Below are 72,089 nucleotides of genomic sequence, written 5' to 3' on the forward strand. Positions count from 1 at the left end.
GAAGTTGTGACTATTTAGACAGTCTAATTTGTTGTTAGTAACAAGTAGCTTTTTCTCTAGCAAAAATCATTATTGGTTATTAAAAATAAATATCCTAACCTTACATTTCTCTTTGGCCTGAATAATTTTCCTCTAATTGGATGCTCTAGTATTTTTTTCACTTTATTATTCTTCAGGATACCCTGTGAATGTCAAGTCGTTCATTTTTTTTTTAATGTTTATTTTTGAAGGAGAGAGAGAGACAGAGCATGATCAGGGGTAGGGCAGAGAGAGAGGGAGACACAGAATCCGAAGCAGGCTCCAGGCTCTGAGCTGTCAGTACAGAGCCCAACGCGGGGCCTGAACTCACAAACCGTGAGATCGTGACCTGAGCCAGAGTCAGATCCTTAACCGACTGAGCCACGCAGGCGCTCCTCAAGTAGTTCATTTTAAATAACAGCTCCATCTTCAACAAAATTATAAATCTTCTAAAGGTATCTTTGCTCAGTAGCTCATATGCCATAAACTAATAACAAGTAAATGGAGTCAAGGAAAACTTTAGTGAAAGGTAACTCTGACATTAATTAGAGACCATTACTAATATCCAAATTGCATATTTTCCTACCAAACTGCTGTGAAATGGCATCTCATGTTTTAGATAATAGCATTTTAATACCTGATAAATACACTCATGGTCACTGCTTTTTCAACAGGCAAGCCATGCATGTTTTATTTAAGCTGTCATGTCCCAGAGATTATTCCTGTTCTTCTAGTGCTTAAACATTTTTACTGAATTATTGTAACAATTCATTTCCAAGTGATAAAAGAATAATGCACTGCTGTAAGATATTTTTTGATTTTAAGGTACAATTATTCTGCATATTTTCCTCCTTAAGCCCTGTTTTTCTTTTTTCTTTTTTTTTAAGTTCTATAGAGATAATTCCCTTCTAATAGGAAAGTACATATTATGAAGAATTGTGTTTTGAAGATAAGCACATTCTCTGGTTCCTTAGTGGAAGCATTTGCTAAGATTGAAGCAAGCGAAAAATGTTCTTCTTTCTAGGAATGGAATATGTGATGTTTATAAAGAATGCTGCGTGAATGTACTTCTTAGAAGTGAGACCGTAGAAATGAATGTAGAATGGGAACTCACAACTTTAATTTTCACGGACTGAACATGTCCTGTGAAACAAGTGTATTCAGAATAATATGCACATTAGCTTTCTAGCTGTCTTCAGTACATAGCTCCTTTTTGTTTTGCATTCTGTAGGTGTTCTGTATGTTATAGAATCTATGAGTCTATCCTGTTCTTTCAAGAAATCACAATCAAACAGGTTATCAATGATACATATGTTTAATATATTCAGTTTCACTCTAGATAAAATATGCTGCTAATTTCTCCTGAACTAGAAAAGGTTTGGAGCTTCCTATATTTAGACAAACCAGGCCATTGATGTGGTAAACTTTAAGATTAATTACAAAAGGCTCATGGCCTTTGACTGTTCACTTGAGAGTTATGGGTAAGAAATATCATGGAGAGGCAGTGATTTGAAGCTGGATGTGGAAGGACAACTAGGGAGCACCCTCCCTGAAAGGGTTTGACATCCTGGCAATGGAACATTATATACCACCTCATGCATGTATAAACACATATTACATTTATTGAAACAGTGAGTTTAGAGAAACAAATTATTCATACCCATAGAAAAATCCTCTCTCGCCCCCTCTCTGTCTTCCTCTCCTTCCTTCTCTATCTCTCCCTCTCCTCCCTCTCCCTCTCTCTCCTTCTCTCCCCACGCTCTCTCTCCCCATCTCATTCCCTTCCCCCTCCCTTATCTTTCCATGTTTAAGTGCAATGTAGGTAGATGTCTGGAATTAAGACTCCTCTGTTTTCCTTAGCTGCTGACGTGATTTGTTTCCTTCAAATTAACATGCGTATTATTATTTGTATATGTAAAGTGATTGAGTCAGAACTATGCAGGACATTTATGAACAAAATCACTTTTATTTAAGACTTTTGCAGCTTGGAAAAAATGAATATGGTTACTGAACTGTAAGTATTTCAGTATATGAAGGGAAGATTTATTTATTTATTTATTTATTTATTTATTTATTTATTTATTTATTTATTTTTACCTTCTTTATCTTTTTCTGTGTGTATTATTATCCCTCATCTTCTGTTGCTATTAGTTTTACTCCAAAGATGTGATTCTTCTGGTGTGCACTCTTGATGCAAAACAAAGTTAAATCCAGGCTCTGTCACTAATCAGCTGTAAGACTTTCAGAAAGTCTCTGGGCTTGAGTACCCTCATCTGTATAAGTAGGGCATTGACTCTAAGGTTTGCTTCAGGTCTGTATTTTATTCTAGAGCTGCATCAATATAAGTGACAATTTCTTCTGTTTTCTGTTTTGAATAAATTGGCACTCAAGTGAGTGCTGTTATTTATCTGTTCTTGAACTTTAATACAGTGGGATTTAACTTTGCATTACCCTCTTGACCCATGGGTAGCATCTTTGAATGTTAATGAAAATCTGAGTTCATGTTAAGACAGCTTATTATTTCACTTGATGGAACTATTATGATGACAATCATTTTGAAGGAAGGAACAAAATTATTAAAAAAAAAAAAACCTTGATTTTGCAAGGTCTTTAAAATAAATTCTATGTAAATCTCCACTCTAAAAGGTAGGTGATATTAACCTCTTGAAATTTAGGAAAGTGAATTTTAAAGGTCATTGTTTTTGTTGGATCTCAAGGAACTGCAAGATGCATGTTCTGAACCTAGATCTGTATAGTGACAAAGTTGGTCATTTCATACTATAGTTGACCCTTGAATAATGTGAAGGTTGGGGTACTGACCCCTGCACTGTCAAAAATCCACATGTAACTGCTGACTCACCAAAAACTTAACTATAAACAGCCTCTGTTTCAAAAATATGTATGTTTTAGAGAGAGAGTGCAAATGGGGGGTGAGGAGGAATGGGGCAGAGAGAGGGGAACAGAGGATTCGAAGTGGGCTCTGTCTTTGACAGCAGTGAGCCCGATGTGGGGCCTGAAATCACGAACTATGAGATCATGACTTGGGCCGAAGGTGGACGCTTAACTGACTGAGCTACCCAGGTGCCCCACAAATAGGCTACGGTTGACCAGAAGCGTTGCAGATAACATAAACAATCAATTAATACATATTTTGTATGTTACGTGTATTATATACTGTATTCTTACAATAAAGTAAGCTACAGAAAGAAAATGTTATTAAGAAAATCAAAGGAAAAGAAAACACAGTATTGCACTGTATTTATTGAAAGGATTTATTGAATACACCTGCAAGTGGTCCACACAGTTCAAGGAAGAGTCAATTATGGGGCCACCTGAGTGTCTCAGTTGGTTAAGCGTCCGACTCTTGGTTTCAGCTAGGTCATGATCTTGTGGTCCATATCAGTCTCTGTGATGACAGTGTGGAGCCTGCTAGGGATTCTCTCTGTCCCTGTCTCACTCTTTCTGTCTCTCAACATAAATAAATAAACTTAAAAAAGTTAAAAAAGAGCAATTATACATTCTTTTTTATTCCATCAGGTAGCTAGGTTTTAAAGGCCTCTCTATTATATCTAATTCTCTCCCCATCTCCCAGTTCTTTTCCCCTTTTTGCCATAAGGCAATATTCATTTTTTTCCAGGGACCTGATGCCAACCTTACATTGTCAGTTACAGAAAGAGCACGTAAGAATAGATTTGTACCATTTTGACCAATTGTGACAGGCACAATAGCAGACTACACAGGTTCTAGAAACATTGTGCCTATTTTTGAATAGCATTTATTAGCTATTATGTTTTGCATGAGTTACTTAGATTCTTTGTCTCATTTTCCTCATCTGTACAAAAGAATATGAATTGTAAAATCATTATATAATTAACTTACAGAGTTTCCTATATATAACATAGGTTAATGTTATGAGGAGAAAATATTAGGTACAGAAATTTAGCTAATATTCACAGGCATTCATGTGTCGCTGGAGCTTTAGACTGATTTATTATATTATTTCTTTATTGCTCACTACAGTGTCCTGCATAACTGAACTTGCTTAAACCATGTGACAATGATCTACAGTGACCCTGACTTCCATTTCCTCTTTTCTGATCCTCTTACCTCCAGACTCTGGTCTTGACATGTAGGAATCTAACTAGTAGCCAGACCCAACCTCAAATCCAGTTTTGCTTTATAATCTATGTCTGGAGCTTTGATGGCTGGACTGTATCACAAAATCTGATTTATCCAACCATAATGGCTCCAAATGAAATACTATAGTTTTTTATTCCATCCTAGGGAGAAACATCCTGTTGGTTTTATTTACAATTGGAGAGCCAAGCTCTAAAAGACAATTATTTGTATTTCACAGTATCTGTGGCTCTTGTTATTTAATGCTATGTTGCAGGTTCTGTCACATTTGATGGGCCACTGTATTTTCCGTTCTTTCAAGTTTAGGGAATTTACTATATGCTTTATAGTATATAGAATTGCTTTAGTATTTATTATTATTTAGTATTTATTATTTTCTTTTTTAAATTTTATTTTATTATTTTTTTGAGAGAGAGGGATGGAGGGGGAGAGAGAGAGAGAGAGAGAGAAAGAGAGAGAGAAGGAGAGAGAGAGAATCTTAAGTAGGCTCCATGTTCAGTGTAGAACCCAATGCGGGCCTCATGACCCTGAGATCATGATTTGAGCTGAAATCAAGAGCTGGATGCTCAACTGACTGAGCCACCCAGGCACCCCTTCTGCAGTATTTATCATCATCTTAGCTTTGTTCAAAGGTATGGCCTAATAATCAAGGATGACTGAAAGGCATGTAGTTATTCAGAGAAGGAAAAAAATAACTAATTAAAGGTAAATTAAAAGGCATTTTCTTTCTCTGCTAGGGAACATAACTTTACATGAGGGTCAGAAATAGTTTCAGAACCTAATGTTCACTTGTGACGGCATGGTTGAAAGAAATCCTTCTTGGTCACAAGATATGCCAATATTTTGCTAGTCACTGAAGATAAGTTTTATCCTCATATATTATAGCGAAGTTTTATCCTCATATAAATTATTTTTGCCATGAGTAATTGTTATTAAAATGATAGTTATTATGATAGAAATTATATGAAGTGATGTAGAATCATAGTGGGAGGAATAAACAGGCACAGAGAAGTTTACACAAATGAAGACATTAGTTTGAAATAAGTATTAAATGCTGCATTAGCTTATCAGGCAATGAAGAATATGAACAATTTTAGAACATGTAAAACAGTATGTGGCAAATAAAAAAGAATGCAGTCTTGCCATTTGCAGCAACACGGATGGATCTAGAGGGTATAATGCTACATGAAATAAGTCAGTCAGAGAAAGACAAATACCATATGATTTTACTCATATGTGAAATTTAAGAAACACAACAGATGAAAAAGGGAAAAAGAGACAAACAAAAAACTAGATTGTTAAATATAGAGAACAAACTGGTGGTTGCCCGAGGGGAAGTGGTGAGGAGATGGGTGAAAAAGTTGAAGGGGATTAAGAGTACGCTTATTGTGATGAGCACTGAGTACTTTATAGAATTCTTGAATCACTATATTATACACCTGAAACTAATATAACACTGCATATTAATTACACTGGAATTAAAAAAAAACATTTGAATAATTAAAAACAAAGCAGTATGTGGCAAAACACAGGTGAATAGAATCGTCCTACAGACTTATATTGATGTCAAACATGTAGAAGCCTAGTTCATTTTGTTCGTGACAGTGCTAGGCTATGTCTCTAACTTCTCACTCTTTTCTTTCTATGCATGTCAAAGTAATTTTTGAACAAAAAGTGAGACTTTTACAAACCTGATTATGCATATAAAGTCCAAACCAGGAACATGTTTAGAGTTGGAAAGTGGGAAATCCAACAATTTCTTGGGTGGCTCAGTTGGTTGGGTGTCTGACTTTGGCTCAAGTTATGGTCTCACAGTTCATGAGTTTGAACCTCACATCAGGTTCTCTGCTGTCAGCCTGGAACCTGCTTTAGATCCTCTGTCCCCACTCTCTCTCTGCCCCTCCCTTGCTCACGTTCTCTCTCTCAAAAATTAAAAAAAAAAAAAAAACATAAAAAAAACCCAATTTCTTAACTAATGTATTGGGGAAAAATGGGAAAAGTTATTATTTTGTCCGATTTTAATCTGCCTAAAAGTAGCCATAAGAGAATTATTTGAATTTTATGGACTGTGCTTTGCCTTTAGAAGTATTTTACTGACAAATAACTCAGAGACAGCAATTTATAGTTCAATGTAGAAGAAAAAGGCAACAGATCCATGCATGTTAGAACTATATAAATGTGATATTTGGGGATAGAGCTTAAAGATCAGCTTGGTCTTCTACTGAATTTTCAACTAAAATATAACAAAATAGATAAATGAGAAGAAACAGGTTTATTCTACATAACCTATTAAAAGTTAAATTTCTGTGAATGATTATTTGGTTTAATACCCTAGAGCAAAGTTTTGGGACCTTCCAAAATTTAGATACCCCTTTCTTTATTTTTTCTTTTCTTTCTGATCACCTGCGAGCAATTCAGTCTCTCTAGGAAATTAATGTTTGGCTGATACCCAAACCAATCAACCAACATTTCAGGATAAAAGTGCATAACCCTTTACAGCTAAGACTGTAAATTATCATATAACCTCTACTAAATTAAATAACCATATGTTTAATTACATGTCATTTCTTATAAGTCTGTTTGATGTAGCTTATCCTTCTATTAAAACTTTCAATTATCCAAAGCCTAAAAAATAAGATAATATATTTCAAGAGTCTGATATATCACTTAGGTCAAAGTGGATGTTTTAAAAAGATTAGCATTCTTTTCTCCTCCGCCCCCTCCCTAAAAAGTGAAACAATTTGGCTGCAGTATCTCTCTTTAATTCTTGTAGCCATGGAAAATATTTGTATGGTTGTGCTTTAATGATGATTGATGATTGCTGAGGTAATGCTGTCTTCAGCTTTTTGCTGTTCTGCCAGGACAGCCTGTCACCCAGCAAGGGTTTCACGACAAACTCCTTGATTTTTAAATCATGACAGAATTTCCAAAATGGTTTCTACGTGTAACTGATGGGGTCATTAACATTTTGTAGAAAATTAATTGCCATGTTGATGGTTCTGTTCCTTGATTTCCTTCTGTGCTAAATCCCCAACCAAGTGTTAGCAGAGGCATACGGTTTCTGACTTCCTCATTTCAAAATTTATCTTGTGATTATGTGCCTGAATTTTTAACATTAGCATGGTTATCTCTTCTACAATCATTTAATAATATTTTTTTATTTTTTTTTGCCCATGTTGACGTTTTGTTCTTTTTAAAGAAAATTTCTATATAAAATGACTTCCTAAGAGTCCTGTAGAGATTTTTTTTTCGAAATCCCTGCAGAGTAAAATTGTCAAGGCCCTGCAGAGCTACCCAAATGCTTTAATTAAGCTTAAAAATATCTTCCTTTTGTTTAACAGTGGGTCTTAATGAATTATGGTGTAAAATTCATAACAACTGCACTTTGATATAAAGAACTAAGGGGAATCTGATGTAAATGCCTTTAATATTTCAAAGAAGTTTCCTGTGAGGGTTGAGTAGACTTTAACATGTTTTTAGAGTCTCAGTCAAATGTTAGTTAGTCTCTGAGAGGTAAATCTCAGGATACTGACAGAATTTGAAAGACTCCAAGGCAGATTCTCAAGTGCAGTGAATTCATTGTGGTGATGCCGCTTGGGAGAGAACAAGTCCCTTTTGCCCTCCAACTTTAGCTTTGAAATTTAATCGATAGGGTTCATATTTTGGTTGTTCATATTCCTGGTTGTATTCTCTAACCCTGGTTCTGAAACAGAGTTGTGTGCTTAGTAGCCTTGGTAGAGTGTGGAATTTCCACTTGGAGCAGTTCTTGACATGTTTCTTCGAATGAAAATTTTCATCGAATCTTGGAACGATGTCCACATGCCAACTCAGTGCAGACTGAGATGGGATCTCTGTCCTAGGGTGCAAGGCTGAGTGGGAAAACTGGTCTGCTGATGTGGAAGACCGGGACGTTAATCTTTAAGCTTCCATGCATGGATGTTATGTTCAAGTCAGCCCAGTTTTCCTGAACTTCCTTTTCCTCATCTATAAAATCACAGAGTTACTGTGAAGATTAAGGAAACAGGGGTGCCTGGGTGACTCAGACGGTTAAGCATCTGACCCTTGGTTATGGGTCAGGTCATAATCTCACGGTTTGTGAGTTCAAGCCCTGCATCAGGCTCTGTGGTGACAATGTGGAGCCTGCTTGGAATTCTCTCTCTCCCTTTCTCTTCTCCCCCACTTGTGCTGTGTCTGTCTTTCAAAATAAATAAACTTAAAAGAATTTTAAGAAAAGAATAGTAATAATGGCTGACATTTATAGACTACTTCTGTAGGCCAAGGACCATGTTAAACACAGTTAAACCTCACCCAAATCCTACAAGGTGGGAACTGGAACCTCACATTGCAGTGGGGAGACGGAAGCATAGAACCAAGTAAATTTCCCCCATGGTCACACAGCGGGTAATTAGGCTCCAGACCTGTGTTCTTAACCTAGCCACAATGCAAGCTATCTTGTCCAAAACATGTCATCCATAAACAGTAGGTTCTTTCTTCTCCGTCTTCTCAGCTCACACACCAGAGTGCTTATGGATACTGTAGCTTGGCGAATGTTGAAGCTGTTCATCTCAGACTGTGGAATATAGATCTCTCTCCCCTAGTGTTTTCTCTTGGGTTATTAATTTTTATCTCATCTTCTAAATACTCTACCTCCAGTTTTTTTTTTGGTTCTCCTGACCAGAGCATTAAGCGTGTAATTAATAACTTAGATCTTTATGTATTTCAATAACATATATATATATATATATATATATATATATATATATATATATATATATATATTTCCCCTTGGCTGCTATACGGAACCTTTATGTAGTTTTCTGTCTCTCTGGCAGTTTGTTCTCAGCCTCTCTTTTTGTCTTTTCATTTTCTCCCCAGTCCTCTAAGTTTCGGGATGTTCCTTCCTATTCCTGTCTTGTGCCTTCTGTCCTTCCTTACATATTTATTCATTTTATTTTTTAAAATTTTTTTAATATTTATTTATTTATGAGAGAGAGTGTGAGCGGGGGAGGGCCAGAGAGAGGGAGACGCAGAATTGGAAGCAGGGTCCAGGCGCTGAGCTGTAAGCACAGAGCCCGACGCGGGGCTTGAACCACGAACCGTGAGAACATAACCTGAGCCAAAGTCGGACGCCCAACCGACTGAGCCACCCAGGCACCCCATATTTATTCATTTTAACGTTTATTTATTTTTGAGACAGAGAGAGACAGAGCATGAACGGGGGAGGGTCAGAGAGAGGGAGACACAGAATCTGAAACAGGCTCCAGGCTCTGAGCTGTCCGCACAGAGCCCGACGCGGGGCTCGAACTCACGGACCGCGAGATCATGACCCGAGCTGAAGTCGGCCGCTTAACCGACTGAGCCACCCAGGCGCCCCACCATATTTATTCATTTTAAACCAGGGAAGCAAATATTTGTTCTTGTCAGGACCCATGATAATTAGACTCTGAAAAGAAAATTTGGGAGAACTCAGGGTAGATCAAGGAACAGGCAACTCGGGCCATTTCTTTTCTTTGTAACACAATTTAGATTTGACGGAATCTTTAATTCTCACTAGTATCCAGTTCATCGTCTTTCCTCTGCTGCTCAGCCCTCCCTCTGCTGGTTAGTGTTTGGGGTTTGTACATGGCTCCTCATAAAAAACTCACAATAGAGGGATTTTAACCTCAGGAACCACTGTTAACAGGCACCTTCTTTTATTATCACCTAGTTCAGAGATGTTCTAGCAACAAACCCTTTATAATGATACATTGTAATTTGACTTCTGCCTCTGTCTAGGGCCTCACTTTGGCCCTATCCTCCCATGGAACCATGTGCAGTCACCTTGGTTTATCTTTCTGTAGCTGAAATGCATCCAACTTATTCTCACCTTAAGGTTTTTGTTTGTGCTGTTCTCTCTGCACATGTCTGGAAAAAACTCTCGTTTTCCTTTATTCTCTCACACACAACACTTCTGATACCAGATGTGTAGGTTTTTTCCACACTGACCAATTCTCTGATACCAGCTGTGTGTCCTACAGTTTAGTTCTGGAGAGAGTGCAGACCCCACAGGCTAAGGGGTCAGTCCCACAAGACTACCCCCATTACAGATATTGCTGTAAGTCTAGGCTGTCACCTGTATATCTGCCCAACTGGCTGTATAGATCAGGGTCCCCAAGGCATCCTCCTCAGGTTTGATAATTTGCTAGAATGACTATGTAACCCAGGAAAACAATGTAATTACTATTGCTGATGTGTTGCAAAGGATATTGTAAAGGATACAAATGAACAGCCAGAAGAAGATATACACAGGGTGAGGTCTGGAAGGTTCCTGAGCCCAAGAACTTTTGCCCCAGTGGTGCTGGGGTGTGTCACTCCATGACACGTAGATGTGCTTATCAACCAGAGCCCTCTGCACCCTATAGTTCAGGGATTTTTATGGAAGCATCATCACATACGCATGCTTTATTAATCTCCAGCTTCTCTCCACTTCCCAGAGGATAGAGAAGGGGGCTGAAAGATCCAATTCTAACCATTGCTTGGTCTTCAGGTGACCTGCCCCCATCCTGAAGCTGTCCAGAGCCCAAGGGTCACCTTGTTAGAGCAACAGATGTTTCTGTTACTCAGGAAATTCCAAGGGATTCAGGAGCTCTGTGTCAGGAACAAGGTGAAAGACCAAATATCACAACAAAAGACACTCCTAACATCTTTATTGCTTGACAAATTACAAAGTTTTTAGGAGCTCTGGCTACAAGCCAGGGACAAAGACCAAAACATGTATTTCTTGTTATAGTGCTGTATCACAGCTGGTTTTCTCATATATCAGGTCTTAGTTCAAATTTTGTTTACCCCCACAATCATCTGATCCAAAGTAAACTCCACCACATTCATTCCTTATCACATTCTTCTCTTATTTATAGAATTGTAATTTTTCGAAGTATCTTCCTACTGCATTCAGTCGTTTACCTACCAATTAACATTCTTTCTGCTCTAATTCAAGGGTCATGACATCAGTGATCAGGTTTGTTTTGTTCATTTTTGTCTCATTACTGTAGGACTAAACTAAATATTTCATGACTAGATTAAAGAAGCAGAGGGAATACAGTTTCTTATACTTGTTTTTAGTTAATAGCCCAAATTTAGTCCTATTTCATAATAGAATAAGCCAGACACCTTTCCAAATTGACCAGAGAAGTGTGCATGTGCGTGTGTGTGTGTGTGTGTGTGTGTGTGTTTTAAGAGAGAGTGGAGGGAGGGGCAGAGGGAGAGGGAAAGAGAGAATCTTAAGCAGGCTCCACACTCAGTCCAAGGTGGGGCTCATTCTCGTGACCCTGAGATCTTGACCAGAGCTAAAATCAAGAGTCAGATGCTTAACCAACTGAGCCACCCGGTTGCCTGACCAGAGAGGTATATAAGTAAGGTTATTTGTTCTTTATATCTCCTCCATTTAACATATATTTTCATGTTCTACTACTCATTACATAAATTGGATTTGAAAATTTATGGTAGTGTAAATAAGAAAATATCTCTAAATATCAGACACAATATTTGTGTCTCAGGAGCCTGGAAATCCCCTTAAGTGGTATATGGATATGTAATTATATTTAATCTTCACATATGTGCTCATTTCCTCTTTTAAAAAAATGGAGTAAAATCCATGTAAAAATTAGAGTTTTAACCATTTTTAAGTGTATGCTTCAGTGACAGTAAGTACATTCATCCTGTTTTGCAACCATCACCACAGTCCATCTCTAGAACTCTTTTCATCCTGCAAAACTATAACTCTGTACCCATTAAACAATAGTGAATCTCAGTTCCACTGTTCATTTTATGTCTCTATGAATTTGACTATTCTAGGTCATTCATATGAGTGGAATCATACAGTATTTGTCCTTTTGTGACTAACTTACATCTTATTTTTAAGGTTCATCCATGTGTCAGCATTTCCTCTCATTTTATTTTTTATTTATTTTTTATTTTTTTTATTTTCCAAAATTTACACCCAAATTAGTTAGCATATAGTGCAACAATGATTTCAGGAGTAGATTCCTTAATGCGCTTACCCATTTAGCCCATCCCCCCTCCCACAACCCCTCCAGTAACCCTCAGTTTGTTCTCCATATTTATGAGTCTCTTCTGTTTTGTCCCCCTTCCTGTTTTTATATTATTTTTGTTTCCCTTCCCTTATGTTCATCTGTTTTGTCTCTTAAAGACCTCATATGAGTGAAATCATATGATTTTTGTCTTTCTCTGACTGACTAATTTCACTTACTATAATACCCTCCAGTTCCATCCTCTCATTTTAAAGCTAAATAATACTGTATTGTGTGTGTGCACACAATATTGTATTTACCCATTCATCTGTTAAAGAGCACTTGGATTGTTTCCATCCCGTGGCTGTTGTGAATGATGCTTCTTGAACATGGGTGTGCAAATATATCTTCAAGACTCTGGTTTTAGTTCTTTTAGGCAGGTACCCCAAAGTGGAATTGCTGGGTCATATAGTAATCTTTTTTGTTGTTTTTTTAAGGAACTGCCACGTTTTTTTTTTTTCCATAGTGGCTGTACCCTTTTAAATTCACACCAATAGTGTGTAAAGCTTCCACTTTCTTCATATCCTTGCCAACACTTGTAATTTTCTGTTTTGCCTTTTTTTGATATATTAGCTATCTTAATGGTGTAGGGTGGTATCTCATCATAGTTTTGATTTACATTTTCCTACTGATTAGTGATGTTATGCATCTTTTCATGTGCTTGTTGATCATTTGTCTATCTTTTTTGAAGAAATGTCTATTCAAGTCTTTGCCCATTTTTTAACTGGGTTGTTTGTGTTTTTTTTATTTTGAGCTGTGTTCTCATTTACTCTTCATAGCTTCCTTGATTGTATTGTTGGGTTTATAAGGTACATATACATAATATATGAAAGCAAAGATGCAGAGGATAAAGGATAATAGAAATATACTGTTACAAGTTTCCTGTATTTTCCCTGAAGTAATTTAATTGTGTATGAGATTAACTCTAAGAACACTATGCAAATTAAAGATAAGACTTATAATAATTTTATCAATAAAATTTCATAAGAAATATCCATTGTGGCTGAGGAATTATTTCTTTTAGTCTAGTCTGGAATTCTCTTTGTGAACTATAGGCTTTGATATTTCTTTTCTACTTTCACTGTATATTTGTTCTTTCACATTTTGCTAAGATACTATTTTCTTGTAAGAGGGTCTTTATCCTCCTCTCAGTCAAATATAAATATATTTTTCTTTATCCTCTTTAAGTACCATATGTGCATATGGTATTTTTAAGAATTGTATTTCCTTCCAGTGCATGGTGATAAATTCTTGTTAGTCTCTTTAGCCATTTGCTTGACGCGTATTATCCCTCTGTTATCCTCCAGTAAGATCATCTATTTATTAGTTACTTTTATATCTCAGATTATGTTGTCATATTTTTCACTTTAGAAAATATTAATTCGCATGAAAAAGAAATGAGTTACCAACGCATTAAAAGAGATGGAGGGACTGTGAATGCATATCACAAAGTGAGAGAAGCCAATCTGAAAAGGCTACATACTGTTTGATTCCAACTAATATGACTTTTTGGAAAAGACAAAATTAGGTAGACAATAAAAAGATCAGCAGTTTCCAGGGCTTGGATGGGTGGAGAGATTAATAGGCAGAGCACAGAGGATTTATGGCAGTGAAAATACTCTGGATAATATAATGATGGATATATATCATTATACATTTGTTCAAATGCATAGAATGTACAACACCAAGAGTGAATCTGTAGACTTTGGGTGATTATGATGTGTCAGTATAGGTCCATCCTTGGTGAAACCATACCATTCTAGCGAAAGGTGTTGATAATGGGGGAGCCAGTACATGTGTAGGGGGAAGGGAGTATCTGGGAAATCTCTATACCTTCCACTAAATTTTGCTGTAGGACTAAAATTACTCTAAAAAAGTCTTATTTTTTTAAAAAAATAAGTCAATACAAAATTTGAAAGAAAATTTGAGGAACTGAATCTTAATGACACCTCCCACCAATACTTGTGTTTAACTGTGTGTGTGACCTTTTGTTACACAATAAAAAATTGGAGGCAACATCAAATTGATAAAATAGACTGAAATAAAAAAATTAAGTGTCATATTAGGAGCCTCAAAATGTAAATAAGAAGATAAAGACATGTGGATAGATAGAACATTGATCAATAAGTCATATAATTCCATATAGTTATAAAATGAGCTTCAAATATATTTTCTAAATCTACAACTCATGGAGTGTATACCATATGTTGACAGTACATTGTTCCTCTGCCTAGTACCTGCCAACAGCATCTTGTGCATATAAGGGAATCCAGCTACAATTAGGCGTGACTGTAAGCATAATCAGGACTGAGGAAGTGACCACATCACAGTCAGTCTACCTCTCATAGCTATGAATTCGTTCCAAACTAACTGTCTTTAGGGATGATCTGAGATCTCTTTCCCATTAATCAAATCAGTTGAATTGTATTCAAATTTGTTAAAAATACAAGTTAGTTAAAAAATATTTTATACATTAATATAGGAGGGCATCTGTACAGAAGCTTATAGCTTCTTCTTTTGCTAGAAGTGAATACATTTTTAGCCAATATATTTGCCTGCTATAAACTCCTCTGCTTTCGATGTGTGCTCGTGCTCTTCGGCATAGCTTACAATTCTTGTCCCACACCAAGTGCAAAGGTTTTGTGATATTCTTACTTGTATTTCTCATTGAAGGTTGCACAAACTCTGATACTTGCAAATGCTCAAAATTTATTTTCAGTTATATCTTATCGATTAGTTTCTATAAATTCTTTGCTTCTCTGTAATGCTATTAACAAAATGCTCACTTTCCTATTCACCTAGGAGCGACTTCTTAATCTTCATTGGTTTCTGTTCTCTTCTGCAGCCCTTGTTCTAATCTCTGAGAATCTTTACTGGAAAAGTGAGCCATATGCTGTTGTATTTGAGAGAGTTGCATCTGGATTGGTGTTCAGTCTAGAAATCAAATTTGGCCCTTTTTGCTTGTTGTTGTGACTCACTCTGTATAACACCATTCAATACTAGCTATTAGCAGAAACTCAGCAACACAACCTTTTAATTTTTCATCACAAATTTTTAAATGTCAACTTTTGCACTGAGGATAGGTATTGGTTGATAGATATTAATTAAATTTGTGAAAGTATAGGTGCATGAGGAAAACATTTGTTAACTAGCTAGGAGGAGAAGTTTAATATCAGTAATTCCAAGAAGTACAATAATGAGTTTTGAGTGTTCACTGTTTCTTAAAAAGTGTACTCAATTGGGGCACCTGGGTGACTCAGTCAGTTGAGCATCCAACTCTTGATTTCAACTTAGATCATGATCCCAGGATTATGGGATCAAGCCCCGTGTCCGCCTCTGTGCTGAGTGTGAAGCCTGCTTAAGATTCTCTCTCTCTCTCTCTCTCTCTCTCTCTCTCTCTCCTGCTTTCTCTCCTTCTGCCCCTCTCCCTTGTTCACAGCTTCTCTCCCTCTCTCTCTCAAAAAAGAAAAAGCATACTGAAGATAAAAAATAAAAACATTGATGTGACTTGACACTCGTGAACTTTTTAGAAAAGCTTTCAGCTGGCCAGGAAGGTTTTGGACTGGCTTCTCCATTTTCTTAGGAAAATTAATTTCATAATTCTCAATGCAGTAAACGATCATTAGTTTACTACTGCATAGTAACATCATTCAAATCATCCTCATGCATAGCCTGAACAATGTTCCATTGTTTCCAAAGGCTTTCTAAAGGTTATTCCAACAAACTGGAAGAACAAATCAAATAAGCCCCTAACATTGAGGAAAATAAGAGAAATAAAAGAGGTCATTTTGGTAGCTGTCCATTCATGCAGAACTTTCTTGGGTCAAAATACTAATTGATTTCCGACAATCCAAATCTGTTTCGGAACCTTTAGGATTAAGGATTGTTTTTTTTTTTTCCCCTTAGTGATTCCAAAGTATTTTGAATCAAGGGAACATGACAATGGGAGAACAAAAGAGTCAAGTTTTTTCCTTTCAGTAACTGAAATGTTTGAGTTCTTTTAAAAGGTTTTCTTTTACCAGTAGTCAGGTACCCAGAAAGTCAGTAGCAATCAGAATATCGTTTTATAAATATAACACAAAGAGATGGAATGTTTTGTTCTGTTTCACCTAGATTCCAGAAAAGCTATGTGAATTATTCCTACTCCACAGCAAGCCAAATGTCCTTTGGATTTTTATATCCCAGTTTCAGGGATGCTTTGCTTTGATGAAAATTTCATTAAACCTCTCTTTTGATGAAAATTTTTAGTACATAAAATATAGCATACAGTTTATCTGTTCATACCCTGGGCCTAATTATTATTGATGGCTATGATCAAGCTATAACTATTATATTTTAGTTTATTTGTATTAAAATTTTATATATAAATATATATAATATATACATTACTGTTTTCCTTAATTTATAATCAATCTAATGCATTTTAGTGTGATTTTATCTCTTCACTATTCTGTAAGTTAGACAGTTTTTATTGACATCTTCTTACATCTAATTTAAACTTTTGTGATAAATGTAAATTAGTTGTGACTGGGAATCAAATGTATGTGTTACTTTAACGTGAGATGGAGGGGTGGTTTCGAAAGCAAATATTCCTTGCAGTACAGACCTATTTGGATTTAGATAGTACATAGGAGGAGAAAACCCAGACAGACCAGAGGACCTGGCATTATTCCTGAAATCCTCCAGTTTGCACCCCAGTCTTCACCAGCACTTTACTTTCACCCCAAGGAGTTCAACACTAAACAGCCTCTTCCTCAGTGGTTGGCAGCCAATGGGCAAATGACATTTAATATGAGAGGACAAGTCATATACAGATGGAGACTGAAACTTGATGAAAACTTAGAGAAGGCTGGGAATTCAGAAATAAAAAGGATGTGAAGTAAGACTGTAGTGGCCAGATCAAGAAGGACTATGAAAGCAAAAAGGGTATCTGGATTTTATTCTAAGGGCAACTAATTTTATTTAGTAGGCAATGGGAAGTCATACTTTTTGAGCAGGAGTATGACATGATCAGAGCTATAGCTTAGGAAGAATAAGTGTTAGCCACTTTTAGGACAGTTAGAAGGGGAAGAATGATGTTGGCCTAAGCTAGAACAGTTACTACAGGAATGGATGTTAGGATACAAGTGAGAGATAAATTTTAGAACCTGATTTTGTATGATTTGGTAGTTGATTTGGGCCAAAAAATGAAAGAAAAGATAACATTTAGGAGACAGGCTCACAAGGGGCTCTGATATTAGGGAGACTTTGTTTGTTAACTGTCTACATGTACGGTAGCTGTGTGACCTTAAACAGGTTATGTGCCTCTCTGAATTTTGTTGTATTAATAAAACAAGGATGGTTATAATACCCAATTGCTTGGTTTGGTGTAATATTCAAGTGTATTTCCAAGTGTATTCATTCTGCAGCTACATTATAATGGCTAAGAAAGATACTGGAGATACAGAAAAAGTGGATTAAATGTATTTGGGATGTTTACTAGGTTTTAAACGCATACTTTGTGCTTAGAAAAGAAATGGAATCCTAGATTGTTCTCGAGTCAGCTGACTTCAGAAGAAAATAATTAGCTATGGATATAAGAGATATAAATGTAGATAAATTCACAAATGAACATTGTTAATCCAGGCGACATCAAAAATTATTTGAAATTATTTTATCTATTAGCATGTCTTTGAATTAAAACAATTTGCCAGTTCAGCTCAGTAGAAATGATCCTTACGTGTAGTTTAGGAATGAATACTTTTGTTGTATGTGTGAATGTGTCATGCATTCTCACATTGGGCCTTACTAAGATACTGATCTTTTCTGAATAAATTATGTAAAACAAATAATATCTGCTCATAGATTTCTACTTTGTTGTTGGAGATGCTATACCACTATGTAAAAGAGCATCATTAAACATCATTACTGGTGCTTCACTCCGTCTTCCTGGGCATCAAGAGCCTTCATTTACTTTCCAGGCTATAATACAAATATTAAACTTTGATTCACACTAAAATATTAAAAACTGGTAATTGCCCAGTGTTCATCTGCTCAGCATATAACCATGATTAAAAACTAATTGTGTGGAGGTTACAGGTGGCTAGAGGAAAGGATGGGACAATAATGGAAAAACATTGATAACTTTTTAAGTAGGTGCATGTCCATGGCCAATTAATATGTATTCTTTATTTATTTTGTATATATTTGAAACTCTTCATAGTAGAGATGTATATCCTGGTGTATGAAATCTTGGTGTGTATATCCTAGCTTGGTAAATGCCTACCTCTGTGTTCTTAAACAGTTCAAACATTGCAAACTTCAACTTACTACCTGAAAATTAGGATAATATTTCTTCATAAACAAAAGACAAAATCAATGGTAACACTTGAAACACTCCAAGTGTAATTCAGAGCCATGATTTGACCATGCAATATTATTTTGTGAATATAAAAAAATATTTTCCTTCTCAACACTTTTCTGTCATCTACCAGCAAAATGTTACAATGAATATACAAATTTACAATGACTTAAAGGAGAATGATACCATCAGTATTTTGGGGCACACATTCTTCAAAACTGTATGCAGCAGTATTAGATGTATGGGATAAAATACATGGAAATGCAGTGCTGTATAATAATTCTTAGTGAGTAAAACTGAAGAACAATAGTAGGAAGCAGTGACACTGAAGTTTCAGGTGTGAGATTTCTAGAGCACAGGAAGTAAATTTGAGAGTCATCAACACACATCCAATATTCCCAGTTCCCTCTGATCTAATTTAGTCTCAAATTTTTGATGTCCAAAATTTTCCCAATAGGTCATTTTAATTCACGTACAAGGAAATTGTAGAGTGGACTCCCAGTGCCAAACTTTGTAAGCATAGTTTACCCTAGAGGAGGGGCAGCCTCAGCTCACTTTCCATGGTTCCATTTGGCTTTTATCCCTAATTGTCTTATTTTGCATTATGTTTATCTTGCAAACTGCTTCAAATAGTTTTGATTTAGAGAAAATGTGACATAAATCCTAAATAATTATGCCAACAAATACAAATTATATTCGAAATGAAAAATAAGTGAAGCTTCACATTTTCTGTAATTGCTTAGTGGAGGCACATTTTATGAATTGTGAGACTGTGTTGAGCAAAGAAATGCTAATGAGGTAGCTAGACTCAACAAACTATTCCACCTTCCTCCCACACTTAGGTTGTCTGTGCTTTTTGAAGCTGAGATTTAAGGATAAGCAGATGTAGCTTCCTTTGAATGACATGAAATGAATAATATTTTGTTTGATACTGTCATATCTCTACATGGTAACTGTACAGACTAAAGATACCTTTTTAAACAGCATTCAAAAATAAAGAGATGGGAATTTTTTTTTGACCCAGCACTTTTATTAAACCTAAGAAAATCTTTAGAAAGTTGCTTGCTAATTGTAGTTATTTTTCTTAGCAAACTTTAGACTAATTCATTTAACTGCGCAGATAAATACTATTTGTTTTAATTAATATTGGATTTTATAAATTAGCCACATCTTGCTGAAATTAATAAAGATTAATTAACATGATTAATTCATTGACTTACATTTTAGTACCAAGTCTTAAAGGCGATCAACTTTAAATGTTTAAAATTTGTGGGGCACCTGGGTGACTCAGTCGGTTAAGCATCCACCTTAGGCTCAGGTTATGATCTTGCGGTTTGTGGGGTCCAGCCCCACATCAGGCTCTGTACTGACAGCTCAGAGCCTGGAGCCTGCTTCAGATTCTATGTCTCCCTCTCTCTCTGTGCCCCCCCACCCCACTTACACTCTGTCTCTCTCTTAAAAGTAAATAAACCTTAAAAAATGTAAATGTTATTATAAAATTTCTTTATAATATTTAATCACTGTGAGTAAATATTACTAATGAACTTATTGTTAATGCCAACAATAATGGCTAAAATAAATTCAACAATTATATTATAAAATAAACTACATGCACATTTTTATCACATTTAGAGTGTGATAAATTCAGCATGGAAAAATAAAAAATTTTATATTACATACATACAATCTTCTAAATTTAATCAAATAAAATAATAGTAAAGCATAATTTACAGAGGAATTACCATATACCAAGCAGTGACATACATTATCTTATTGAATCCATAGTAGACTGATGTGGCAGACATTATTATTATTCCTGACTTAGAGACCAGGAACAGAGGCACAAAGAAAGGAAGATTTTTCTGCATATCACAAAGCTAGTAAATGAAAGAATCCAGATTTCAATCTAAAATGTGGATTATGTCAAAGTTTACCAAAGTTTAAGAATTCTGTTACCTCTTATTAAGGTATCATTTGTCCAAAGACTGAAATCATTTATAGTCTCATGTAGTGGGAAGCAAAACATTTTCCTGAGTAAGGATTTTCTACCCTCTATGCTATTGCAAACATTTATATAACTTTTATATAAATTTTGTTATGTTGTTTTTATAATGTAGAAAAAGAAAAATTGTTTACCTATTTGTAATTATGCTATTCTGAAGCTTTGGGATAAAAGCTCAAACTTACATAATCTATAATTTTCTATACAGACACTGAGATTCTCATATTATAATCACTCTTGCCTCACCCTGAAGTGATGTACTTGAGCCTGGGGAAGGAGAGGGAGGAAGACAAGACATGAGATCTAGAAAGCTCCATAGGTAATGGAGATTAAGCTCTCTTGACTGGCTAATTGAAGGCCATTGTGCTAATCTTATTTTCATGGTCATATAATAAGAGACAAACTTAAGAGGAAAATGGCTGATGGAACAACACTCTGCAATAGATGAGCCAAATCAAATGGATCACTGGAGGCATCAGAGTATTGATACCATTGGTGATCAGCAATTTAAATGTAAAACTTCAACTACACTGAAAGAGGGTTTTAATTCAATTTTATGTCAAATTACTAGAATGGACTAGGAGAATAACAATCCACTGTATGGAATTCTGAGTTAATACAAGTAACACACACACGCGCACACAGACATACACACACACATAGAAGGTAGGGGAGAAAAAAAAGATACATACTCTATATTTAAAGTATAGTAAAATTCTGAAATTACTGTTAATTGTCTTGATCCTTCTCCCTAGGAAATTGGTGAGACCCTCAGGGGAATAAGGTTAAGGGAAACAACAAAACCTCATGATATACTTATTATTTCCCCTCTAACTCTTTCTAATTTCATGCTATCCTCAGTCTCCTAATTTTTATATCATTTTGTGTTGAAATGCCTGTACATTTTACTAGGCCTTTTATATTCATAAATAAACTTCAATGTAGGTTGAAAATTTCAATCTAGCAATTCAAATGTGGTTCTCACCATATGTTTATATTGATCTACCTATTATGTTTCCTTGTAGTTACTGCATTGCTTTCCATGAAGCTGAAACATAGGCCATATGGTGGTCATATGCAGACGTCACTACTTCTAAAGTTAGCCCTTATTTAATGATTAATAAACTCAAGACTCTAAGTGACTTAACCAAGGTACACTGACTGGCAAGAGCTAGGAATATACACCTGAGAGTGGATTCTGAGGATGCTGAACCAAGCAAAACGAAGCATGTATTTAGATAAAATACATTTTATCAATATGGTAGCACTCTCGTGGATTACAGAATTCAATACTTTGGCAAAGATTCTAGAAAGTAATATAGATATGATGCTATGGCAATTCCAAAAAAATGAAGAAAAAGCAATGGTCCACACTAATGAGGCAAAAATGCCAAATTCCCATGGTAGGTGGTAGAAGAAAGGATTAAAATACTTGTAGTAATGGACATATTAAAGTTGACATATTATGTAAGAAAATCACCAGAGGAACTATGTTCCATGGGAGAATACTCCACATACCAATAATAAATATGTGGTTAGAGGGACATCAGTACCAACAAGAAATTCAGTGGGCAAGATGGGAAGGAGGGCTGAAGACTGGAGGTACCCAAAAAGACCCAAAGGTGCCTAAGAGACAAGTAACCAGAGCTCAGGGAAGCTTTGCACTGTACTTTTATCTTGCAATGCCTTTCCTTCTGTTCTCTCCAAAGAAATCTCATTTCCCTTTCAACATTTAGTTCAAATTCTGTCAACCCCAGGAAAGCTCATTTACATTCAACTACTCATCCTCTATACTAAGTCTTTCCTCATGTCTTTCCTACTCTTTCTCCTTTATATCTCATCAGGTATGTTTTGGGCCTGACATCTAGACAACCTTTAAAATAAATGTTTGTTGACTGCATGGATTCAAGCTTGTAGTAAGAAGGGAAAAGTGCCTTTTGATAGCTGGCATTTGCTGTATCATTTTTTTTTTCTTCATAAATAAGGATCCTAGGGAAGAGTTCAGTTAGGTACAAAAGAGGAAGGAGAAACTTGTAAGGAGCAGCAGTTCCATGAATATAAACATCATTTAGAGTTAAATCTCAGAAAACTGGAATTGTTCCCCTCTGCTGAGTTGCCAAGTTAAATATGAACCCACTAGAGAGATTCCAGACTTGGTTTTTGATGCCTGGATTTAATGATGCTGAACTTCTGCCATAGCACTGTCTTCCTGGGGGGTTAAGTCCAACATGCTTATAAGTCCAATCCCCAGGGTACAGAACTCTGAAGTTTGCTGCCTTTTCTTCAGGAAGAAGAGAGAAGGAAATACCCAACTCAAAGTGCCTACTCTTTGCTGGGAGAAAAGAAAGAATGCCGCTTAGAATATCTTTGTGTTTGTCACATTAATCTGTGGTGGTCAGAGCAATGGACATAGACTGGTTTTCATGCACTTGGGATCTCTTCTCTGATTTGTCACTGATTGGATGGCACTGAGTGAGTTCATTCTCCTCTCTTGGCCTGTTTTTCCTCATGAAACTTGCAGAATTGGTCCAAATACATTATATCACACTAAATCAACCTGGGTATGGCCTCTCGAAATGGATAACAAAACTTAGCTCCACCATTTTAAACATCTGATAGTGCTCAAAAGAAATGATGGAAAGCAACAATTTTCTGATATAGAATTAGTTTTTGACTTTTCTATTTCTCATAGCCCTCAGAATGGTGTTTATTATAACTCAGGAGAAGAAAATTATGAGGGGGATTCAGCTATTTCTCTAAAATTTAAAAATTTTAAAAAGTCTATAAGCAAAGGCAAAATACTAACCTCTGTTACATCTTGGTTATGGTTTTATTATTTTCTAAAATTATATGTCTGATGTATTTCTAAATAAAAAGATTATTCCAGCATAGTTGCCAAAATCAGACCTACAATCATATGAGAGAGGAATTTCATCTAAATGTACTTCTGAAATCACACCAGGAGTCCACACAGGCGAAGAGATCAAGCTTTGTAGTTTGTGGTGACAAAACGTGTGATCAGATTAAAAAAACCTGATCGGAGATAGTCAGATTAGATAAAAAGGAAATGCCCAATTCTAGACAAAGATAAATACAGTGGGATATTAATATCACACAGAGTAATCTTCAAATTAAAGAATATTCTTAAGATAAAGAGAGACATATCAAATGATAGGGTCAATTCAATGCGAGTATGTCAGCCATACATGAACATGCAATTAATATAAGAGCTACAATATAGGTAAAGTAAAACTCGGAGAACTGAAGGGAGGGAAACAAGTAACTCCATTTTAGTTGGAGACAGTAAAACGCCTCTCTCATAATAGAAAAAGTATACAGAAATTCAGTATAAAAAGACTTGAAGACATTATGAAGCAACTTGACCTAGTTGAAAATAATAATTGTCACACAAAACCCGCAGAATATACATTCTTTTAAAATGCAAATGGTGCGTTTAGTGAAATAAAAACATACTCTGGGCCACACAACAAATCTCAACAAATTTAAAGGGACTGAAATCGTGGGGCACCTGAGTGACTCAGTCGGTTAAGTGTCCCACTTCGGCTCAGGTCATGATCTCATGGTCTGTGAGTTTGAGCCTCGTGCCAGGCTCTGTGCAGACATTTCAGATTCTGCCCTTTTTCTCTTCCCCTCCCCTGCTCACAATCTGTTTCTCTCTCTCAAAAATAAACATTATTTTTTTTAAATAAAAGGACTGAAATCTTGTAGAATATATATGTGTGTGTGTATATATATATATATATATATATATATATATATATATATATTTATTTTTTTTTTTGAGAGAGAGGGAAGAAAGTATGAAATCATGGGAGAGAGAGGGTAGAGGGGGAGAGAGAAAGAGAGAGAGAGAGAGAGAGAGAGAGTGAGAATCTTAAACAGGCTCCATGTTCAGTGTGGAACCCAATGTAGGGCTCAATCCCACCATCCTGGGATCATGACCTGAGCTGAAATCAAGAGTCAGAGGCTCAACTGACTGAGCCACCCATGCGCCACCAGAGTATACTATATGGCTGTTATATTAACAGTTACTAACTGGAAAAAATCCATGTAGGCGTTGGTTTTAATTTTTCTGTGATTGTGTATTTGATATATTTCTTAATTATAAAATATTGTAGCATAACTGACAAAAAAGAACCTACAAATGCCTCAGGAAGTAATTTCATTTAACTCTATTTTCTCAATCATCCCAGGGCTCCACATTATCATTTATACTAGAGTAATAATTTTTAAAGGATCTTTCAGTAAACAAATTTGTTTAATGTGTCACCAAGTTTATCCAGACTTAATGGGCTTCAGAATCCCTTTTTATTTATTTTATTAAAAAAATTCAATGTTTATTTATTTTTGAGATAGAGACAGAGAAAAAGAACGCGAGAGGGGGGAGGGGCAGAGAGAGAGGGAGACACAGAATCTGAAACAGGCTCCAGGCTCTGAGCTGTAGGCACAGAGAGAGCCCTATGTGGGACTCAAACTCAAGGACTGCAAAATCATGACCTGACCTAAAGTCAGATGCTTAACCAACTGAGCCACCCACGTGCCCCAGAATCCCTTTTTGAGTGGCGTTCAAGATGTCCGCTGTTGGAAAGTTTTTAGAAAAACTAGTCATGGCAAATAATTTTTGTTTTCAAGAGACCTGACCTATTTTGCAGATGGAGTGTGTCCATCTGTTCCAAGGATTTCTTTAACAATTTCCATCGTATAACACGAAGTCTTTGATTATGTGTGCTTTATCTACTGGAATTTCATCTTGATAAAAAATATTAGAAAACTGTTAGCAATCCATAGTCAATTTAAAGATCTCCAAGGAGAAGTCTCTTTTTGTTTCTAACTCTTCTCCTTCTGTGTCAGTTAAGGAGTGTGTGAGAAGAAGTGCATATGAAGAATATCTTAGTAGCATGGATTAGAAAGTCTTGGTAGACACTCTTTAAGACAAATAAGAAGTCAAGTCTATGGCTTTATCAAGACAATTTAGGGAAATTTAGTCAGTCAACCTAACAAGATGACTGTTAAAGATGACAAACATAAATTATGTTTGGTTTTAATATATAGCTACCCAATTTTATTCAGAAACAGACTGAATACTTATAATACAAAGAATTTACTCAGGAAAAAAAGTACTCATGATTCCAAGTCTCATTAGGCTTATAGTACAATCTAATTTTGGATTTTCCAACAAATGGTAACAAGTGACAAACAGTGGCAGTCATAGGAATTAAACTGAAAAAAAAAGGCATGTAAATATACTAATTGCTAAGATGTTAATTTCAGTTTCAATATTCTAGATAGTGAAAAATATTGAAAAATGAATTTAAAAGAGTTTCTGCTTCTAATTAGGATATAAATGAGTATTAGGTAGGAAAAGCAACTATATCCAGTATTTTCTGATATACATTGAGTACTCCCCTCGAGACGGGTACTTGCATACATTCTCACTTAATTCTCTCAATAACTCTTCAAAAAGGTAAAAATATATTAGGGACCTACACAATATCTGTTTTTCTTTCCAGTGTGTCTTTCTGTCTTGGATCATGATTGTCTGTCAATCATATTTCCTGATTTTACAGCAGTCTTACTTCTGAAAGTCGCTATTTGACCAGATTCTGGCCAATCTTATGTAAGTGCAAGTCAATTTCCATTGCTTATAACGCTCTGATCATGCAGAAAATATTTACATCTTGTCACCAGTATATAACACTCAGATTAAAGACAAGAGTTGTTCTTAGAAATACAGAACAGCTAGCACTTTGCTCTGTGTGTCTAAGAAAAACAAAGTGTCTTAAGATACCAATTAATCAAGACTTTATTTAATTGAGTTTGGAGCCCTTATCAATTCATAAATTAGGAATTATTGAAAATAGAAATCTATTTTCTGAAGTACAATATTAAGAATCCTAGAACAAAAGATGTAGAACAAGAATTATGAAAAAAGCAAAAGAGCATCTATAAAAACTAGAAGAGTAAGAATATAGAGCAGGCATAAAGATTCAATTCTGTTTACAACACTGGCTAAATATTTTAATTACTGCTGTAGAATGAAAAAACTGAATACACTGTATTCACAAATACATTGTGTAGCATATACAGTATAGTTTATGCATACATACACATGTTTAAAATATATATCATGTATAAATAACTCATAACCAACTTGGATAAATTCATTAATGACATTATAGGTTACCGCACATTATCGTTAAATTGAAATAAAATATTAATTATCAGAATTGGTAACTGAGATATGGTCAGTTCTCACTGAACACAGGAAGGAAGCATCCCATGCACTGGACTGCTTATGTGTGGGTGTGTATGAGTACATGCGTGTGCACATGTGTGTGTCGGAGATGTACAACACACTGTCAGTAACAAAGTAGGCAGTCAATATATGGTATAAATAGAAACCATATTTGCAGGTCAAATATAACGTATGCCACATAGACCTTGCACACACAGAGGTGTCTATACTATAGGAGAGGAATCTTTTGTTTAAGCCACCCAGTTTATGGGATTTTGGTTTTGTTATGGCAGATTCAGCAGACTAACACAGATTACTATATATGATTATTACTATATAATATACATGATTATTACTATATATGTATTATATATTATATATTACTATATATATAACATATATACATACACACATATATATGTATATGTATGTGTGTATATATATATATTATATATATATATATATATATATATATATATACAATATATATATGTATCTGAAGTCAAATGCTCCAAGCACTGTCTGCCTTTCTCAGAAGGAGAAGAAAGAATGATGTATTAACTCCTACATAAGCTCTGAGATGCATAATTTGGGGATTCTTCTCCTGTATGTTTAAGGTCTGTATGGCATGTCCTGTGTTATGCCAAGGGGGAAACGGGCATGGGGAACTAGCCCTAAGGTATTCTGTAAATACATAGTTGGTCTGTCTCTGATCCAGAAACCTCATATTTACTGTCAGGAAAGCATAAATTAATATGGATAATATAGAATTTGGTTAGCCTTTGTCCCTAGCTCCTGGGAAGTAACCTCTGCCTCTTTTCCTAAGTGACAAGAATGTTTTTGTTCCTATGTAGAGTGAGCTATTCAAAAAACAAAAGGCTGCTTAATTAATTAAAAATGAAAGCATGGTCTTCTGGACAAGCTAAAGTATTAGGGACTATGTTTAAGCTCCCATCTGAAGCGGTAACAACAATAACAAAACAGACAAAATAAGTGAAACAATAATGTTCAGGATACTAGGCATCAGACAATGAAGAGCAGGGATCGCTAAGGGATGCAAAACAAGTAGGGAAATCTCTAAAAATTTTCCATATTTCTGTCTTATAAAAGTATCTGGGTCAGTGCTTAGGAACTGGGAGCACAGATGGGTCACTGAACTCCCTGAAACTGATAATGTGGAGCTGAGATTCCAGGTACAGGCAGAACAAAGGGATTACCAAGGGCACAGGGAAACTTCTGGAATAATATGTATGCTTATTTTCATGATTGTGGTGATGGAATCATGGGCATATACGTGTGTCAAGACATTTGACAATATACTTATCCTATGTACAACATATTGGATATAAATTAAATCTTAATAAAAATGTTAACCAAAAAATGAAAGCGTATTCCCTTTTGATGACTGAGATGAACTTACAGATAAACTCTTCTATTATTGAAGCACCAAAGAACATAATTACTAGTTACACTGCTGTTTTATATACTGGACACCATAAAACTGGGTGGTTGGATCTTACTTTCTAACTACTCCTACTCCACAACATAACATTTGCTTTCTATGTGCTTCTATCTAAACTATATACAATTTCTACTCTAATAAAACATCAAGAACATAAAATATTGCATGCCGTTGGATAAAATGAGCATAGATATTACTATTTCTTATGATTAAGTTGTCACTTGTTTTGTAATACTAATTATAGTTTTTGTTATAGTTTTATGTATTTAAGTATAATCAAGTCTTCTTCCTTTCATAACCAATTTGACATATTTAACTACCATTATATTTCCTCATTATTATATATTACTTTATGAATAGCTATTCTCATCCTGTTTAACTTTTAGCAATTAACTGTAGTCATTCATTTATTACTGTGGGTCACTTTGCTCCTTCGTACTAAAAGAAGAATTCTGCTGAACTACAGAAATCTGTTAATTAAATTGCCATAATGAAAAATTCCTTTTGGAATCTGGACATTTTGCAGTGGCCAAGCCCTGCATCTGCCTCTGTTGTGGTCCAAGGCAGGCACAAGCCCAAGACCCAAGTGACTGCAGAGAAATATGATGCACTTACTTAAAAATCTGTGTTCAGTATGTAACATAACTCATGAGAGGGTTTTTTTTTTTGTTTTTTTGTTTTTTTGTTGTTTTTTTTTTTTTTTAGTTTCAGATAAAAATATTCACCAAAAGAAAGTTAATTTTGATACAAGAATTACTGGAGTTGAAATAGTTACTATAAGCAGAGTTAGCATTCAATATTGTCTTGTGTGTTAGGCAAGATGTAGATTTTATTCTGAAAGCAAAGAGGAAGATTAAAACTTTTTTTTTAAATTCTTTGACACAGTAACTCTTAATTCCAACAATTTAATCTATGAATATACTTGCAAAATGATATACATACAAGATCATTCACTCTAGAATTGTTTGAGTAGTCTTTGTGAGATTTAAACTCCACCTTGATATCTGTATTTTGGTCCTCCTCTTTATTCTTAGTATTACTCTGTCTTCTCTCTCTTTTCTTTTTTTTTTTTTGAATATAATTTATTGTCAAGTTAGCTAACATACAGTATATACAGTATGCTCTTGCTTTCGGAGGGGAACATTAAAACTTTTTGATAAGGAATTATATGAACAAACTTGCAAGCTAAAAGGCACTTCATTAAGCATTGCAGAGTCAGTGTTTACCAGGATAAGAAGAGAAGAAGGGAGTCGAAATCACAGTAATAGCAAGGCCTAGAAGATATGCTGGAGAAAGTTGATGAGTGAGAAAATGTCACGGCAGGAGTATCTTTAGGATGAACACACACACACATGATCATGTATGTTTGTATATATATATATCTATATAGATTTTTATTGATCTCATGAACTGTATATAATTTAATATGCAATATTCAAATTGCATCATGATTTCAAACTTTCAGGAAATATGCTACACACAAATCTATTAAGTTGATGAGCTATTGGGATTAAGAAACACCCATATTTGCATTCATATTAGGTAGAAAGAAGAGAACATACAGAGTAGTTGAGAAAAAAATTCATCAAATTCAAAAAGAACATGGAATTGCAGTAAGATTAGTCCAACAGATCCGTTTTGGAAACTTACAGAAATCTTGGTAAAGATTTGGAATTACCATCAAATGTGAAAATAGTTCTTCCCATCTTTGTTTTGTCTAAATAGTAAGAGAAAATGTGATCTCAAATGTTGGAGAACTTAAACACAAGGAAATTTGGGCTATAAATTTTTTTAAGGATTAAATTAATTTAAAATTAGTGCTGTATTAAATACAATTTAATTAAATTAAGGATTTAATGAAGTACATGAAAACACTAAGTAAAAACCCTGCCATTATCAATATTTGAATATGCAAAATAGTAATTGGTAATCAGAAGGTATTTATTCTAGTTATGTTTCTTAAATTTGCTAAACTTTGATGCAGGAAAAATAATTTTAGAATCTCTGAATCTTATTTTACATTTCTATACTATCAGGTTTGTTTGGTTTCTTTTAGTTCTTTACATAAGGAAAGGTATATTATTTGTTCTGCTTTCTCCTACCAATTGCCAAATTTGTCTCCAGAACTCTCTTTCCCTAGTTTGCATGGAGTCACTGTTGGGGAAAAAAAATGATCCTCCTCTTGTGATTTAAAACAGTCTTAATAGAAACCCAGCTGATATAATAACAATAATGACTATTTTTGAGAACCTGCAAAAAAGTGGCCATCAATAAATTTTAACTTACTTAATTGTTGACCTACACTTATATTTTCATTTTTTACAGAAATTACTTAGAGCAAATGCCATAGAAAGCTCAGAGGACATGTTTCATTCATATATTACAGGAAGAAAATAATCTTGCCAGAAGAGTCACTGGATATTCTGTTGATTCTGTTAAGGCCAAGGAACTTCTGTTCCCAGGAGCTCTTGATTGCCTTCTAGATGTTTGTCAGCATTTTTATTCTAAGGGAACAACTGGAAATAGTGTGACAGCAGCTCTTAAGGGAATTGTGTGCACACTTTGCCAAACTAAAATGTAATGCCACTTAACTTCTTAGGTGTCCTGGGACTGTTCTTAACTGTTTGTCTGTATATCTGCTTGCCTCAGTCAATACTCTATTAGGTGCAGCAGTTTTGCAGCACTGAACCATGAAATGATATTACTAGTTTTTCCATCCAGTTGCATCCTTAAAAGACAAGGAGTCCCAGTACATAATGTTAATAGAAGACTATAGGAAATAAGTCTATTTAATTATTATGAATAAAATCATCTTGTCTGATATTAAATTTAATAAAAAGCAATTCTCACCATCACTAGTATATGATCTGGGTTTCTTACCAGTTTCATTGAATTTTCTTAAGGAGCCACTGACACCAGTGCATGTGTTGTTCTTTTTACATTCCTCCAAATGGTTTACAGTTCAAAGTTTTGATATGCACAGGCTGCTTAGATCAGCTCTCAGAAGGCAGGTGAATTATTACTAAGTCAGCTTACTGAGAGATTCACACAAAAAAAACTTGTCCTTGCCATTATGAGAAATGCATCATTGGGTTTTATATGGTTCAGAGAGTTATGAAGGCTTCTAACATTTTGATTGCAAGGTAATATTGCAACCATAGTAAATATTCCAAATTAAAAATAGTAATCATGTCATACTCAATGGGCAAAATTACTGCCCATGAAAGACAAGGCTAATGGTATTTCTTTAATTATTGATTTATTACCACTCTTTTCCCCAAAAGTTTTCTGGAGGACTTTATTATAAAAGATATGTGGAGTGGTACTGATGAGAATGAAATAAAATACAATGGCAAAGAGGATATATGAGCATTTTATGGCAAAATCTTCTGGACTAATACGATAGCTGTAGTTTGGCATTACATTTACCTCTGCTGAACTACTTGACAGTCAACGATGAATGGATGGATGGATGGATGGATGGATGAACGGATGATCAGATTTTTGGTATTTTTATTTCACTCATAGTGGTTGGCATTATTTGAGTATTTAATATTACCTAGGTATTATGAAAAATTATCCTCTCATTTAATTCTCTCAACAAATGTGAGTTGTGTGATATAATTACCCTTTTTGTACAGAAAAGATAATAGAGATTTATAAAAGTTTATGTAACTAATCTAAGGTCATCAGTCTCTAAAGGTCAAAAGCAAATTACATTTTGTTGTCATGATGTTTGCATTTATATCCATTGGAGAATGCATTATATGAGGACTTTGCATAAGAGCATTGGACTATATAACGGACAAGTTTTACAAAATTCTGTTTCTATTGTTGTCCTTATTTCAGTAATGGTTCATCGTAAGCTATTTGTATGCAATTCAATATTATTAAATCTGTTTCGCTTATGTACTATTGCAACAAACAATATTAAATAAATGAAAGTTTGTATGTGACTCTTAGGTTCAGTTTTGACATCTTTTAAAAAAGTATGTTACTATTGAATTGTGAAGGTTTGTTTTAGACTTGAGGGAGACCATCTATAGGGAGACCTCCTGGTATATTGACTCATCTATTATAAGATTCAATAAATATTTCCTTTTCACATGCCCTTCTTAATTAAATAATAAAAAAAAGAAATCCATGTATGAGAATGATATCCATAGGCCTTTCATATCATAGACTTATAAATGATTAACCATAACTTACTGGTTTATTGAATTTATGGTTAGGGCTGAATTTGTTCATGGTTAATTTCTATTAAGCTGATGTTTTGATGGATTGCACATTACCAATTGGTGAAGCTGGGAACTATGTTCCTGGTATCAACTTTGCCTTATGGTTCCAAGTCAGGTTGGCCAAAAAAAGAAACTTCCACAAACTTTGGAAGGCAGAAGTGAAACAGAAGCATTACACTTGGAAGGTCATTGCCATAAGATACAGGATTGACAATCACAGAAATGTTCTTTGGGTTCCATTTGAACTCATGCTCCTGACTTTATATTCAACTAATCGTCTCATCTCCCCGAATAGCAAGCCCAGGTGCATCACCAGGTGCTTGGCTATAGACCAATAGAGGCAGTATCTGCATAGAGGGAATAGCTTCCCCCAGACTTAAACACAAACTCTTCCTTTGTGATTTTATTTTATTCTGTTGATGCGCATTCTTTTTCCTCTTTCCTTATGTACTCCAACTTGTTCACTCAAGCCCGTGCTTTAGATGAACGGTTAAGGTCTCTTTCTATAATCCTCCAACTTTCTGTTACAGATCCTCACTTCCCTAAATCACCTCCCACCATGTATAAGATCTGATTCTCATATAAATCTATTAATTCCATAATATTTATACTAATTATTCTTTGAGTGAGCCCTAACACAAATGTCCAAAATATTATAAATTCAGAAGTTTATAATTTTCAAGTTTCATTATTTTTCTTTTACTGTTTTATAAACTGTTAGTTTTGATTCATATTATTAGTGATATTACTCAGTATATTTCTACTTTTTTCTTACCAATTATTCTTACTTCCACTCAGTTACTTACTTACACCTAAACTTGAGGCTTCTTGTCAGGAAGAGATGGTATACAAAGTAACACTGTCAAATTCTTATAGTCCTTATGCCTCAGTTTGACATTTATAAATCTGTAGTGGAAATAGTAGGCTTGACGATCATTATTTTCAAGTAATAGATCATTTTGCAGGTAATGCAGCAATATACAGGGTGGCTTATATGAATTATAGTATTCAATTCTTTCAGTAACCTTCCATATTAAGTCAGGAAGCTAAAAATACAGAGTTATTATCAAGTTTATGTGGAGAGGTAAGCAGAGTTCTAATGTAACTCCCAAAGATTCGCAACCTTAAATAATGTCCTCCATTTTAATACAGGTGAGACATTTGAATATGACAGAGCATCGTTCTTGGATTGTGTATACTTATGGTAAAATGTAATATTGCAGATGGAATTAAGACCCCTAATCAGTTTAGTTAATAAAATATGATATTATCAGCGGCCCTGACCTGATTAGATGAGTTTTCAATTCAAGGTCTAAAGGTCAGAGAGATTCTTTTCTTGAAGAATCAGCCTTCATAAATTCTGTGGCTACAAGGAAATTGATTCTTGTAACAACCACATGAGCTTGGAAGTGGACCCCTAGTCTCAGATGACACCTCGGCCCTGGATGACACCTTAATTTTAAATTCATGCAACCTTAAGCAGAGAACTAATGTCATACCAAGACTTCTGACCTAAGGAAACCATGAGATAATAAATGGGTGTTCTTAAAATAAGTTTATGGTAATTTGTTTCGCAAACAAATAAAAAACGAATGCAATCATTGTTATGAAGCTTACTGCCAAATCTAGGATTTGCATCCAGTCTACCCTGATTTCAAAAAAGAGTTGCCATAAAACACATGGGACCTTCCACTTTTTTATTTACTAGATATCTTGAGAGAGAGAGACAGAGAGAGAGAAGAAAGAACACAGGCAGGTAGGAAGGCAATACCAACCATGCAGAGTTTTTCTACAGAGAAGATCGAAATTGACACTAATCATGAAAATTCCCATACATCAGAACCTGTACTGATAAATTATTTCTCATATGACTGGTAAATGCTCTAAGAAAATCAATAAAAGCTGTGTTCTTAGGAAAAATTACTAATACTTTTGAGGGAAAACATAAAGTGATGCTCTGTTTAACCAAGGAATCAGTTTACTCTTTCCATACCTTGGATTTGGGGTTTGATTATGTATTGGGACAAAGAACCACAGAGTATAACGCTATCCTTGGTTTGGACGGTTCAGACTTACTGACAAGCACATCTACTATTAAAGTGAAATGTTTGCTATATTACAGAACACAATTTCCTACATTGTTATTCTAAATATCATGTGAATGGTTTGAGAAGGTGTGAGTATTCCATAGCCGAAAGATAGGCTTCAGGGAACAGAATATTTCCACATGTCTGTGTAACTGTTTATTAATAGCATAAATTCCTATTTCCTTTATTTTGGCCCTCAGCTTCCTAATCTGATTCATCTAACTATAGATCATACATGACAAGTTGCCGCAAATATGATAGGAGAGAAAAAAGGAAGGAAGGAGAAAAGAACAAATGAGGGAAGGAAGGAAGGAAGGAATAAAGAATTCCAGGTGAAAAGTGCTCTATATTATTATTATTTTTTAGCAACTTTTTTTTAATGTTTATTCTTGAGACAGAGACAGAACGTGAGTGGGGGAGGGGCAGAGAGAGAGAGGAAGACACAGAATCTGAAGCAGGCTCCAGGCTCTGAGCTGTCAGCACAGAGCCCGATGTGGGGCTCAAACTCACGGACTGTGAGATCATAACCTGAGCTGAAGTCAGATGCTTAACCAACTGAGCCACTCAGGTGCCCTATATTATTATTTTTTAATCACTAATACTTTGAGGAAATGGAAATTAGTTAGAAAATGCACTATATTAAGAGATCAACCCAAAGAATAGGTAATAATGATGTCTGAAATATATTTATTTATGGCCTAAAATATGTAGCTAATTAAAGTAAACATGATTATCTAAAAAGGTATAAAAACATGGCTTTATATAGAAAATGTTTTAACAGGCCATTTACCTATGCTTAACCTTGAGGTAATAAAATCTACTTGCCTCCAGTTTCAAATAAGCCAAAACTTTATGAAGTAGCTAGGGCAAGACACAATATGGTCAGTATATATTCATATGAAGTCAAAACTTCCTCAAAAAGAAGACATAGATTTCTCAAATATGCTTGATGTTGAAATATTGTGGGGTTTTAAAATTGAATTAATAGTTTTGGTATAATACTATTATAGCTGAGCAATAAAAAGACAAGCCACAGCCAGAATGACAGATTCAGTATGTTTTCCTTCAAACTTGACCCTTCTCCCCAAATTCCCCCAGGTCCATCAGTGCTCTCCTCTTATCCGTGAGAGACTACAGACACTGAAGTCCACCTTGCGCCCACTGTAGTAACAGTATATGGATAAGCAAGGAAGCCAATGGCATTTATCTTTGTAGGATAAGCCATTTGCAGATGCTAATTGGGTTTTAACTACTACTTTAGGGAAAGGATGGAATCCCAACACAAGAAGAGCTTAATGTGAAAGCTTGGAGGAATTTACAAAATAATTGGAAACAGTAATGACTGTGGGAGGTTCTTTTATGACGTTCTCTGAAAGCTAACGTGATATGAAAGATGATGATAGTGCCTTGGGCTAGAGCATGAGAAAGAAGGGCACTGATCTGAGAAAAAATCAATAGCATCATCATTTTGGGGGAGCCAAAAGATGGTGGCATATTCCTGAGAACTGAGCTTAGGAGTTCCAAGACCACCGGACACTGGGATCTAAATGGCGTGTTGTTAAAGCAGTAAAGTATGGGCAAAAGGTGGTAAGGTGTGAAGTTAGGGGCTTTGCTCTTTGGGATGAGCATATTTAGGTGGAAAACAGACAAATTTATAATTTTTTTAACGTTTATTCATTTTTGAGGGAGAGAGACAGAGCATGAGTGGGGAAGGGGCAGAGAGAAAGGGAGACACAGATTCTGAAGCAGGCTCCAGGCTCTGAGCTGTCAGTACAGAGCCCAATGCGGGGCTTGAACTCACAAACCGTGAGATCATGACCTGAGCTGAAGTCGGATGCTTAACCGATTGAGTCACCCAGGTGCCCCGGGAATCTTCATTTTAAATAAATATTCAGATAGTATTTAGACAATTAAATATTGAAAACATGGAGTTAAGGATGTTAATTTTATTCAATATACAACAGAGAGACACTCTTAAGCAAGGGAGTTATGTGTGATTAGATCTATGATTTCAGAAGGGTAACCCATTGGCCAGACTTTAGAAATTTTGGAAAGGAAGCTGCATCTCGGGAAGAATGGCGCCAGCCTAAAACAAAGGGGTTAAGATGGAATTGATGAAACACAGAAGCACAAGTTACATTTCAGACCCTATTTATATGTATGATTTGATATTTGATTAAAACAAATAGAAAACAAACATGAATAAAAAGTACAGAATAATGTTTAATAGTAAGAGCGTTGCAATGATGAAGACTGTATTTGTTTCCTGAGTCCAGCACTTGATAGCTTTGGGCCCTTAAATAAGTTACACATTTCTCTCTGTCTTAATTTCCTCATTTTTAAAATATTAATAATTGTATCTAAGCCGGGGCTTATTGTGAGTTTTAAAAGAAATCTCATGGAGTATTCAATGGATATATTTCGTGGATGCTGAAAATTATTGTATCCAGTAACATTCTAAAAGATTTAATAGTTATATTTTTCAGGTAATATGATTCATCACAATAATGTTCATCGTTGTTTAATAAAGACCATCAGATAATGGAGATGAAAGATTAATATGTTGTCCTGGAAATTCCAAGTATAGTACATTCTTCAGTTAAATCAAAGTAACTGAGAATTACATTTTCAAGCTGTTTCTAATGTGATTCGAACAGTATAGGGCACATTCAGTCTTCAAAATACACTCTGTGCTTACAGAAGCATTCTGGTAACCAGACTAGTCAATAGTCCAGGAGTCTGTCAGCTGATTTTGTATGAAAATAGTCAGCAGATGCAAGATGTGAAAATGCGGATGCATTCAAAGACGAACTTTGGAAAATACAAACTGACAACAGATAGATCTTTGAAATGATTTTTCCATCAGTGAGTTATTATATTAAAAAATTTGTTTTTTAGGGGCACCCGGGTGGCTCAGTTGGTTAAGCATCCAACTTCGGCTCAGGTCATGATCTCATGGTTTGTGGGTTCGATCCCCGTTTCTGGATCTGCTGACAGCTCAGAGCCTAGAGACTGCTTCGGATTCTGTGTTTCTCTCTCTCTGCCCTTCCCCCTCTTGCACTCTTTCTCTCTCTGTGTCTCTTCAAAATAAATAAAACATTAAATTTTTTTATAGCAACTATAATTATCCTATTTCCAAAAGCCCTTTTGAATTAGTGTCTATACATTAGGAACAAATAATCATATTGGATAAGTAAATGTGACATGCATTCTCATATTGTCTTCTCAGTATATGATGTCTTCAGAATAATTTACATGAAAGTATTTCTCCATGGACAGAGAGACTTGGCTTGTTGATGGATATCCTCTGTTATATGAATGACAAACTACGTCTATCAACACGGCAGATGCTCTTTTCATCTTCTCTGTAAACCAAGTAACTTGGTAAATGCTGTCAGATATATTCTAAATATAATTCTAGACCTTTTATTCACACTAAAATATTTTTGTCTGAAACCCCTCCGTATTCATCATTTTCATGTGGAATTTGGGTTGAAAGTATTGGCTTTGGAATTACAATGTCCTAGTTTCTTTTTTTTTTTTTTTAATATTTTTTTTTTAATTTTTTTTTTCAACGTTTTTTATTTATTTTTGGGACAGAGAGAGACAGAGCATGAATGGGGGAGGGGCAGAGAGAGAGGGAGACACAGAATCGGAAACAGGCTCCAGGCTCCGAGCCATCAGCCCAGAGCCTGACGCGGGGCTCGAACTCACAGACCGCGAGATCGTGACCTGGCTGAAGTCGGACGCTTAACCGACTGCGCCACCCAGGCGCCCCACAATGTCCTAGTTTCAAATCTTAGGTCTGTCAAGTAACCAGCTATTTGATCTTGAGCAAATACCTATTTTTCTTAGCTTCAGTTTCTTCATCTGAAAAATTTAAGTTAACATTTATTATATATTATTATATATTATATATGTAAATTTGTGTAATATTTATTATAAGAATATTTTAAGGAAAAAACGATAATGCATATAATATTTAAGCACAGCTCAGAGAACAGGTAACTTATGTGATAACTTTGTATGTTTTTGAAGAAGATTCTTCCTCAATACACTTTACCAGTAAATTGTTGTAATATATAATTGCAGTCATCACCAAGAAAATGGTGCTCCCTAGGATTGTGTAGTAGACAGCATGTATAACAGTTGGCCACCCCCAAATGGCTGATACAAAGCAAGTGCTCAGTACATGGTTGTGATAATAATTTCCCATTTATAAAGCCTTACAAATTGGGAGGAGTTTCAATCAGTCTGTGAAAAGTGAATTTGAGGATTACTGGGTGCTGGTCCACATTCTCCATGCTGAACCATGCCCTAAACAATTTTGGCTTTTTTCTTTTTTTTTTTCTTAAATTTATTTTTATTTATTTTGAAAGGGAGATAGAGAGCAAGTGGGGAAGGGGCAGAGAGAGAGGGAGACAGAATCCTAAGCCGATCCACGGTGTCAGCATAGAGCCCAGTGCGGGGCTCAAACTCACGAACCATGAGTTCGTGACATGAGATGAAATCAGGAGTCAGCTGTATAACCGACTGAGCCACCCAGTCGCACCTTTGGCTTTTTTCTATCCAATGTTATTCAGATAATATTAAACAGTACAAGTAATAAATTACAATCTACCTATTTTATTTGGCACCCAAGAAATGAGGTGCTGACTTGTACTCATGAATTTCCCCTGGAAGAAGGTACTACAAACATACCTCGTTTTCTTGTGCTTTGTTTTACTGCACTTCACAGATACTGCATTTCTTACAAATTGAGGTTTTGTGGCAACCCTGCGTCGAGCAAGTCTATCAGCGCCATTTTTCCAACAGCATCTGCCCACTTTGTGTCTCTGTATCACATTTTGGTAGTTCTCACAATGTTTTGAATTTTCCTGTTATTACTTGTTGTGATGATCTGTGGTCAGTGATATTTGGTGTTAGTATTGTAATTGTTTTGAGGCACCATGAACTGAGCCCATATAAGATGGAAAACTTAATCGGTAAATGTCTGTGTTCTGCCTGCTCCACTGACCAGCTGTTCCCCTCTCTCTCCCTCTCCTTGGGACTTCCTATTCCCTGAGGCATGACAATATTAATTGAAATTAGGCCAGTTAATAAGCCTGGCTGACAATATATCTGTTTACAAAATGGTTTACTGAGTATTTTAAGCCCACTGCTGAGAATTGCTATTCAGAAAAAAAAATTCTTTCAAAATATTTCTGTTTACTGATAATGCACCTGGTTACCCAAGGGCTCTGATGGAAATGTTTAGTGAGATTCATATTACTTTCATAACTGCTAACATAGAGCAAGGAGTAAGTTGAACTTTCAAGTCTTATTATTGAAGAAATACATTTCCTAAGGCTGTAGCTGCCATAGATAGTAATTTCTCGGATGGATCTCGCAAAGTAAATTAAAAACTTTCTGGAAAAGGCTCACCATTGTAGATGCCATTAAGAACATTCAGGATCCATGGGAAGAGGTCAAAATATCAACACTAACAGAAGAGTTTGGAAGTTGAGCCCAACGCTCATGCTTATAAGCAATGTAAAAAGCCTATAGGTGTTAGTTTGGTCTCATCTCTACCTTGTGATAGTCAATTTAGTAGCTCTCTAATCAGTAACGTACCCTCCAATGTGCTGCTCTACAAGTGCTTTAATCTAGCCTTCACTAGACTGTTTTCCTAATTACAATAATGATAATAAATATTTTGCATTGAAGAAATACATGGTATTAAGATATGGGGGTTAATTAGAAATGTACTCTGATATTATTAAGATATAGAAATCTACTGAATTTAACAGCTAGTTCTCCCAGGTGGAGATTCAGTTTTGGTCCTGTGTCCAAGCACCTGTGCAGAGCTGGGCAGTCCACTTTGATAGAAGCTAGCCACATGCAACTATTTTAAAAAAATGAACAAAAATTAATTACAAATTTAATATTTGTCACATAGTTTATGTGATTTTAGATACTATCTGCCCATATACCCAAAATACCTACAGTGGTGAAGTTCAAATTGACTTTTGTCAGTTTATAACAAACAAAATAATAAACTGCATCTATAGAAGGCTTACTTTGAGTTAGAAAGTGCTTTCAGCACTTTCTTTGCATTATCACATTTAATCTTTCCAACACAATTATGAAGTAAATAATATTTTTCTCCGTTATTCTGACAGGGAAGGTGAGTTACAAAATATGCGTATACGCACATATGTATGTAGTGCACATACACATACAATTATAGTTATTATATAAATAGAACTTTGTTTTATGATTTCATATAACCTTATAAAAACTGTTTCTCATGGTTCTCTTTACCCTTTATAGTAATGAGAATTTAATAGATATGTAATATCAGTTGTATTAATGTATGTTTTCAATGCTATTATACAATTCACCTTTTCATAATCTTTTTTTTTCTAAAAATAAATGATACACTAGTGAGCTCTAAATTTTTTTCTTCTATTGAGCTGTAATTGTTAAATAAATTCCCTGAAGAGAAAATATGAAGTAATTCAAACTATGACTACATATTACCTTGTTTTTTAAAAAAAGTTTTTACCACTTTACAATGTGAGAAGTAATGTAATTATGCTTCAATTTTACTGCATGTTGCTAGCAATGGATACTATAATTATAATTTTTTACAATTTGTTATTATAAAAATAATGCCTCAATATACATGTGTCCACATTTTCTTTGATCTGACAGTTACATTTATAAACATTGTTACTCTCAAAAGGGAGCATTTTAGCCATATTTACTATCTGTTTTTTTTTTTATGTTAACTAATTATTTGGCACTCATTTAACTTTTCAAATTTTAGCATCGAACGTAGGAGATTACATGTAAACCTTATCTCGCATTTGGTAATCATGAACTGTTTGCGTTTTTTTGTTTTTTAATCACTTGATAAAGTGATACATCATGTCATGATGCTAGATGTCTAAAAGATCTCTAATGTTGTACAAAATTCTTAGAGCATTTTGAGTTTTCCTATGCTTCCAGAAGCTCGTCTGATATAGTTGCCTTATTAACTAGGCTTAACATGTTTAAAAGGCAGAATAAAAGTTTTAAAACTACCATTTAAAAGGCGGTCAAGGAACAAACAGATTGGATTTCTCCTGAATACCCATTTTCAAAAGACAATAATTCTGAGTACACAACATAAATTACATGGACAGTTGCTTTACAATGTAGTAGATTGCAATGTTTACAGGAAAACATAAATCAAGAGACTAGCAAAGTAAGGGTGAGACATGAAAGGAAAGGGAAAAAGGGATTTTGGCATAAGAAAATAAAGAAATTATAGATCTTCCACTTAAATTATCCCTATTCCATCAGTGGTAATTCCTGGAGAGAAAAATAATATACCTGAGTAAGTAACTTCCACAGATTAGCCAAGAATGTAATTTTGTCATATGTAAACATGCTTCCTTCTCACTTGTAATAGAAAGCAAAAGGTAGGAGCTGAGAGAATACTCTGAACATTCAGAGACTACTCTGAAGATATATTTCCTCTTCTGGCTGAGAAAAATCTCCTGCATGGTTAGGTTTGATTCTTACATTGAGGCTAACTGACACTCCTAAGAAATGTGGAATAGATACACCCCAGCTCATTTTGCTATCTGTGACTATCTTTCTTCCATTCCTGAATTTGTTGATTCATCACCTTTAAAAAAAACACTTGGGGCACCTGGGTGGCTGAGTCGGTTAAGCAACCGATTTCGGCTCAGGTCATGATCTTGCGGTCTGTGGGTTCAAGCCCCACATCGGCTCTGTGTTGGCAGGTCAGACCCTGGAGCCTGCTTCATATTCTCTCTCTCTCTCTCTCTCTCTCTCTCTCTCTCTCTCTCTCTCTCTCTCCCTCCCTCCCTCCCTCCCTCCCTCCCTCCTTCCCTCCCTCCTTCCCTCCCTCCCTCTCCCCTGTTCATTCTCTATCTCTCTCAAAAATAAATAAACATTAAAAAAATTAAAAAAAAAAAAAACCCTTGAAGAGCTAGGGAAGACAGGTCCTCATATGAGTAAGCATATGTTCTGAAATTTTTGGATTATTTTTTGAGGCAGAACACAGATTAATGGGATGGAATCTCAGTCGTCCTGCTATACACTCCAGATTTTCAGGAAACTGAGGTTGGACAGACGTAAGTTTGAATATCACCTCCACTATCCTTAGTGGTATGGCTCTTAATGTGTTGGTTTTCTTCTCTCCATAAGAGAGAGAGAGAGAGAGAGAGAGAGAGAGAGAGAGAGAGAGAGAATACATCATGAAATGTTATCAAGATTAAAATTCATTTACAATGGAAATCTTCTTGTAAAGAAGCCAGCTCTTGGCAGAAAAAGACACTATTAAAGGCAGTATAATCTTACATTTAATTTATATTTAAGAGATGATGATGATGGCAGTGGTGGCAGGAGGCCTGATGTGTATCTCCATCTCCAGGGCAGTTCTCTGTGGCTGAAAGCTCTAATAATATTGAGTATCCTTTCTCAGTGTGAGATTCATAGTGAGGACAAGGAGGAGTCATGGGCATCTGCTGTCTCTCATGATAGATTGAGGGCCAGGGAGGAGAAGGGACTTACTAGGGTTACTCACATTAGTGGAAGGTCTGATTTCCCAGATGTGCATTTATATATTTACCGTTACTGTTTCTTGGTATTTCTGGGTTGATTGCATAACCCTTTAATATACTTAAATTGTGGAAATAGACTTATTTGGAGGATGGCTATTGAATCCATGGAAGTGTTTTTGGATCAATGTGCCAAGGAGCTGGAGCTTGAAAATAATCTAACAAGGTGTAGGAATAAAAGTCAAAGTAGAAGATTAATTTCGCACTGCTGATTAATCCACAAATCTTAGGAAGATATTAAATAGAAATTGTAAATTTCTCTTGCCGCCAGGTTAAATTTAATAGAAGCCATTGCTCTAGATGACATTTTTATCTTTCTGTTCTAATTTTAAAATACTTGTATTTTAATTTAGTTTAATTTAATTAAATATATATATTTTTTCATTTGAGTATAGTTGACACACAATTTATATTAGTTTCAAGGGTACAACATAGTGATTCAACATCTCTATACATTATGCTCTGCTCACCATGGGTTTAACTACCATCTGTCACCACACAACGCTATTACAATATCATTGACTATATTCCCTTGGTGGTGTCTTTCATTCCTGTGACTTATTCATTCCATAACTGCAAGCCTGTGTCTCCCACTCCCCTTTATGCACTTAGCCCATCTTCCCACTCCTCTTCTTTCTGGTAACCATAAGTTTGTTCTCTGTATTTATAGGTCTGATTTCCCTTTTTTGTTTGTTTGTTTATTCATTTGTTTTGTTTTTTAGATTCCACATATGAATGAAAGCATATGGTAGCCATTTCTCTGGCATTGGTTGTAGCAACATTTTTCTTTTTTTTTTTTTTTTTTTAATTTTTTTTTCAACGTTTTTTTTTTATTTATTTTTGGGACAGAGAGAGACAGAGCATGAACGGGGGAGGGGCAGAGAGAGAGGAAGACACAGAATCGGAAACAGGCTCCAGGCTCTGAGCCATCAGCCCAGAGCCTGACGCGGGGCTCGAACTCACAGACCGCGAGATCGTGACCTGGCTGAAGTCGGATGCTTAACCGACTGCGCCACCCAGGCGCCCCGTAGCAACATTTTTCAAGATCTATCTCCTAAGGCAAGGGAGACAAAAGCAAAAAATAACAATGCGGACTACATCAAAATAAAATCTTTTGCATCATGAAGAAACCATCAACAAACACAAAAGGCAACCTGTGGAATGGGAGAAGATATTTTCAAATGACATATCCCATAAAGGGTTAATATCTGAAATATATAAAGAACTTATACAACTTAACAACAAAAAAGTTAAAAAATGGGCAGAGGATCTCCCATTTTTTTTTAAATTATAGAAGTATCAATACTTACCTGTTCAGTATGTGTCACTCTAAACATAAACCTCTAATTAAACAGTAAAGCTAACTACAAACTTTATAAATATTCTTTCATGATATTTGGGAAAGGAAAGAGTGGGTGTAGGAAGATTTTAGTTGGACTGTAAATTGAGACAATGTAATTGGAGGAAAAATTTAGTTTTATGTATCTAAAATTAAAAAAAAATTCATCTCTTTTTTGTTTGCCTGACAATCCCCATTTAAAGAAATTTCTCCTTCAGATATATTCTCAAACAGTTACCAGGACATAGGCACAAGGATTTTATTATGGTATTTTTTATTTCAGTAAATAATTAAAAACAACAAAGATATCCATCAATATGTAACAGATTAGAGGTGCCTGGATGGTTTAGTCGATTAAGCATCCAACTCCTCATATCGGTTGTTGAGATTGAGCCCCATGTTGGGCTCTTCTCTGACAGTGTGGAGCCTGTTTAGGATTCTCTCTCTCTTTTCTCTTTCTCTCCTTCTCTCTCTCTCTCTCTCTCACTCTCCTTCTCTCTCTCTCTCTCTCACTCTCCTTCTCTCTCTCTCTCTCTGCCCTTCCCCTGCTTGCATCCGTGTGTGCTCTCTCTCTCAAAATAAACATTTAAAAAATAAAAAAGTATATATAACATATATATATATGTATATACGTACGTGTATACATATATATATATATATATATATATATATATATATATATATATACATATATATTCTTAGAATGAAAAACTAGCTACTTAAAAGTGAGCTGGGTCATTACTGATATAAAATATCAATTTGAAGAAATATTTTTGGTTTGAAAAAAAGAAGGGAACATAAGAGTATAAAGCATGATCTATCTATTTTGTACAAAAGACAAGAACACAGATATGTGCTTGTGGGTGTGTTATGCATGTATCAGGTATATAAACCAGAATGTTTCTGAAAGCAAGAAAATCTAAATGTGAATAGAGAATGCTTTTGAAATAAAACTACTAATATTTGATAGGAATGCTTTTCACTTCTCATAGTGTAATTTTCTGTTTTCTTTAAATGTTCATCATCAACAAGCCCAGAGTTTTTCTGGGAGGTGGGATTATGGCTTATTTTTGTCAATTTGCTTTTGTCTTTGCGTGTCTATATTGAAACACACACACACACATGTACACACACACACAATCAGAATTATTTATGATTGTCCTTGCTGAAACCAACTTTTGTGAATCAAATAAAAATAAAGTGTGAATTCATTCCCAAAACTTGTCTTTGAAGCTACAGAATTTAAAAGACTTAAAATAATAATTGTTGATAAGAAGGTGAAAAAATTAGAAAATAGTAATTCTTTGCTGTTGGGAACATAAATTGCTGTAGGAGTTTTGGAAAACAATCTGGAAGTTCCTTAAGTGATTGAACATAGACTTACTCTATTTCCCAGCAATTCCTTGATATATACCCAAGAGAAATGAAAACACTCCTAGGTATATACCCAAGATAGATGAAAACATATGTCCATGCAGAAACGTGTGCATAAACATTCATGGCAACATTATACATAATAGCCAAAAAGAGGAAACAACGCAAATGTCTGTCAACTGATAAATAGGTAAAATGTGGTATAATCATACAATGGAATGTTATTTGATAATAAAAGGACTGGAAATATTGATATATGATACAACAAGGATAAACTTTTAAAACATTTACCCAAGTGAAAGAATCCATTCACAAAAGATCATACATTGTATGATTCGTTTATATGAAATGTTCAAAATAGAAAAATCCATAGACATAGTAGATTTGTAGTTGCCCAATTATATATTGATCTCAAAATTTATCTCTTAAAGAACAATATTATTTCTAACATTTTTTTTAATTTTGGGAGGGTATTATCTTCCTATAACCCATAATTTGTAGTCAGTATATTGCATTTTGTTTGTCAGATTGAATTACCCAGAAATTTTAGAACAAAGTTGTTATGGTAATTATATCATACTGGCAAGATAGGGATAAAGGCTGCACTAAAATAATTTAACAGTTCTCAGAGAAGCCGTTTGTCTAATGCCTTACTTCTATCACAAGTTATAAGAATGAAATTTGATCACAGATTTTTTGCCAACATTCAGCCAAGTATGCTGAATTTTTATGGTATAGAAGATATCCATCCAACTCATAAAATGTAGGTGATGCGACCTTTAAGAGCCTTTATACATCTTAGAATTTATGATTCTGTCATCTCACTTTTTATTACTTAAAAAGTCTTATAATGCTGAAAGTAGGGATGGAGTGAGAGGGTGAACAACCTTCAATTTAAAAGGATGTCGAATGCTATACTTTCTCTGTAGGATCAAAATTGTCAGGGTCTGGAAGGCAGACTTGTAGTCCTGATATTTCAAGCTTACTATATAAAAGATCCTTCAGTCTTTTCCTATTGTATTCTACTGCTTTGTCTCTATAGTAACTATTTCTCAGGAGAATAAACATTCTTCACAAACAAGTCCAAAATGATCTGGTAAAATAAGTGACAGATTAAACCCTATTTTATTATAATAGTTTTAATATTTTATTTGAATGTCATATGAGGATAAAGTCCATGCTTATCTAGAGTTTCCTCCCTCAAAACTCTGACAATATAATTAAGGGCCTTAATGATCTGATAAAGCCAATACCCCCTGGGCCTGTCCCTTCAGCTAAAATCAGAGAGATGTGAAGCCCAGGCCATTGACTCATGCCAAAGTCAGTAGAGTCTGAAGTATGGGGTATGGCTTGAAAGAAGGCAATGATGGTGTCTTACACATGTTTATAGCCCAAGCAACTTAGCTTAGGCCTGATACATGGCTGGTGCTCCATATTTAGAGCTTTAAACTAAAGGATCCTGAAGGAGAGTTAATAAGTTCTGTGTCTCGTGGATATGTCAAATGGGGAGGCATAGAACAATTAGAACATGGGAGAGAACATGTGAGGAAACTGCGATCTCCAAAATACATACAGTGAAAGAGGTAGCAGAAATAGAAAAATAATATGAATTAGAGAACAGAAACACAAAAATACTCAAAGACAGAAACTGTTGAATATCTGCTGAAATGCTACTAGTTGTCTCCATGGTTGTTTCTTTCTTTTCTCTTTCTTTCATTTTTTTCTTCTATTTTACCTTCTTCTATATATTTGTGTTTGGTTTCTAGGGTGAAATGCTGTGTTACCATGTGTTCTATGATTGAAACTTGGCCTTCCTCTTTCCTTTTCATCCCTACTATTTCTAACCACCCCCAGTCCACCAAGCCAGTCATACTGACATTTTCTGTCTTCCTCAAACACTCTGAGAACTCTTGCATCCCAAGATGTTCTTTCTCTTACTACCACCTTTGTCAGGACTCCTGTTTCCCCTATTCTTCACATGGCTGGATCTTCTGTGTCCTCAAGTTCCAAGATGTGTACAGACATGCCAAGACTTCCTGAACACTCATCCACTCCATCCTGTCCCACCTGCAGCCACCATGTTCTAAGTTACTCATATTTTCTACATGATACCTACTAGTGCTGAATATTAGTTCACTTGCTTATTATCCTTTTTTTCAGTACCAGAAGGAAAATTCATGAAGCAGAGACAGTCTCTAATTTGTACATTAATATATCCAGTGCCTAGAATAATATCTGGGACCTAGTAGGTGTTCAACAAGTAACTGCTGAATAAAAAAAATGAGTAAGTTTATGTATCATTTTAATATTCTGCCCAAGTGAAGTAGGGAATTACAGATATATTAAGATGTAAATGTAACAGTTGATGAAAATGAGTCTGGTGTTTCTTTAACTAGCATCCTCTTACTTTGCTGTCTAAATTGACCAAATTGATTTAATAACTACTCAGATAGCTATCTTTTTTAATTAAAAAAAATTGTTTACTGTTTATTTTTTGAGAGAGAGAGAGAGAGAGAGAGAGAGTATGAGCAGGGGAGGGGCAAAGAGAGAGGGAGACACAGAATCTGAAGCAGGTTCCAGGCTCTGAGCTGTCAGCACAGAGCCTGATGCGGGGTTCAAACTCGCAAACTGTGAGATCATGACCTGAGCTGAAGTCAAACGCTTAACTGACTGAGCCACCCAGGCGCCCCTCAGATAACTATCTTTAAAATAAATTCTGGTCTTCCTTGGCCGAGTTGTGGTGGGAATGGCTGGATTAAAGTCCAATTATGGAATTGATACTTTTGATTGTTGTGCATAGAATGGAACCAAGGGTAAATAACACTATCATCCAGAGTGGAGAAAACAGAATATAGGAAAGAAGGAGGAGAAGATTTGGAGTGTAGAATCTGGAAATAGCTTTCAAGGGAAAGTAATAATTAAAATAATAGCCTCCCAACCCATTAGTGAATTAATATGCTAGTCATCTTGAGTAGCTCATGCTTACCTTGTAGCAGTCATTGTCTTCATCCTCACAACAGATCTCAAGAGGGAGGCACTATGATTACTTCCTACAGTGGATTGATAGCTATAGAGCAAAGCTATGCAAGAGTTTTCTATTAAAGTTGTCATGAAACTAGGAATATATGCTGAGATAAAAGCCAGGATCCTTCATCTGTCTTTTTTCTTGAGGGTTATGTTAGGATATACTATGATATCAAAATTATGCTTTCTTTCCCTCATTTGTCTCAGACATGTATGAGGCCATTTACCCTAGTAAATCGTGTTGGAAACCATTTAGAAACAACAGAAATCCCCTTTCCTCCCTTTTCTAAAACTTTTTTCCCTCTAAGCACACATCAGCAGAAGATTGTGTGTTTTCTCTCCCTTGTGACCAATCTGTATCCACTTTGTCCACTAAAGATAAATAAGTCTCTAAAGCAAAGGCCCCATAAGAGGAAAAAGATGGATTAACAATGTAGAAAAAAACTATCATCCCTTCTAAAACTGCACCTTCCCTATTGGGTCTTCATTTATACTTAATATCAGTCTTAGCATGAGATGGAGCTCACCACTAAAATTAAGGAATTAAACAATAAGGACCTGTGTGGATACATTATCAAATTCATTACAGTGGCCCACAAATCATATATGGCAACCTCCTTGCCTCTCTGGTTATACTTTCTACTACTTACCCCCTCTTTTAAACTGTTCTGGGCACATTCTTCCTTGCTGCTTTTTTAATATACTAGGTATGCTTTGCTTTTAGGTTTTGCTCTGATTTTTTTCACTCTGCTAGGAATGTCCTTGCCCAAATACATACCTCACTCAATTTTCAGTGTTTTCAAGTCTGAGCTCAAATTTAAACTTCTCAGTGAGGCCCTTCTCTGACTCCCCAAGTACAATTACAATTGTTACCTGCCCCTTAGCTTGCTCTACTTTTTCCATAACACTTAAGTTTTAATATATGCTATGGTTTATCATGTTTATTGTTATTTTTTTTAATTTTTAAGTTTATTTATTTATTCTGAGAAAGATAGAGCAAGTGGGGAAGAGGCAGAGAGAGAGGGAAAGAGAGAATCCCAAACAGGCTCCTCACTCTTAGGGCAAAGCCTGATTCAGGGCCCGAACTCACAAACCATGAGACATCACCTGAGCTGAAACCAAGAGGTGGACACTTAACCAACTGAGCCATCTAGGCTTCCCTATCACGTTTATTGTTTATTGTGTATCTGCTCCTGTCTAGAATTTAAGCTCCATTATTACCTGGATTTTTATCTCCTTTGTTGAGTGATATATCTAATTTAAAATAGTTCAAGGTTCGTAATAAGCTCTCAATATTTCTTGCATAATGAAAGTTAATGAATAGCTTTCCTTAGAACCAAACAACAAGTACTACCTAACCAGATAAGGTATTTTGATATCCTGAAAGTCATTCAGACAAGCATGAGAGGGATACAAAGAAAAATCCACAGAAGTGGACTCTAAGATCAAGATGATATCGTCTCACTGAAAAATTGGCATCCCTTCTGGGCTAAAAAATAAAAGGGCTATAATCTCATTGATGAAATGAGCCTTTCCTGCAAAGACTCAAAGTGGAAATGGAAAACGTATGAGCAATTAAACCTAAGCTTTTTTGTGTTTCTTCTCCTAGAGATTGTTTGCTTTAAGGAATCTGAAGTAAGAACATAAAACATAAATTTCTCATATATTGATATTGGGGGAAAATAGTGTTGGAGTTCCAACTTTGACGCTCCACAGCATGTGCATGCATGCGCATGCGCGCGCGCGCGCACACACACACACACACACACACACACACACAGAGCTCATTGGAAATGACTTAATGAACTAATGAGCAAACTGGTAATCTTATCACAATTATATTTATGTATTTGATAAATTAGTTCAGTAGGGGTGTAAATAAAATCTCTTTCTACAATTATTAATTATGGTGACTAGATAATGGTAACATTAATATTCTAATTACGTTGGTTTGATATAAGGGAAAGGTTAATATTCTGACTACCTTAATGCCTGCCACAGTCACCCTAACACAATGTGAATTCCAGGTTTGCTTTTCTTCCTCTGCTTCTGACATCTTTAAACTGAATTTTATTCCCAGAATCCTTCAGATGACATGATCTGCTTCACACACTCTGAAACCTATAGCTCAAACTTTTTTTCTAAGGAAGGGAAATGTAATGCTTGTAGTAGTCTTTTTTTTTTTTTTTTTTGTATGTGTATAGGTACATGCAAGTGCCTGTATTTCTTTTCCTTACCTCCCTCCCTGCCTCCCCCCCTTTCTTTTTCTTTCTTTCTTTCTTCTTCTTTCTTTATTTCTTCTCTTTCTCTTTTGTTTTTCTAGTCAAAAAGTAACTTTTAATTTACTGTGAAAGAATGTCTCTTTACAGTAACCAGATTCCTGATCTTATTTATTGCCCTATCACTAATACTCTCTATATAACAAATACATACATGAACTCAGTTTCTGCTTTTGGTGATGTTAAAAAATAGTTAAAGAAATAAAGTAGAAATGCATGCAGAATTAAATAAAATCAGAAAGGTCCACAGAGTGGTAGAGGTGATACAGACTGAGTTTAAGCATTGTGGTGATCACAGTGCTGTGATGGTCCAACTACTTAATGTCAACTGTACACTCTCCTGTGTTCCTTACATGAGGTCTTTTAACAATTATATGGAAAGTAAGTGGAGAAGATTCTCATTGCTCATGTGAGGAAACTGAGATAAGAAGTGTTAATCAACTTGCAAAATTGCACAGCTAGTGAAAGAGGAAGTCAAGGGTTCAGTCCAGGTCTGTCTGCCTCCAGAACTAAAGTTATAAATCAGTTTATTTCTGATGGGAACTAAAATGATCAGAAGTAGCTCTTTGTAAGGATAGAAAGTGAGTAGTTGTTTAAAGTCATTAAGATTTAGGTTGGTGGAAAAGATAAGCAGGAAAAACAGCGATTCTGGCTCAGTGATAATGAATTTATCACCTCACTAAAACAGTGTGATCACACAGCTATTCCTTGGCTAGTAATTTTAGAGATCAGCATAGATACTTACTTGAAAGTTTAACTATAAATAATTATCTCTACTTCAATATGTATTGCGACTCCTCATGGATTGGATGAAGACAGAATGAATTCTACAGAGATTAGTTTTTTCAAGATGATCCAAATGCTGGAAAAGCCACATGGTTATTTTTAAAAAATGGGAGGAGGTGGTCAATTCCTTTCTGTTGGTTTCCGTGTATAAAAATAAAAAGGAAAAATTAATTCACCCTGTCTAGACAAATTTTTGAAATCTTATTTCAGTGCCTGAAGGCTTCATCATTCTGTCAGACCAGCTGCATTTCTATACTGTTTATAATCACAATGCTAACAGAATTTTTGGTACAGAAACAACTCGGATTAATGAAAAATGTAGTGGTGTGCAAAAAAGAAGTCCAAAAATGCCCTTATGAAGAGCTCATGGAATAGATTAGACATGATAAAGTTTTGGAAGACAAATCCTGACATTCAAGGAGACACTGATTTATTGACATCAGTAGCAGTGTGAAGGCAGTGGCTTAGATTGAACACTCAGGAGGAAAACCAGCAAAGATCAGCTCTGACCCAGACCTATTCACTAGCACAGACAATGCACTTCATCTCTACTGCAGAAAACAAGTAAATTTTGAGTTGGCTACTTCTTATTAACAAAGATGGTGATTTTATTTAGATTTGTTATCATAAATTGTGGCAAACCCTGTATGCTATTGTTTTTAAGAGAGAAAAAGCAGTTTTCCTTGAAATAATTTGCTAATACAAGCCACAGGACCATTAAGCCTGGTTCAGTCTAGAGTGAAAATAAAAAGAAACCTTATGCCTTGCATGATAAATAGTTAAGGACATACAGCACTTCCCACATCCCGTCACAAACACACACATCTGTTGAGCTACTTGATGGCAGTGAATGTCTTAGTGGCATTTATAATGGTACTCCCAATAGCCAAGCTTCTGTGTCATAATTAATAATCTGGTATTATCTGAATGAACTGTATAATCATTGCCCCCCTGCTTTTAATGCATGCTATTTCATTTTATTAGAAAAGGCTTTTTCCCTTTTCATTGTTTTTTACTCTTATTATTATTTTTTAATCTTGTGGGGCAAGGAATCTGACAAAACCATAAACTTCCATTACTCCTAGAGTTATTAGTATATTCTCTGACTTCCCATACCCCTTGTATTTATTTCTGTCAAAGAACTTAGAATCCACAGTGAATACTGATGCATCTTTTGGCTACTTTGATATTCATATTTAGCATCCGTAAGCCCCACCAAAATGTCAGCTCTTTGGGGAAGGTAACTTATTAAGTTTGAAACTATAAAGAATCTGATTAGTTGTCCTACTTGGAATTTTCAAGCTAATGAGTCAGCCTGCCATAATGCGTGTTGTATGTGTGTATATGTGTGTGTGGGGGAGGGTTATATGCTTGCATAATATATATTTATATATACATACAAGAGACCTCTGGATCAAAGAACAGACCATTTACTCATAGAACAGCTTATGTCTTGTATCACTTCCCCACTCCCAGTTCTCCAACAGGATGACCCAATAAAGGCCAAATGAACCACAGGAGGAGAGGAATTCCTAAATTATAAAATTCAGCCTCTTATATAGGGCACTGGTACATCAGCCCCTCTTCTCCTCCAGAAAGAGAAGTTTTTGCCTTGGAATATAAACAAAACTTTTCTGGGAAGAGAGAACATTTCTATCCTAGAAATACGCAAATGGCTCCCGAAAGGATATGAATTTAAATCCCTCTAACTTCCTACAAGTATCTCTAACTTGTAAGGCATGTTTATTATTCACTCACAAAGCCTAGACTGTGCAGAAATGTGAATATATTCATGGAGCACTGTCTTCCAACACAACCATGTCTCTCTGAAATTTGTATCTCTATTTCCCAGATGCTTGCTGGAGGAATTAATTACTTTGTGGTGGCTTTTAGTCCATGATTCTCAGTTTTTCAGGTATTCTAACTGATCTTTATTAATTTCTCTTGTGGACATTTTCTCTCCCTACCAGAGTGTAAAGACTTTGTAAGTATAAACTAACAGTGCCTTATCGTTCTTTTGGAATGTGTAGTGTTAATAATAGTACTAGCTGCAGGATTACCCAGCAATCTCTGGGTAGTTGTCTGGTTTCTCCAGTTAGTCAACATCAGAGGAAACCAAAATCTATATTTTTGATATTTTAATGTAGGTGATTAGATGGCATAGTTTTAGAAGGTATAAAACTAGAACTCTTGTTATTTTTGATGTTGATCTATGTGGCGTGGCAAAGCATCTCCATGACATCCCTACCTGAATAGGATTTTGGTTTCAATACCTTAAAATAGTGACTTTTCAAAGATGTTCCAAGGCCACAGCTCACACTGACTTATCACTGATTTGAGTCTGGCCCTGTATCAGGCACTCCTTCCATACATTTTCTCATTTTTCATCTTTGTCTCCTTGGGTACAGTTTAAAGTAGTTGTTTCTTTGTTTGTTTGTGGAATTTATGCGAAGTGATCAGTTAGGCAGTCTGACTAGAAGACAATCTATGTATCCCATATTTCTCTTATTTATGAAAGTATTTGGTATAAAGGAGATGCAGCCTCTTATGTTACTGAGTTTATCCACAGCTTTGAAATACTGCCACACAGATCTGTAATCGCTCTATATGAAGGATGATGGGATAGTTTGCCATTATCAGCTATAGTGGCATATTATTTTTTCCAGACACGATATACACTTTTTTCTATTCTATCACAAGATACATGATACTAAAATTTGGAAAGCCAATATGTCTAGACATTGCGTTCTAATCCAATGTACAATGAGAGGAACAGCGATCTAAACAGCTTGGTATGTGAGCCCCTGATTGCTTTTGCTTCTTTTCCCCTTCAAGACATGATTGATGTTTGCATGTGTGGTTATTTGTTACTCCTCTGTGTCTGGTCTCTTCAAAGGTTGAGTTTCTAGGCATTACTGAATAGTCTATGCCATGATTTTGTGATTGTTTTTGCTGTTCTCTATTACTTTCACTGACATCAAGGTTTTCTCCCTGATTCACTTTTCTCTTGGGAAATGCTAGGTTGTTTTCAAAGTGGAACATAGTAGGGATGTTTCAGGATGCAGTTAAATAAACTACACTATTAAATGCAAAAGTTATTGTGTTTGATGATTATGATACATTAAGATGGAAGAAGGTTATGTGACAACCCTCCGGTTAAGAGATAAGGTTTAACAGCTCTTCTTGTATCTCCACCTGCCTTAGTAATTGGTTTGGCTAATTTCAGTGGAATGCATCAGAAGATTGCAATGAGAGTGACATTATGGGCATTCCAAGCTACATAAAAAGCTTACAACCCCAAAGCTGCAGTGTTAATAATTTAATATGCCAAAATATTTATTTCACAATTTCTTTTAAGAAAAATATTTCGATTTTAATAGTAAACTAAACTTAAGCTGAAATAATTGCTCTAAAAGAAAAAAATATATGAAATAACCTTATATTTACTATTCTATCTACCTCAGTTGTAAGACAATCTCTCTCTCGTAGTCAGATCACTATGAAATATGTCTTTGAAAGATGATAAAAAGAAAGAATAATCACTGCTAGCCTCTTTAGGAAAATATTTTTGTGTGTATATTCCGGGAAGACTATTCTTCCCCAAATGACAAATCATCTATGAGTTGCCTCATTTTTTTTGGAGATATTGTCTTCACTTATATCAACTTCAATAATCTTAGAAATTATAATTAATTTTTATTTTTATTGATGTATTTATATTTGGCTACTATCTTTTTGGATCATTGCTAAGATTATTTTGTTAGGTTTTCTGGCAATTTATCTTTAAAAAATCCTTTTTATAAACCATATTATATGAGAAAATAAAGACTAAGAAAAGTGAAAAATCTTACAAAGTTCAAATCACAAGATTCAATCCAATTTAACTAACTTGAAAAGCCTTCTTCTTTTCATTCAATCCTGAAGCTTCTTAAATAGTTCTCAACTAATTTAAGTACTACAATTTCTGTTTTCATTGATTGTAAATTGATTGTAAATTCATTGATTATAAAACCAATGTGATACAGTTAACTTTGAAAGACATCATAGGGGCTCCTGGGTGGCTCAGTCAGGTGAACGTTCAACTTCAGCTCAGATCATGATTTCATGGTTAATGGGTTCGAGCCCCACATCAAGCTCTGTGCTGACAACTCAGAGCCTGGAGCCTGTTTCAGATTCTGTCTCCCTCTCTCTCTGCCCCTCCCCTTCTCTCTCTCTCTCTCAAAAATAAATGAACATTAAAAAAAATTTAAAAATTAAAAAAAAGACATCATAATTAGTGGTATTTAATAGTGAATTACAGACATTTCTCATAGGAACACAAAGATGCAAAAACAAAATCTGTGGGTGATTAAATCGACAGTTGTTTTAACCTTATAATCTATGTATCATACATAAAATTGTTTAATGATGTAATAAATTTATTAATCACTATTAATAAAAAATGTGTTTCCTTAAAAATATACTGAAAAAAGGGAGATTGAGAAAGTCAGGTATGGCTTTATTTGGTATTGCTTTCACGTACTTTTTTGTTTTGTTTTCTTTAAGATCTATTTATTTTTTCACCATCAGCATTCTATTCTACACTCCAGTAAACTTAGTAGAGAAAGAGTGTAATTTTGTTTTAAAAAAACTAAATACTTCACAGAAATAATCTAAGTTACTCATTTTTTAATTATTCTAATGCCTCATGGGACACTAGGGTGAACAAGTACTGTCAGGCTAATCTTATCCAAAATTTAAACTATAGGGCAAAGGAAAGAACTCAAAATAAGATACACCCAAAGATGGAGATCAAGTGCTCAGAGACCCTACTAGTTGTGAAGTCACAAGAACATGACTTCATTGTCCCCATAGAATTCTTACATTCTTCCATATTTCTGCTTGTTACCCTGGGCAAGTCAATGAATCTCCCTTAACTTCAGTTCCCCTGTTGGTTTCATAGTGAGGCTCTAGCACACAGTAGGCACTCACAAAATATTTATTCAGTGTATGTGTAGATAAAGAATAAACATACCAGTCTTATTTTGATCTTTGCACCTTAGCCCATGTGGCTTTACATATCTAGAATATACTCTTTTTTTTCTGCCGTATTAGTTTTCTGTTGCTACTCAATGGATTTCCACAAATTTAAAAGACTTGAAAATATATGCATATATTTTCTTACAATTTCCGAGGGTCAGAAGTCCAGGTGTGGCTCAGCTGAATACTCTGCTCAGGGTATCACAAGGCTACAATTCAGGTGTCAGCAGAGCTGCACTCCCTTGTGGGACTCAGGGTCCTCTTTCAAGCTAATGCAGTTGGTAGCAGCTGTGGAATTGAGGTCTCTATCTTCTCACAGAGTGTTATCTGAGCTTCTAGAAGACACTCACAGTTTCTCTCATAAGATGGCAGCTCTCTTCTTTAGAGCCAGCAAGGGAGGGCACTCATCTCACATCTCCCATCCCACTCTACGCTGCTCTGCTCAGATGTGACATGCAGTGTGTGTGTGTGTGTGTGTGTGTGTGTGTGTGTATTGGAAGCAAGTCAGTCATAAGTGGTGCCCACTCTCAAGGGAATGGATCATGCAACAGCATGACTCTCTGGGGCATTTGCCAAACTATGCACATCCTATTGACTTCAAAGTAAAGCTCAAGTCATAGCCTTCTATGATTACCGAGCACCAGAGTCTAAATAGGACTTAACTAAGCATTTAGCTATGGTGGTATTTTTCATCATTTGTCATGTCTTATAAACACACACACACACACACACACACACACACACACACACCATTTTTTAAGACTAGATGCTTAATGGGTCTTGCCTGAGGTTCCGCTAACCTGGAATCTTGGAGATGCCTGCAATGTTTATATCTCCTCTGGTCATACTATCCAAACCATCAGGAAATCAGGCTAACTTTTCTGCAGACACTTAGAATCCTCACTTTTTCCCGATTCATGAGTCTTCACTGTATTTCAGACCTCAACTACATCATGTTTGAAAAAAGTTCCTTGGTTGGGCATCGTGCTTCCGGTTTTTCCTCATTGCACTAAATCCTACTCATGCTACTTCCTGTGGCACATTCATCGCACAGCAATCTCACGTGAGCCTCATGGTACAGGCCAGATATTTTCTTTGCTTAAAATATTTGAAAGCTCTTAAACATCTCATATTTCGATCAGCAGATTTGTAAAAACTAAGCTTTCACTTACAGTTTTAAAAGAAGATTCAAACTTTAAGTAGCATAAATAGACCAAAAACAACTTATATTTATATTCAAAGCATCCAGTTTCTGATAGAAAAATATGTGGATTAATAGAATTCAAGCTATGTATTGTATGGTTTAATTAAAGATTGGGGATCTAGGAAATGGGACTGAGAAAATTGAAAAAAACACAACAGTATATTCAAAGGATTATTCACCATGAGCTGGTGGGATTTATTCCTGGGCTTCAAAATGTCACAACATGTACAAATCAATAAATATGATATACCACATTAATAGAATAAAAGGTAAAATCATATGAATGTTTCAGCAGATGCAGAAAAATAAAAGAATTTGACAGACTTCAACATCCTTTCATGATAAAAATTCTCAACAAATTGGATATGGAAGTAACATTCCTAAACATAACGAAAGCCATTATAAACCAGATCATTGGCTAATATCAAATGCAATGGCAACAGGTTGAGCATTTTTCCTGTAAGAGCAGAAGTAAGACAAGCCCACTATCACCATTCCAATTGACACTGTAAAATGCAACTTTTCTCAACCTGAGAAGGAGGATCTTTGGAGAATCTATAATTAATACCATACTTAATGTTGAAAGACTGTTTTTATCTAAGATTGAGAAGAAGACATCTTGCTTTACACTTATTCAACATTGTGCTGAAGGTCAGTTTAATAAATCAATAAAAATAAATGAAATAAAAGGTGTATAAATTGAAAAGGAGAAAGCATAACTATATTTATAGATAGTATTACTATCATGAAGTAAACTATAAAATATATATTAGAAATAATAGTTTAGCTTACCATAGTTGCAGAATTATGATCGATAGACAAAAATAAAATGTGATCATAATAGATATTTAGATAATCATAAATAGAGATTAAAAATAGCCTTCATGACATAAAAAAGCTAAATTCCTTAGGGGTAAATATATATTTTTTAAATATATATCCATGACCTTTACACTGAAAATACAAACTATTGACATGGGTAATTGTAGAATGTCTGAATAAATACAGATTTATACCATGTTCAGTCAACAGAAAAATAAATATTATTAATGTGTTAGGGATAAACAGTGTTTGGTACATTCATACAATGGAATATTATGCAGCAATTAAAAATAAGTGAGCAATCAAGCCATGAAAAAAACATGGAATAATCTTACTTACACATTGATAAATGAAGGAAACCAATCTGAAAAGACTACAAGATTCCAGATATATGACATTCTGGAAAAGGCAAAACTATGGAGACCCTGAAAACATTAGGGGTTTCTGGGATCTGCGGGGAGGAAGGAAAGGATGAATCGCTGGAGCATAAGAGATTTTTAGGGAGGCAAATATTTCTTATGGTACTATAATGGTGGATGCAGTAAAATTCACCATTTGTGAATGTGTATTTACAAACATCCATATACTTTGTTATCATTGATGAGGGAATATGGGGCAGGCTGAGGGCAAAATACAGGCTGGCACACCACACCCCACCCTACCCCCCTCCAGGTAGAATATGTGTGATATTCCTCAGACACTCCTGGCTACCCAAGAGCAAAGAAAAGGGGTTTAAGTGCTTGCCATGGTGATGTGGGAAAGGCAAATGAAAAATTAAATCCCCTTACTGCTTATAGCCCACTGACAAGTCCTTGAAACTGGCACAGTGACCTCTCTCTAGGAGCTGCCTAGATGATGTCACTTTGCTAAGGGCAAAAGGGAATCTTGGCTTAACATTATTCCAACCTCAGGGATCCTGTAAGCCTACTTCTTTTATCTCAACTTCCCTAAGATATATGCTGGCAATCATATTCTAAGTTTGTGGTCCCCCAATATACATCTGAAGGGTCTCATGACTGAGGTTTTATTAAACGGGAATAAATGGCATTTCACTAGCAACAGCTAGCCCCTCAAGGTTCTGGAAACCTTGCTTCAAAAATCCCTTAGAGATGTACTCCCTTGACCCCCTCCCAATGTGAGGGTATGTAATGAGTTAACTGTCACGACTCAGGTGCAGCTCTTCTTGCCCATGGGTCCTGTCCCCATGCTTTAATAAAATCACCCTTTTGCACCAAAGACATCCTCAAGAATTCTTAACTGTCCGTCAGCTCTAGACCACCCCATCACCCCAAAACTTCATCAATTATCATACAGCATAAACTGTACATACATTTTTTTTTACTTGGATCTTATGGAATATTTTAATGAATCCCTTCCTTTGATTATAAGTTGGACATAAATATGACATAATAAGCATTTATATGTCATTTAATTGTTTTATTTATTTATTTTTTTGTCATTTTTCAGGGAAAAACAGAAAAGTATACTGGGAAAACATTTGATTTGGGGAATCAATAGAATGGAGATACTGATTTCAATTAAAAATAAATGTTCTTTCATTCAGAAGAATCCAGTGAGGGAATAAAATTCTTAGGAAGGCAGCAGGTATCTAAACACTAGCTGAGTGACAATATCACGTGCAAATTTTAGAGAAGAGTATAGCCTATTACATGTAATTTTTATTTGTAATGAATTTGAGTCATGTAGAGTAAGGCAGATTGAGAATGAGTCTAACAGATCACACGGAATCCATATGCAATCAACTTGCTTTCTCTATGCAATTATTCTTGTTTTGTTTATATAGGTTTTACTTTTTTATCTTTTAAAATTATAATTATTAATTATAAGTCATTATCCCAGAAAAATTGGGGCAACAAGGTTTGTCGAAACCACATATCTACTTAGTCAAATAACAGGAAAAAATCAAGTGGTGAAAAAGGATCAGCAGTGTTTATAGGGTAATATAAATAAAAATATCCACATGTGGCTCCTGCTTTCACACTTTTACCTGACAGCCTTGTACAAACTATCTCACCATTGGGAGCCTCCTTCATATGTAAAATGAGGATAGCAAAACTGGTTTTTGGGGAGCAGATGAAAGCTGAGGAAAGCTCTTTATACACTCTTAAACATATACTAATATTAAACATTCTTATTGTTAAGTAGATTAATAACAATATTCATAAATCTATGGGTAGCCTGAGAATTTCACAGAACTGTTGACTTTTCTGTGTGAAATATACTTAAACATTATCTCTTCTACTTGGATAGTGAAGGATATTACATTAAAACCATGAATAGTGTTTCTGGGGCGCCTGGGTGGCTCAGTCGGTTGAGCGTCCAACTTTGGCTCAGGTCATGATCTCACGGTTTGTGAGTTTGAGCCCCGCATCGGGCTCTGTGCTGACAGCTCGGAGCCTGGAGCCTGCTTCAGATTCTGTGTCTCCCTCTCTCTGCTCCTCCCCCACTCATGCTCTGACTCTCTCTCCTCTAAAAATAAATAAACATTAAAAACAATTTTTAAACCATGAATAGTAATCAGATGATATGTGCTTCTGTAAGTATTCATGGTGTTTGTTTACTGAAACCACTATTTTCATTTAGCAAGCTTGATTGGTTATTTAAATCTTTGACAGCATAATAGAAGATTATGTATTATTCACAGCTTGGCTTAAGTGCTACCTAGAAGTACTACCTTTGGCTTAATAGATGACTCAAAAATATGACCAAATCCTCATCCCATTGCAACTCTTGTTCCCCTGCTCTCAATAATGGTGTTTTTATTTTTCTGGGTCACCTCTGATTCCAATTCTTTGTTATTTTATTTTATTCGTTACATTATTTTAATAATTTTTAGGGGCACCTGGGTGGCTCAGTTGGTTAAGCATCTGACTTCAGCTTACTTCATGATCTCACAGTTTGTGGGTTCGAGCCCCACATTAGGCCCTTTGCTGACAGCTCAGAGCCTGAAGCCTGCTTCGGATTCTGTGTCTCCTTCTCTCTTTGCCCCTCCCCTGCTCATGCTCTGTCTGACACTCTCAAAAAAAAAAAAAGAATTAATTATTTTTTTTAATGACACAATAGTTACTCATACATATAGCTAGCATGTTCAAACATGTTTATACATGTGCCTTTACACACTTTATCAACTACAGTTCACTGCAACTCTTATTCTCTGCTATGCAACTTCCCAGCTCTCATTTTTAAAAGATGGCAACTCACACAATGTGAAAGGGACTGAACAAAAACATAAAGTCTGTCCCCAACAGTTGTCCTCTAAGCCCAGTGTTACAACCTTATGAGTTTAGGATTATCTAGTTTTCCATGACAGTTTTGCACAGTTCATCATATTTACTCCTTTTTTAATGTTTATGTTTGAGAGAGAGACCGAGAGAGAGAGCATTAGAACAGGGTAGTGGCAGAGAGAGAGGGAGAGAGAATCCCAAGCAGTCTCTGCACTTTCTATATGGAGCCTGATGCGGGGCTCAATCTTACGAACCATGACATCATGACCTGAGCTGAAATCAGGAGTTGGACATATAAAGGAATGAGCCACCCAGGTACCCTCATCATATTTAATCTTATAAATATCAGAGAATGAGGTTTTTATGATGCATACTATTTTCTCCATTTTAGAAAGGACAAAATCAAGGATCAGATGGTTAAGAGATGGGTCCATGTCATGAAATAAGCAAAGGTGCCTAACAGAATAGAATTTCAGCCTCTGACCTTTGTAATCTAGACTGGAAATGCTATTTCCCTGTTTAACTTCTTGATTTGATTTATTCTTCAGTAAGCGCTCTCATCCATTATCTCGTAAAATGTTGTGTTTTTCTTGTTATTTAAGTAACGACATTGACTTTTGCTTGGAGTGGTATGGTATTTATCCTCTCATTTTCTTCAGTTTCTTTTTGCAAATAGTATTTTCTCTACTTATTTTGAATCCCTTTGCAGGCTATGCCTATGTTGTTCTGAATGACATACATGTTAATCAAAATATAGTTACAATTATTTCAAGTGTCAGCACACTGAAAAATTTTGATATCAATGATTTAAATGTCCTCTCTTTCCCACAAATTGCAGTATGCAACCGAATCAAAACATTTTGTGAGTTAGAACCAAGCCTTTTGCTTTAATTTTTCTATAGCTGAAGAAGCTTGTAATTCTAAAAGATATTACTTCTTATAATAGTGCAAAAAATTTGCAGCTCTCATTTAATTGGATGGTAACAGTTTAGGAATATCTCATTTTCTGCCCATTGTTGACCCACTTGTAAGTGGATGGCAATTTATTCACAGTAGAATCCAGTGCTGTGTAAGAGGGAGCAATTATTAGAATTTCATATCAACCACACATGCAGAATTTCCAAGTTGTCAGCAAAATCATGTGCAAATTATCAGCAGGCCAAAATTAGCAGACTTGATGGAGATGAGAACAATAAATTCTATACAGCATGAAAATCTCACTAAATGAAAAACATAAGATTAGATTTTAGACCCTTGGAAAACAAGCCCATGGTCGTATTTCTGCCTTTTAATATAATCTGTGTAGACCACTCTGTTATTTTCCTGAGATGATCACTGTTTGTGCTTACATGTTTGTTTATTTACAAGAATATTATGTTCAGTTTTGAGTAGGTAAAGCAATACATTTCTCCCAAGGCTCAAAATATTTTTAAATGACTCTTTCTTTTCAGGTTAGTTGCCTTTAAGCTTAGTGTCTTCAGTTTTCAATAAAACGTTTTATTTCTGTCTTAAGTTTTTTTTTTTTCTTTTAATTGCAGCCTCAGCTCATGTGTTTATAAAGTCTACAATTTTAGTTATTTCACAGAGAAATGATGTGGGACTGGATGTATCAGGGTGCAATGCTGACCGTAAAGTTTAAGTGCACTTTGGATTTTTGCTTTCATTCTGCAAAAGGCAAAGCCACATCATACCTGACAGAACACAAGATTTGTAATTCTCCTGTTATTGCCACCTCACTCAGTACCATCATCATTTCTCATCTGCTCCGTCCTTCTTTGCTATTGGAGTAGAATGTAGGATTTGGTACTGCTTGCATGTTATTAAGACTAAGGAATTCATCCATTAACTTAATAGATATTGAACTAGCATTGTCTGTATGCTAGAAAGAAGCAGGCAAATGTGTTAGCCCTTGTGAGAGTTCTAGTGCATTATTCTCCCGGGGATCTAGTTAAAATGCAGATTAAGGGGTGCCTGGGTGGCTCGGTGGGTTAAGCGTCCAACTTCGGCTCAGGTCATGATCTCACGGTCCGTGAGTTCAAGCCCCGCGTCCGGCTCTGTGCTGACAGCTCGGAGACTGGAGCCTGTTTAAGATTCTGTGTCTCCCTCTCTCTCTGCCCCTCCCCTGTTCATGCTCTGCCTCTCTCTGTCTCAAAAATAAATAAACGTTAAAAAAATAAATAAAATAAAATAAAATGCAGATTAAGATTCAGTAGGTGTGGTGTATGGTCTGGGTCTGGTATTCTGCCTTAGTAAAATACTGCCATGGATTAATGCTGCTGGTCTGATCAGGAACCATACGGAGTCACAAAATTCTATTCTGAGAAAGAAAATGAATAAAAACAAAAGCGTAGTAATAATTTGTCAGAACTTTAAGTGTTATTGAGAAGAATGGATAAGGGAATGGCTACAGAATTGGGGGAGTAGGGTTTCAATTTTAAATAGGATAGTCAGGAAAAATCTTCACTAAGAAGATGCCATTTGAGTAAGAGCTTGAAAGATTTCGATAGGCTAGTGGGTATCTGAGTGGAGAGCATTTCAGGCAAAATAAATGAAAAAATGACTTGGGTAGTAACATGAGTAATATGTTGAGGCACTGTAAGGAGGCAAATGTGACTCAGATAGAATAAGCACTAGAAACATGAGAAGACAGCTAGAAGTCAGAGAGTTAACAAGGAGCCAGATAATACTGCTTTGTAGACCTTTTAGTAACAACTTTGACTTTTGTTCAGAGTGGTATGGTAGGCTTTGAGCAGAAGAGTGATCAGATTAATTTCTAACAGAATCATTCTTACACTCTGTTGAAAAATATACAAACACACAAAGTTAAATGCAGTACTACCAAGGTCAGCTAGAAGCTACCATAATAAGTGAGATAAAAATGCTGGGGTATGTACAGATTGTTAGTAATGAATATGATGAGTGATAGATAGATTTTTATGGTGGAACTGTCATGGATGAACTGTTGTAGTAACTTGGAAGGTATAACAAAAGATTAGTTAAAAATTATTCAAGATACTTTGGTTTGAACGTTTAGAAGGAAGGAGCTGCCATTAAGTGGGATAAGAAGACCACATGCACAGTAGAATTAGGAAATAAGGATTTGGTTTTGGAGATATTAGCACTGAGATGACTGGTAGACAATTTAGTTGAGCTGTTGAGTTAGCAACTGGATAGAGGAGTCTGGAGTTGTCAGTTGAACAATTTAGGTGTCATTATTCTGTATATAGAACTGAAGGCAAGAGCCTGGACAAGATCATTATTAAAGTTAATATAGATGGAAGTGTTCCATTAGGTAAATCTCAAGGAATTCCACTGTTTTTTTTTTGTATTTTTAAAATTTTTTTAAACTCCATTTATTTATTTTGAGAGAGAGAGAGAGAGGGAGCACAAGATGGTGAGGAACAGAGAGAGGAAGAGAGAGAATCCTAGGCAGGTTCTGCACTGTCAGCACAGAGCCTGATGTGGGGCTCAGTCTCACAGACTGTGAGATCATGACCTGAGCTGAAATTTAGAGTTAGATGATTAACTAATTGAGCCACCCAGGTGCCCAAGGAATTCCATTGCTAAAACATCAGAAAGATGAGGAAGACCAATAAAAGAGAATAAAAAAAAAAGTAAGACTGGTAAGAGAAGAAAACAAGCAGAACTTGGTGACTTGGAAGCCAAGAAGGCAATGTTCCAAGGAGGAGGAAACGACCAAGTGCATCATTAACTAATGATATATTTATAATCAGATGTAGCAAGTCTGATACATGGAAGATTCGGACAGCTGTTATTTTGATAGACTAGTAGACTATCAAAGTTTGATAGACTTTGATATGCTGATTAAAACGGATTCAAGATGGAATGGGAGAAGACACAATATAGAAAGCTATTCAAGGAAAGTGTTTTCTGTTTGTTTTGCCACATAAGAAGAACTATAGGGTGGTAGAAAAATGAATTCAAGGATGTGAGAAACAACATCTAGTTTGTATGATGAGAAAAGAACAAAGAGAAGAAAATTGATGATGTGGGTGTAGGAAACTATGGTCACTAGGCAATGATCTTTTATAGGCAAGTGGGCACGAGATCTAGTGCACAAGTGGTGTGACTGGCTTCGCTGGAACACAAAATTTTACCAACTACAATAAGAGACTAGTCAGAGCACGTGGGTAAAGGTGCAAGTCTATGGGTGGATGTGGTAAAGCAAGGTGAAAAGAAGAGACTGGGTTATAAACAGAAGGTATTAGAGGTTATCAGGAGAGGGGAATTCATAAGAAATAATCACCTAGCTGACCAATGGCGTTTAAGATTTAGAAAAATACAAGGTGAATGTGAGAAGGGCTTATGGGGCCCACTTGATGCTGGAAATTAAGAATGTAAAACAAAACCAGGAAATATGTTTGTGTTTTTTTTTTCCCAGCTATATTAAGCTAATTAATGTTGCCCTAATTCTGCCTTGACTTTAATGGCTCAGAATTCATAAACTCAGGGAACAATGCTAAATATGTAACAGTGTCTCATTCTTCTTAGCCTTGCTCATAAATCCCAGGACAGAACTTTGTAGTGGTACAGACTTGAGTATGAATACTTAGAACTGTAGTCCTAAACTTACATCTAGATAGTAATAACTGATTATCTTATTTTTTATAACTTATTATCTTCTGACTAATCACTTGGTACAAGATCCTGAAGCATTTAGTGCTTTTCACATGGGTGTGTGATAAAAACAGAACAAAGAATGAGTTGCCCTAGGCAGCCAAGCATGTCCAGAAAGCAAGACCTGGTTCAATTTATAACTTAAGTTCCAAGAGGGCGATGATTGTTACAAAGAGAGCAAAATAGTAGGGCTTCTTCTCATACTTGTTAATGCCAAGGACATTTTACTAATCCTAGTTCATGGAAGGAAAAGACAGAAAAGAGAAAGACAAATAGCCAGGGTTCATATGGCCTGTTATGTGGAGAGGAGCTTTTGTTTTTCTTCCTTATATTTTATTTTTTATATGTTTACCACTTCAACCACATGTAGGACTGAAGTTAATTACACTTGATTCAGTTTTTTATTACATTTTTAACTCAATAACATCTAAATGAGTACAGCATATGGGTGTCCTATAATCTGAACTACTTGGCTATTTTCTCCATCCAGAGTCTCTGACTTGTTTTTCTACTTAAAACTGTACCTCTAACCCAGACCATGACACGAACATAAGGAAGTAACAACAAATAACTCTTCTAGTACAATGTAAAGTTACTTGCTCTTTTGTTTGATTCCCTCCTGTAGGATAAAGACCATGGACCCTGACATTTATGTTTGTCTACTGAGTACTTCATTTATTCATTTATGATAAGTAACACAAGCGAATTGTCAATAACATGTTCCTTAAAGAAAACCTAGCTATCTAGGTTATCAAATCTAAACGCCAAAATCGTGATATACATGTAAGCTTGACCTGTCTAGATGTATGCATCTAATAATACCTGGAAAAGTTTATAACCCTTGACATTTATTTTGGTAACTGTTGGATTTGTAAAATCACTGATTATAGTTTGGCATGAGATTACAAACATTAACGATGATACAGTTGACAGCTACAAAATTTTTACACAAAGAATCTGAAAGACTCTCATGTCTTCGTTGCTATGTTCTGGTAAAGCCCCTTTGCTGGACTGAGATGGTTTCTGTTCTGGAATAGTCTGATATTATATCCTCTTTGAATTATATTTGCCCCTCTGATTTTCTTCTATATGTACATGCCTTGGGTTTTTACATAAAATTCATTCTAGGCTAGGATGCTATATTCCCATGTGGGGACACTGTTAAAGAATATTATTAAAACTACACAAACTAAAAGTTCTTTTTAAAATAACTGAGTCTTAAATTACTTCTAAGTAGGCATTGCAACATATCAGCCCCTTTTTGCATTTTGTCTTCCTCTATTTTTCATAAAAAGTGAATTCAAGATCTTTCACCTGAACAACCTTTGCTGGGAGACTTCTCTGTCCCCTGGTTTCTTTCTTCCATGATCATTATGCTACATCAAGGAGGAAAAGCATCTAAAAGGCTGCTTCCTCTTTCTGTTTCTGAAAAGACTCTTTTCATAGTACTTTATGTCTCCTTCTTTCCACCTTGCAAACTGATTACAGAATTTTTATGTGGAGTAAAAATTTACTAATTGTCCTGCATCATATCAGTTGGGTCTTTTAATTAATCAAAATGTGCATCCTTGCCCGAAGCTGGAATCAGTCATAAACTAGAAAGAGAGTTTTCTGTGTGCTGTTGAAGCAATTTTTTCTTATTAAAACTCTTTTTGGAAATCTGAGCTAGTAAGCTTCTACCTAGAGGCACAACCAATGTACATCTTGAGTTTTCCCCATAATTCTAATCTTCTAGCATTTTCTATTTACAGTAATGGCAACTCATTAAATGGACAAAAATAGATTTATTGTTTATACATTTTTGAAGCTTTTCTGAACACCTGCTTCTTGATGAAAACACAGAACTGCAAATCACTCTTAAATTTCAGTACTGGTTTAGTTGCCAAGATATACAGGATCTTCCCATGTGCATAAAGATATAATTGTGGTAATTGAAATTAAAATCAAAGGATGACTATTCTTCCTGTTTCTGAATGTCAAAAAGAGGTGGCGGTGAGTCACTGCCTAGACAGCACTGGCAACAAAAATGTTTAAGGACACTGGCATATGGGTTTAATTAGATGAGTCACACCAAATTTTCTGCAATTCAGGGACAAACTCTGTTTCCTTTGGAGACATACTTTATAGAGACCTGGTTAAATGACAGCATGAATACCACCTGGGCTGGAGCTCATCTTCATGTATTAGTTTGCTAGGACTACCATTAAAAAATACCATAAATTAGGTGGCCTAAGAAACAAATTTATTTCTTCAAGGTTCTGGAGGCTGGAAGTCCAAGATCAAGGAGTCATTAGGGTTGGTTTCCTCTGAGGATCTCTCTCCTTGGCTAATAGGTGGCCATCTTCTCTCTGTGTCTTCACATGGTCTTCCTCTCTATATGCCTGTGTCCTAATTTCCTCTTCTTATAAAGATACCAGTTATGTTGGATTAGGACGCACTCATCTGACTTCATTTTTTTCATAATCACCTCTTTAAATGCCCTTTCTCCAAATATAAGAGCATTCTGAGGTACTAGTAATTTTGGATTTCATGATAGGAATTTTGGGAGGACACAGTTCAGTCCACAACAACCCTATCTGGGGACAGTCTCCTGCCTAGCAGTTGAATGAAGGAGATTCTCTGAGTCACTCAGCACCTATGTGTCACCTCTTTCATAGCAATGACTTGTATGGTTCAGAGCTTCATGTGACATCTAATCTATTTGGAGTATATCTGAGTGAGGCTTCTGTCACATAACATTTGACTTCTTGTCAGAAAGGACCATTCCTGGGCAAGGTGAACTCCATCTCCAATGCTGCCACTTTCTTTCTAATGGGAAGACATGTGTTGGCTATTTAGGGAGCTAACAGAATATCATCATGACAAAATGTTCCCTTGATTCTGGCAGACATGTGCCTGACACCAAAGTTCTCATCAGCATTCATAGGGCCTTTCAGAGAAAGTTCTGTCTGTGAATGTCACTTAGATTGCCAGCAAAATTAACTATGCTATTACTCATTTTTTTCTCATATGCTAATTTGCCATGTTAACTTTTTTTTAACATTTATTTATTTTTGAGAGACAGAGAGACAGAGCATGAGTGGGGGAGGGGCACAGAGAGAGGGAGACACAGAATCCAAAGTAGGCTCCAGGCTCTGAGCTGACAGCATAGAACCCAGCGCAAGGCTCGAACCCATGAACTGTGAGATCATGACCTGAGCCAAAGTCAGATGCTTAGCTGACTGAGCCACCCAGGCACCCCACTGTGTTAACTTCTAATAGCATGTGCACATCAACTGATACCACACTGTGATACACAGAATATCTACAAAACAACTCTTTATATAATGCTAGTGCCCTATTATATTATTTGAAAGTAATAATTAAAGAGTAAAAACTTGATAATGCATCATTCAGAAACAGCACGAATAGGTATACACAAATCTTCATTTTAATCTCGGCACAGATTTCTTTGTAGATAGCAAGCTTATACATTTTGCGAAGTAAAACAAAAACAAAGAAGAAAGTAGAATCAATATTTAAATGCTCAGAAAATCAGTATTATTTCCTCAAAAAAGAAATGGGCTGTAAACGGTGTTAAGACTTTGCAATGTTTTCATGGCTTTTCTTGACCTGTGTAACTGTAGGCCAGGAAAGTATATTTGGAGAGGACCATCCTTATCATTTATATTTGGCTATTTAAGCCAGGGGTAGTAGTATATTTCATTATTTACAGTCATTCACTTTGACATTTCATTGACAAAATAAATAATTTTTATTTTCATAATATATCTATATTATTATAATTATATAAATATATAAAATTATATAAAATTATATAAAACAATTACTATATTTTGTAATTATTTAAGAACCTCATTGTTTACCTATCATTTAAATTTTGGGAGTATAGATGTATGTCTGAAAAAATGCAGGCTTTAATCCATCCAGAACTGCCTAACCAATGCTGGAATAGCAGTTCATATTTAGGAAGAATTTGTAGTATTGGACTTGAGAACTGGTTACAAGTGTCATCTTAAACTCTCAAGAATGACATTATTCAACCTGAACCAGAACCCCAAGAATTTCAGGGAACAAAGATGGAGTCACTGAATAGACATGGAACAATGTTCCTTCTCATTGAAGTTTGAGAATCTTATTACAAGATTTTATAAAGTTAGATGAGCCACACAAATCAGGACCTTGAGTTATTTCAGGTTCCTTTAACCTTTATCATAATCTTAAATCCAGTCAGTTGTGAAATCTTATCACCTTTTTTCTCGTGAAAATTATTGATATCCTTTCCTTCTTTTCTAATACCATTCATTTGTGTTGCCATAGTTCAGGCTCTCCTGATTTTTACTTTGATTCTATAATAATTCTCTCATTTGTTTATATTCCTCTTATCTAAATGTCCCGTTAATCTACTCTTCACTAAGACCCAGAGTGATCTTCCTAAAGGGGAAATCAAACCTGGGTTGATTGAATCAACCTTGAATCAAAGATCAAGACTCTGCAGAGGTTTTCCCTGGTCTTCATGCTAATCCATGCTAATCTCAGTGTACAGGAGATCTGTCCAAATCTGACCCTCAGTTACATCTCTACCATTCTCATACTCTTTCTGAGTTGAATAAAGATTATTTGTAATTCCATTGTAATTTTTCTAACTTTATTGCCAAGCATTTTTATATTATTTTATTTTACTTCATTTTAGAGGTTGTTCAAGTAACTAAAATATATTTCCTTCAATTTTGGAAATCTAATTAGAGTTAATATGGTGCCACCTTACCTCATATAAAAAATCCTTGAAAATTTGTGGTTCTACTTACAACGCTGCCTGTTCTTTACAGAATATTTGCTATATTCATTCCATCTCTTGTATGCTATAAAATCCACAGTGCAACTGAAAATTGTTCTTTAATTAATCATGTGTATTTTAAAGAAATTATTAGAGAAAATATTATATTTACACATACATTTACCATTTAGTTTTTCATTTATTATTGAAGTTCTGAGTTTCCATCTTATATAATTTTGCTGAGAAAATTTCTCTATTACTTGGTGTAATGCAGGCTTACTGGCACTAAATTCTCTTAATTTTATTTATGACATTATTATTTGAAATATATTCTCATTGTAAAAAGAAATCTATGTTG

The sequence above is a fragment of the Panthera pardus genome, unplaced genomic scaffold (assembly GCF_024362965.1).
Source record: "Panthera pardus isolate Hobbes unplaced genomic scaffold, ASM2436296v1 HiC_scaffold_12, whole genome shotgun sequence".
NCBI classification, from domain to species: domain Eukaryota; kingdom Metazoa; phylum Chordata; class Mammalia; order Carnivora; family Felidae; genus Panthera; species Panthera pardus.